This window comes from Microchirus variegatus (assembly GCF_963457635.1).
Source record: "Microchirus variegatus genome assembly, chromosome: 2".
Taxonomy (NCBI): Eukaryota; Metazoa; Chordata; class Actinopteri; order Pleuronectiformes; family Soleidae; genus Microchirus; species Microchirus variegatus.
The window spans coordinates 8,164,189-8,236,277 of NC_139803.1; the positions used below are offsets into that span (position 1 = coordinate 8,164,189).

The 72,089-nt window shown below is 40.3% G+C and overlaps 2 protein-coding genes across 2 annotated transcripts; both read left to right on the forward strand.

The window, feature by feature from the left end:
* Nucleotides 1-1,341: 1,341 nt before the first annotated feature.
* On the forward strand, nucleotides 1,342-24,432 carry nsg2 (neuronal vesicle trafficking associated 2; the record flags this gene model as incomplete). The annotated part of the gene is made up of 4 exons (XM_083910272.1): nucleotides 1,342-1,470; nucleotides 7,824-7,934; nucleotides 21,581-21,691; nucleotides 24,232-24,432. The coding sequence occupies 4 exons, from the start codon at nucleotides 1,342-1,344 to the stop codon at nucleotides 24,430-24,432; spliced, it is 552 nt and encodes a 183-aa protein (XP_083766398.1).
* A 42,235-nt stretch (nucleotides 24,433-66,667) lies between these two features.
* Nucleotides 66,668-67,805, forward strand: msx2b (muscle segment homeobox 2b; the record flags this gene model as incomplete). Its single annotated transcript, XM_083902725.1, has 2 exons — nucleotides 66,668-67,043; nucleotides 67,351-67,805. The coding sequence occupies 2 exons, from the start codon at nucleotides 66,668-66,670 to the stop codon at nucleotides 67,803-67,805; spliced, it is 831 nt and encodes a 276-aa protein (XP_083758851.1).
* Between the last annotated feature and the right edge of the window lie 4,284 nt (nucleotides 67,806-72,089).

Consider the following 72,089-nt stretch of genomic DNA (forward strand, 5'->3'; position numbering starts at 1 on the left):
TGAAGAAAATGACTCACGGCTCAGTTGCACCACCTGCTGGTTACATCTGAAGCTCCCACACAGCATCATTTTCTCCCTGATTAAAAGTGATAAGACACAGCTTTAATAAAGACCACTTCAATGATAAGTACAATGATAGACAACTTATTGATAGATACAGGGCAAACCTGGTGGTTTCTATGGAAACAAACAGATACAGAACAGAAAGAAAAGCTACGGAGACGTTTTATTTTAATATAACGTTGTGTGTATTTTTGTATATCTTTTCCACTTAAAACAAGGTTAAGTCATGGTGTTGTTTCTCTGGGTAAATAAAGTTCAAATAAAAAAAACACTTGGGTCTGCCTGTGTGTCACAAGTTAAACCACCAGATGGCGGTGTAGGATCAAAATGAATCATCTTTAAAAAAAACACATGTTTTATGCTGCTTTCAATTACTGTGGGAAATATCTCACTTTTGTACTTAAAAACGTTTTTAACAGTAACATCAAGAGGTGAAGTCAGAGATTATCTGTTTATTTTCTGAGCCATAGTGATATGATGTTATTACCAATATTGTGATATATATATATATATATATATATATGGTTTGGGTTATGGTTATACATATATATACATATAGTTTTTTTTTAATTACTGGGATTTCACTTTCAAAGCCCATAGAGCATCCATTCCCCCCCTAGTGGCAGCTCCATCATCTGCTCTAGGTGCAGCAGCACAGAAGGAGAGAGGCTGTGTTTGGATTAGGGGGTTGGGCTGCCTGCTGGTAGGAAACCTGTCGCCACACTCGCAGTCTGTCTCCGCTGGTGCAGCTTTGCTTTCCCGCAGCAGCAGCAGCTTCAGCTCAGCCTCCAGCCTCATTTGCTGCTTCCTCCGCCTCACAGACACTGCAGCATCAGCAGCAGCAGGAGCAGGAGCATCATCATCATCAGCAGCAGCAGCATCACAGAGGAAGGACGACCTGCGGTGAGTGACTGCTTTTGCTTTTGGATAATTATTTTGTGTGTGTGTTATTGATTAAGATGCTTTTGGCAACAGATATTTTGTTTTATCTCGTCTTAATTTGGTTTGATGATGCATTTTCTAACAGTTTTTTTTCAAGAACTAGAACTAGAAAAATAGTAATTTTAAAACCAGTTTTTCACTTCAAATCCAAACCTCATCTTCTACTTTTATAGCACATGAGAGAGAATCTCTTGCATCAAGCAGCCCTGAGGTGTCTGTGTCTGTGTTTCTGCCTAAGATGCTGTGAGAAGAGTTAAATGCATTTTCTCTGTTCAGGAGCAGTCTTCAGGGAAATAAGAAGGATATATATATATATATCTATAACGTCGCTGAAAGATGGTGAAACTAGGGAGTAATCTTCAAGACAAAGGGGCCAAACCTGTGAGTGTGGAGGACGGCTTTCAGAATGTGCCCCTCATCACTCCACTGGACGTTGGCAGCCTCCAGAGCAAAGCACCTGACAAGGTGAGAGACTACAGTCAGAGTTTAGCTCCATGATTGTAACATGTGTCTGCTGCTCCAAGTCTTTTTTCACCTGCGCCGTTCCCCAGACCATAATATGCTGAGTATCTGTTACTCAGCATATAAAGGGGGCTCAAGCACATTCATCTCTCTGCTGTCTCTCCCGGCTGTGTCCTTTGTTTTCTCTGTCGAGATTAGGGGACAGATTTGGTGCCAGACAGGCTGTCATTTATCATCTCCACATCCCATAATAAGTGCGCCGCCGCCACGGCCGCCGCACGTTAATCCAGTTACCATGGTGGCACTGCAACGTGGAGAGCAGGACAGTGTTTTCTATGGGGGTCGGAACAGAGAGCGGCACTGATTGCACATTATGAAAATGAATGGACTTTGGACAAAAGACGGAGCTCATTGACGTCTCTGTGGACAATATGGACGCTTTATTATCTGTCTACTGGGTCACAGTGTTGGGCTTTCTCCAAGGAGAGTTCATATTTCTACTCAATTAATCAATTATTTACTAAATTCACACACCGATTAGGCCTCAGAGGGATTACAGTCATCTGCAATATCAGTTTTATGACTTCTTCTTCAGGGTAAAGAATATGCATCTATGGTGGTAAATCCACCCTGTCTCCCACACTGTGTCTACTCCCACTTTGAGCTGTTATGTATATAGGAACAAGTGTGGAGCAAGTACTTTTGGCTGTTCTGGAACAGCCTGAACCTTCACCACGCTCTCTCTCTCTCTCTCTCACTGCACCAGATTGTGACATGACATTCATAAAGCTGTCAGTCATTTTATGCTTAATTAAACAAGTCCCTGTGGATTCAAGAAACATCACCACTTAACACCCTTACCCAATCCCCTCAAACCCAAACCTCACACCTAATCTAAGCTGAACCATTCTGAATAAACATCTAATTATTTTGACAGGAATTTCAATTGCAATCGATATAACATTTTTCCTTTCACCACAACCTGTCTAGGCACATGGCCACACATCTGCCTCTAGTGCTTGCTTGTTTCTCTGCTCTCGATTATGTTGTCTATGTACAGATAAAGCTTTGAGATAAAGGTTTGCTCTTTGCAGTCGCAGACAAAGATTGTTGCTGCTTGTTGCTTTTGTGGATACTCGTTCAGTGCTGCTACAGACTTTTTTAGGGGGTGTCTTTCTTTGAGCGTTATTATGTAAATGCACATGGTCCATTATTCACATTTTAATGGGACAGTGTGTGTGGGGGGGAGGGGGGGGGGGGTTTGTAAAAGGTCAGATTGCTGAAGAAATGTTTGAATTTCGTCTCCGGCTGTAAGATTGTGAATTTGTCTTCTTGGCAAGTGATGCACGAACGAAGACGGAGGCTAAGAGAAATAATACAAATCCATAATTAAACATCAGAGTGTAGCAGGGGTATGTGATGGCTGCATGGCACTGATCGTTTAATTGAAATTCTGCTCACACTACTTTTTCTTTTTTTACTGAATTTGTCTATGGTCACATGTCTATGTTTTTAAATGATTGCAGAGTAGTGAGAGTGTTGTATTTTAACCATAAAAGGGCCAGAAAATGTCCTGTGATAGTGCTTTTGCCCATTTTTCCTCAATAACTTCCGATATCTGGCAGTTATTTACAATTTACTGCATGGTAAAAGAGTGTATTAATTATTTAAAATGAAGTAAAACACTGTAGTTGTACACGAACACCAGATTGTGCGTGTTAAATTTGAAATTTGAACAAGATAACACATATTTAAAGACACATTTGTTTGATTTTTGGCTCAATGTCCAAAAACAGGCCAAAAAATGGAAAAACAAAGACGCTGATTCACCTTCACATCCTGCTACAGCGCAAGTAAAATTACCGTAATAACCATGTTTGGCTTTGATCTGCAACTTCTCAGCGTTAGAATATTTCAGATAGCACAAACTGTTACAAACGTAATTACAGTAATGCAAAGTGTGCTTGCGAAAAACGCCTCGTCTGCGATACGATCAGTGTTAGCAAAAAAAGGCATTTTGCCCTGTGTCTGCTTTTGAATCAGTCAGAGGACACAGCATCACAAATATTAGAGCTGTGTATGTTCTGTAATGACCTCTATACGTTCAGGAGAAAAGGAGTTGTTTTGTTGTTTTCAAAAAGAAAAAAAACACAATAATCTCACAGATTTAAATGCTGTTGTTTTTACCACAGCTCAGTGTTAAACAGCTTTGGGGATCTGACCTGAGAGCAGCTTCTTCCTGTCTGTCCTTTTAAAGCTAAAGGACGGTTTACCGGGTCATGTGCCCTAACTTGTGGCCCAGATCAGCCGTCTGCTTCTGAGCAGCTTTACAAAAATATGACCCCAGCTGTTTTTCGCCCTGATCCTGCCTAATGACTGCGTGACCTCCCAAACTACAGGGTTACCCAGGGATGTGTGCAGTGAAGGCAGGATTTGTTGTTTACACACACCAAACAATGCTGCTGTGGCCTGCAGAGGCTGAGGAATTACAGAGGTATTAGGTTTGATTCCATCTGAGCAGGGATGTCACAGCCACCGCTGGCTCGCCAATATCTTGATTGGATTGTTGGTCGTTTGAAAAACAAAAAGACCAACATCTCTTTTTCCCTCTGTTTGCCGTTCCTTTGACAGCAAAGCTACGACACAAGGACCGTCTTCAAAGACGGTGATAGACAATCGCTCCTCTATCCCTTTCTTTCTAACACACTTCTTGACACATCTTTACCCTTTACTGCTCCCTCCTCGCCTCCTTTGGAGGAGCTTTTATGTCTTATTCATTCTTCAGGGCCGTGCTTTCTCAAAAATGAAAGCATGAGGGAATCAGCTGGGAGGAGGGGGAGGAGGAGGAATCAGCTTGTCGAGTCAGTAACGGATCGTTAAATAATTTCTGTGCTGAGCTGCAAACTGTGCGAGGGCCACTTATTGGATTTGGCTGTTCACAGAGTATCCAGGACGATAAGGATGAGGTTAACAAAAAATAAAATGCATCTGTTAAGATAAAGAACTGATAGAGCACAAGGGGAGGATGAACAAGGATGAAGTCAAAACTGAAGTTTAGTGTCATAACAGTTTCATTCTCTGTAATAAGTGATTAATTCACTGCTGTACAAGATGTGCAATACATCAAAAATGATGAAAAATTGGTGAAACTGGAAAAACAGATATTAGTATTAGAGTCGCAGGTTGTGCCTTTGCGTGATTATAATGACTTTATTCTCGTAATATTCCGACTTTTTTCTCAAAAGAATCAATATTTTTTGTCGTTTCAGACCGATATTTGTCGTAGAAAAGCGATTCTTGCCTATTCATTTGAATTATGGATCCAATTAAGGCAAAAAAAGTTACTTTCTGGACCTGACTTTTCAGATTTTTGTGAATATTTCAGATTAAAAGAAGTGCAACAAGCCTGGGGTAACACGACATCTACTTCAGAATATTAATGCAACACTTTGCAGGAGCTCCAGTTTAGTTTCTGTTTCCTCCAGGCTCTGGATCAGGGTCATTGATGAATGAACCAGGCCTCAGCTTTAATTATGAAAACAGACTCAAATGACACAGACTGTACTTCTGTGAAGCTGCAAAATAAGTTCTTACCATTACAGTTAATTTCTTTTATTAATGATATGAGTATGAGTGACTGATCTGCAGTCAGGACTTTGTATTCCAGGTTTTTCATTAACAGTGAGTCTGAATTACTTCATAAATGTTAAAAAAGAGAAGAAAAGTGTTGCTTGTAGCCATGAACCCAGACAATTTCTTGTGCTTCTGTGGAGTTTTTAATATCTTTCCGCTGATTGTTTTGGTTTCCAGCCTGCAACTTAAGTATTTTATCATGTGCAGATGCAGCAGTTTAATATGAGGCAGCGAAGGAGATGGATAATTCTCTGCAAAGCTGCTAGAGACGAAAAACATAGAGCTACAAGTTAGCAAATATCAGACTTGACTAACAAGTTCACAATATTTGCTACAGCAGGATTAACATGTTGCGGTCTGATAGACTTTATTTCAGGTGTTGTTGCTATAGTTTCAGACCCAAACATTGTATTTAAAATCCACTTTATCCATCAATAGTGTTATATGACAACACCTTGACTCTATTGTGAATCACTCACTCACTCACTCACTGCTTTCACTTTGAGCAGGCGCTGATCAATTTCCTCTACAGAGAAGTCTTGACAAGTCTACCTTTATGTGAGCACTCATCCAGGGTGCAAGCATTCCTGACGTTTAAGGGGAATGTGTGATTGGTGTTGAGCTGCCCATGATTCATTTACAGATTCAGTACAAGGGGTGCAAATCGCCAAAATGGACACCAGGATTCCAAATGGCCGACTTCCTGTTGAATTGAGGCCATGGTTACAGTCTATAACATCTTCCCACCAAGTTTCGGGTCCGGTAACGATGCCAATATCGCATTTTCGCCACACCTCACCTCAATGCAAAGTTTCAAGAGTTTTTATGCAAAGTATCCCCTTCAAAAATTACCTATATAAATGAAATTGTGCACAAATTTGTGCCAGGAGCCATTTCGGGCTCCTTGCATTCGTGGCTCGGGCCCTAAAAACTCTTAAAAGGACGAGCTGATTAAAAATGTATAGCCTTTGAATATCTCCACATCATCTTGTAAAAACTCCTGTTGTACCTGTGCAACTGCTGCGAGCGCGGCTCTACTCTGATTCTATAGTTTCCTTGTAAATAAAACAGTGACTGAAATCAATACTGTCCATCTGAATTCCACATAGAAACATGGAGAAGGAAAAAAAACAACAACTCTTCTGCAGCTCTTTTGGGATGAAAAATGAAAGGGAAATCATCCCGATAAGACGGGGGGAAGAAGTTCTGACAGTTCCTTCTCCACAGGGAGAATCAAATAAAAAGCGTGATTGAAGACAGAGAGACGGCTAAAACCCGACAGGCTGAAACTTTTTGTTTCTGGAATTCTTCTTTTGTGTGTCACTCATTTTGTTCATTTACTCAAACTTCAAAAAGGCTGTCTTTGTGCCGTTTGAAAAACATACACTTCTTGTACATCAGGCTCTGTTGACTTCAAAAAAACATCCGGCGGCAAATGATGTGTGGCGGTGGCGGCGGTGGCGGCGGCGGCGGCGGCGGCGGCGGCGGCGGCGGCGGTCGACACACAAATTAACTGCGGAGCTTCATTACAGATCTGAAAGCATCGGCGTGTCAATCATGGCGAGCGGAGGGATTAAAACATACGTGATTAATGGACTATTTCTGAGAGGAAAGTGTATTAGTGATACTGGTACTGAAGTAGTACCTTTCAGTCTCTGTAACAACAGTCTTTAAGGTCACAGCAAGATAGGAATTCATATTATTCTAATAAGCCAGGATTAATAAACTTAACCTTAAAACTGCTCATGTGAAATCTACAAATCTTTCACTGTGCAATACTTTAATTGATATGCTCAACACTTAATCTGCAAATAAACAGAGTGCAATAATTGAATTTAACTGATCAGGTATGAAATTGAGTTAAAAAGTTAAACAGAAACAAATTGTCCTTTACAATCGTCCTCTCAGTGGAGGCTCAACTGATAAATAAATCTCATCTACTTTCTCCACACACTTTTTGGAGCCAGCCCCTTCCAAAAGTCAAGAATATAACTCTTGTCTCCTCTCCTCTGTGTCTTCCCCACCTCACTCCTGTATTTGGCCTGTAGCTCTGAACCTTGATGAGCTAACGTTCAACTGACACTGACAGGACTGGGACACATCTCTGTACAACTGTTGAACCCAAAGGACAGACTGTGTTTTTCCTATTTTCTGCCTTTTTGTCTTGTGGACGCCTGCCTGACCTTATATGAAGACACAGTTGAGCTTCCACAGATGCCTGGATACAGTCGAGGTTTTTGGCTGTAATGTGGATTTATGGTGGAATAAACGAGACTTAGTCATATTCACTGCTGCTGCTGCTCTGTAGCATGATGATGGTGTGTTGTTATATACATGAATCTGTGGGCTGTGCATTTACCTTAATCTCTTTTTGATGATTGTGGAAGCAGAGTTTGAGCCTCTGACGTGCGTCATGTGCCATATCAGGCTCAGGATCTCATGATGATGCCCACATTCATTTGAATATCTGTAAATAGAAGGCAAACAGGGATGTGTGATTCACAAACTCTGGATATCATACCTCACATTTGTACCCAAAGGATTTTACTCTTGTGCAGCTTGTTCTCCCATCATGTTTAATCTCATTCATTTGCTTCCGCATTCCATTTTCTACACATTTTTTTTCTACATCGCCGCCTTGTAAATTAAAGCTTATTTAGACATAAGTGATGATTTATAATTGTGTCTTGATGCATCCGTTTCTCTCTCTGTCTCTCGTGGAGGTGGTGGTGAAAACTCGCACAGAGTACCAGACAGAGAAGAAGAGGCTGAAAGTTCCTAAGGTGGAGGAGTTCACCATCAGCTTCACCGACGGTGTCTCCGAAAGACTTAAGGTGAGATTATAAGTGATTAAAAACACGTTGTATTTGATTATCTTTATGATTTGTTGCACAAATAGCCACCAATATCATTCCTGTGTATTTACTCGGGTCATTTTCATCTACTATTCTCCTCCTTATCTCTCCAAATTCAAATATGTGACCATGTCGGGCTGAGAGTTTGGTTTTGGGATTGAGCAAAATACTAATTTTGCTATGTAAATACTCACAAAGTAGACAAGCGAGCAGATTTGGAGACAAGAAACATCATATTATACTATATTTATGCTATTTTAGGTATATAAACACTATGATGTATAAAATACACCACACTGTTAGGGGATAATCATGTCTCTAAGGTTTTGGTTTGGAACACATGCCTGTGATTCATTACTTTCTCCGATTTCCCCTTTGAAAGACTCAATGTTTTCATTTCATTACGTATTTTACATCACGTGGGATCGGCTCAGCGAAAGTGGAAGACAACAAATGAAAGACTGAAACCCTCAGAGGTTAAAATACTAAGTCTTCTTTTATGAGGAAAATATAAAAACAACAACAGCATCTGTCTCAGATTAACCTACCTCTCTCTCAATTTATCTGGTGAGTATGTGGGAGGAGTTTAGAAAACACTGAACTTAAGTGTATTTAAAGGTTGGGGACACATTATGATGACTGTTCAGATCATTTTACACCGTGATGGCTTTGAATAAGCAGGACTGTTTGTCTTATGGAGTAAATTCAACATTTACTATGTAAAAGTACTGCATTATTAGTGGTTTTCTTGGTTGTACTTGGTGAAATAATACATCTACAGCTGCGCGCCCCTCTTGCAAATGTTAGGGCATGTGTCTTGTGTGTGTGCGTGCACCATTCCGACAACATCTCCATCACTGAGGCACTGCCTGTTCCATTCTGCTGTCGTTAGGGGAGACCAAAGAGAACTTATGTTGTCATGGCAGCAAAGAAAAACCCTTCTTTTCCTCTGCAACACTGACAGAGCGAGCGTGTGAGAGAGAGAGGAAGGTGTGCAAGTAGAGATGTGCAAATATCGAAGTCTGTGTGTGTGTGTGTGTGTGTGTAGGTGAAACACACCGGCCTGAAAGGTCCTTCATAGTGGAGGAAGGCAGAGTTAGATATCGCACAGCAAAACACAGGAGTGTAATTGTCTCACACACACACAATACACTGCTGCCAAGGTCAGGCAGAAAACTGCATCACTTTGGCCTTGACAGCTTTCTAAAGCAACACAATAAGGCTGATGTCTTGGAAGTGGCAGCGCTGTTTAAAAAGCATGTCGGGAATACTCAACAGAGACAAGCTGGGGTTCTCATAGTCAAGGATCCTTTCTTAGTAGAGCTGATCCTTCCAAGTTTGAGTCCAAGACTCTAGCATTCTGGGTAAATCTGCATAAACAGGACAGGCAAAACACGAGTGAGCACTGGACAGTGGTGAGTGCTTATGCTGGGCTGGAGATGCCTCATCTGCAGCCTTGTGAATAGAATCTGAGTTCTTTTTTAGAATTTGAAGCACCCTGCACATTGGATTCAATAGTCCTTTGATTATGTAACATCCTTAAAATTCAGTCCTTCAAAGATCCGTCCATGAACCTTTTGTATAATCAGCAAGAAACACCCAATGTGGATCCTGTTATATATAAAAAGAGGGGACTGTGTTCCCCTCTTTTTTGTCTTTACTAAGCTCTTGGACAAGATCTTCTATCAGTGTATGCAACAGAAAATGTAGTCACACTCTCGAGCACTGTTTAATATTGTCAGATGGAGCGTTTTTGTGCCATCAACAATCTGACACTTTCACACCCACTGCACTCTGTGATTACTGTGATTGCTTTGTCAGGTGCCGTGGAGAGTTGTGGACACGATGACGTGACGCACTCGAAGTATAGTGGAGACAAATTATTGTTTCAATTCTTGTCGTAGACTTTACATTCGTAAAGGTCGTATTACATCAGCCCTCTGTGTGATTTTGTGTGTGATGTCTGTTGTATTTTCGGGGCAAAACCGCTCGGTTCGCTTGACTGATGGAGCTGATTCTGCAGGCATCAAACACACAGAGTGTGGAGAACAGCGCGATGTTGTGCGATGCAGAGCAAACATTTCTGGATGAAAAAGCTTGCACATCTCGCAATCTTTCCAAAGCTTTGCAGATTGTGTTGATGGATGAAAAGCTCAGAGAAGAAAACGCTCTGTAATCTGCCCTCGCTCACTATCTTAGTCCTGCTCTCCCGCCTTCCTTCCATGCCACAGCATACTTTGCCCCCTTTTATTTTATTTAAATTCAATGCTGCATTAATACTAGATTTGTCCACAGTGAAATTGTATTTCTTTTCAAATTCCCTCCCTCCTGAATACTATTTTCCTTTTCCACATTCCTCCCTCTAGACCAGATCCATGTGTCATCACTTCCCACATCTCTTCCCTTCACTCACCACCTGCTGTATCCCCTCCTACATCCTCTTCATTCCCAGTCTTTCTGATTTTTTTTCCTCAAACTACCGTGTATCCCCTGGTTGCTTTGTTCTGTGAAATGAACTCGAGGAGGGGCCACGTTTTCACCTGTCATTAATGAGCTCGAACAAAGCAACAAAATCAAACCTGAATTTCAAAACCATCTCGGTTACTGTAGATGAAGAAAGAGAGGAAGTATTTTATTTCAGCTGTTGAAACGGCACAAAATGTTTCTTGGAAGCGTCAGGAGAAAATGTGTTGACATCAATAATATTTACAAAAATGCCTCGAGATAACAGAGAGGAGAAGAAAAGGAATGAAATAATATAATATAATAAGAAAGGGAACCAACAGGAGAGTTGTATATGTTATATTGAATGAATGGTTTTAGTGCAACACTGTCCTTAACATTAGGTTCATGCACCAAAGGCTTTATTGCCCAATTGTGATGTAATTAAGCTTGAAAGTAAAAAGTGTATTTGATATTTACGATTTGTAGTATTTTCTACAGTTTCAACTTGTTGCAATAACATCTCATAAAAACAATATAGTTAAAGAAACTTTGTAAAATGACTGAATGAATTTTAGATGAAGGAGTTTCCTAAATTAGACATCTTTTTAAAAAAGGCGAAACTCCACTACACATATCTACAATTGCACACAATTGGTTCATCTCTACTAAGATGGATGGATTTTAGGATATGGAAAGGTGTTAATGTCGAGACACTGCTATGGTTGACATTCAGCTTACAACCTTTGCTGCAAAATAATGATTTTTCTCTTTCTTTTGCCACTTTTTTTCCCCCACTGTGCTTAAACTGCAACTCAAATGTCACACAGAGCCTTTTCTGAAAATGAGAAGTCAGAGGGGAGGATTATTCGGGCTTAGTAGGGACATAAAGACGCAGGTGTAGTGACTGATGAAGGACAGAGTTAATGCATGTCGTCCAGCTTGGTTTCTGGCGCACTATCCTGGAAAACATGGTGGACTTGGCTGAGTCTCAACCGACGAACACAACACAACCCACGTGCCATGAACACACCCACTCTTGCAGGACCCACTCTCATGCCAACACGTATTTTATCATTCACACACTGACCTCATGAAGAGCGTTTCTCACTGCCAAGCTGAACATGTGCAGCGCCAGCCAAAGTTAACGGTGCATGTGCTTGTAGTGGTGGGAGAGAGACAGCCATCATCAAAAACAATTATCCCATTATTACCTCCACCTCGCCTTCAGATAAAAGCTTTGCTGCAGTCTGCCGCCTCCACAGAAGGCTGTCACTGTTTGTCAGGGTTCAGGTAATTACTGCTGCGCTCTGAAACCTCACATAGCCCCCTGTTCCACATATTATTCTTCCTTGTTTTGTGTGGATGACTAATCTTATGCTGATTGTAGGGAGCGTATATAGCTGTTGTGCACTCTCGGTTAAACACCCGCGATGATGCATCTGTGTACACACGGGTCGGCGCAGCTTTTCTTGTTAGGACACTGCGACACAGCTGGACGGCTTAACAACAGCCTTATTCTTAACCTCACTAACCACACTTAACATCTTCATTTTGAGAGCCTCAGAATTGAGGTTCTGCCTTAATTCAGGGACCAGGCTTTGGTCTCCACGACGAGTCCTGACAGAAAAGGTACTAAAGAGGGAGCATAAATGACACCAGCTGTCAACCTCATCTCAACTGTGCTGTGCTTTATTGTTTATTTTGCTCTAAATGAGAACACAATTTACAAAATCAACATCAGGTTTTATCAAAGAAGACCTGAACCTAGTGAATGATACCATGACATTTATAAATAAAGTGGAATTTAGACCTCAAACTGAGTTCTTTTTGCTGCTGTTTGGCTTGAGGAGGAAATATTAAGATTACATCTTGTTTTTATATTTACTCACTCATACATATTCATGGATTTTATGGTGTTCTGCTATGAGGATGATCCTTAATCCTTCCATGACCTTAACCAGGTCCTTTTTGTGCCTGAACCTTAGCACATTCATAGCAGAAAACTGTTATCATCACCCTTGTTTTCTTATAACACCAAAAGCCTCATTCGCAAACAATTAAACCACTAAGTACTCAATGTCGATATGTATGATACATGACATTCTCTGTGTTAGATACAGATTACCTTGTTCACTTTGTGTTTAATACATGCACACATCATTATTGACGTCTTTAAATATGTTTGATGTAATAGTTAAATCATTAAATATTCAGCAAATACCACATTTTTATGTTCATTTATGAAGCATTTTGATCACTGAGTGCGGATAATTTCGTGTATTTACTTGGCTGAACGTTAATGATAAAAGCAGGTCAGAAAATGTGACAGACAGAGATGAATGGCACTTTTTTTGAATAAGGCTTTTTGAAGCTTTGTTGCTTGGATTTATATCCCACCGTTCCATCAGCTTTGTTTCTGAATAATAAAAAATCCAATTAAAGTTAGTTTAATTAGTTAAAAACCCTTCAGGGCAACCAACTGTTCCCTTAAATTCAACACACTGTACTTTTATAATCCTGGTAACTGGTGAAAAGGTAAATATAGAATGTTCTGCTTCTTCCATAACACTGGAAATGATGTGATTTTGAAACATAGGTGAGATTTCATATCTGTCCAGCTCTTTCTCACCATTCTCCTCCATTTTTATCCTTTTGCTCGCTCATCGTTATTCACTCCTGAAAACTCAGTAGGTTTCACATCAGTCACAGTTGCTGTTATAACGCTGCCAGCTCCTGTTGGCTGAAATTCAAAGACGTCTTATTTGGCTTCTGATAAAAATGAATTGCCAGCTGTGATTTGCTCGGTCTTACAGTCTTATATGCACCCACGCTTGAAGGAAACACACTTTGTTGAATTATGAAGAGGCTCATGTTTAGATCACAGGTGGAAACTGTATGTTCAGGATGTTTCTTATGCTTTTTACGAGCAAACAAGGTCAGATATCAAACCTCGTAGATCAGATACCGACAAACATCTGGATGGTGACACGCCAATGTTTCAGCTTCACTGAAGCACAAACACGTCCCTGGTAGGGTCACTGTGCCTGGAAGCCGACTTCAAGTTTGAGTCGTTTGTCACAGTAAAGAGATCTCCTGTGTCAACTGCCATGACACAGGGACATGCCAGACAGACAGACAGACACACACAACTCACAGTCGTCAAAGTTGGATGAAAGACAAACTGCCACTGTGTGAGTGATATTTACGATGACAGATGGCTTCTGTTCTGCTCTCCTTCTAACCACAGATCCCAAATCAAACAGCACCTCAAAGGACATCAGACGTTACTCACTGTCTATCAACATCAGCATGATGGGATTACTGTATCGTCTCTATCGTATCGTTGGACCAATTTCCAACAGCATGTCCTGCTTTATCTCAAAGGTCAAGGCATGGACCAAAAAAAAAAATCCAATTTGCAATCACAGGAAATAAACGATGAATCCAAGATCCTGTCTTGTTGTTATACATGGACGTGTAGCAGGGGCTGCGTCCAAACTCTATTAATGGACCTAATAAGTCAAGGTTAGTTGCCAACTGCCAATAAACTCCACCAGTGGAGGAAGAAGAAGGAGAAGGAGAAGAAATCAGGTGAGGTTGCCAAGACTAAAAAGGATTTCTGAGCCAGATCGATGATGGCCAAAATGCAATCTTATGCTAGGTCTAGGAGCACATTTTTATGTGCGGCGCGTTAAATTTTACCAGTCACTTTTCCTGATTTTGTTTGGAAATCTATCACAGTTCAGGGCAGGTAGTTGTGCAGAAACCAACAATGTATGATGTTAAGCAAATACATGATGTGTTTTTATTTATCGCAGCACGTTCTATCTGTGTTTTAAATCTTGTTTTGGACTCTCTTTACTTTCAGTCTGGCTGTTAAATGGTACATTACAGTATATATATTCTCCCCACTGAATCACATCGCTCTCACAGTTCTCCTAATATTTTATTCTGTCTCTTTCACTTTTATGCACATGTGCATCCACATAAAAAAACAACACTATTGGGATTGAGAGACATAAGAGTGAACCTTGTCATATGATGTAAACAGCTCTTTCGTTGCATAAGTTAGTGTGTGATCCTGTCATGAAAAATATCCCCTCATTTTGCCGTGCTGATTAGTGAATCTAATCCAGATGTTTAGCGTCTCCTCTGAGACGTTTTTACTGATTCACAATTAGCGCATTTGTGCAGAAGGTTTGCGGGGGTTTGCAGAAAGCAATGTTTTTTTTAATTCCATGTGGTCACGTTTATGTTTTTTCCTCTTTGTCATCTTTTGTGTTTCGGGGCGTTTTTAAGGCCACCTGCTATTTGATCTGCAGTCTACAGCCCGAGAGCACTGCAGTCTCTTCGAAGCAATATGACAATGTGCTCCAACAAACGTTTGAAGTTTTGTCTCCATGGAGACCTTGCTTAATTGGATGCATTAGCATAATTAGCATTCATCTCCCACCGAACATGCACTGTCTAACTCGCAATGTGGTTGTATTATGCAGTGGATCCTGAGTGCATGTGAGAAGCAATATTGGTGCAATCATGTGGTTAAGTCAATTAATATCTAAAAATATCAAAAATGTGCATAAATCAATCTTAAAATGTGTGATACTTGTATTATTTATAGCCTGTTAGGATTTTAAACCTCCTCCAACTGTCCTTCTATGGAGGACACTGCAGAGGACGTTCAAGAACAAAATGTTTTGTCGCTTGTTCGCCTCTGGATGTGCCCAGAGAGGAGCAGCAGCAGGAGGAGGAGGAGGAGATAATATTGTATGGAATAAAAACTATTTTCACTTTCAATTATGCGTACACATCCTTATCCAGCTTTACTGAGTAAGTTGTTGTAAAAATAAGACAGGAAAAACAGCACGAGTATCGCATAAGGATCCACAAAGTCCACTTTCTATTTATTTTTATCTAGCAGAGAAACCTGCATCCTCACTCAAAGCTTCTTTAGTTTTACAGGGTTTGTACGTTTGTTGCATACTACTCTACTCTAGCTGCAAGCAGTCCTCGAGAGCTGAAATCCCCAGCACACTGTCTCCTTGACCTCCCTCTGCCCTGTCTACGATACTCTCAGCTCTGGGGCAGCTCCCCAAGTGATCTGCGCTTTGAGAGTCGTCATTTTTCTTCTGGTAAAGATCCTCTGGGAGGAAGGACAGCGCTCATAATTAGCTCTTAGTCTATACTACTTAGATGAAAGTCTAGGAACAGTTTTCTCTGCTCAAATACAGCAGAAGTGGCTTCATTGTGTTAAAATTTCATAAATTTTTGCAGTCTAGCTGACAACTCCATTTACAAGTTAAGACTTCAAGACTTCAAACACAATAAACATCCTAGAGCAGGGGTCACCAACGTGGTGCCCGCGGGCACCTGGTAGCCCGCGGGCAGCCAATACGGTGCCCGCGGGCTCACTTCACTTCACCTCACTTGCATGTATCCGTATGATCGCTCAGTAAAATATCTTTGATATTGTTTATAAAAACTGGTAATCGTTAGGAGTAAGCACTGGAATGAATGTGTATGCAGTTGAATGCATAATATTAATCATTTAAATGGTAAACAAACAAAAAAATATTATATGGTAGCCCTCCATATAATTTTTTACCCTTAAGGTAGCTCTCTGTCTCAAAAAGGTTGGTGACCCCTGTCCTAGAGTATGGGGAGCAAAGTGTAAAACATGGGGTTTCAAACCATGTGGTGTCATAAAATGGCAGCCCATGGCCAAGAGGAAGGGAATGTGGCTTCTGACCGGAGGGTTCAAATCCATGGACAGGTCAAAGGGTGCCCCTGAGCAAGTTACCCAACCCCCCATTGGTCCCCAGTGCCCAGTTTGTTTGCCAATAAAATAACTCCAAATCAACAATTGCATTCATGCATTGAAACATGGGTTAATCATGTAAACAGAATGACTTGTTTAAGCACATGTTGTTGGTAATATAATCTTCTGCATTTGAGAAGGATGTTTAGCTGTAGTCTAGAACGGATGCCATTTATACTGTGGTGCATTTACTTAAAGGATGTTCTTCAAAAAAACCCATTTAAAAGTCTGGTTTGGAGCCAAAATGGCTGCTCCTGCTGCTGCTGCTGCTGTCTTGTTCCAAACTATTTGAGCTGTTTGTTTTTATAGACATCGATAAAGCAGTGATTAAGGATAATGCAGAACTTAATTTCCTGATTGTTATCATTTACATAAAGCAATAAACCTCAATAATAACCGGCACTTTTATATTTCATAGTACAGCGAGTGACTCTTTGAATGTTTTACTCAAAGCTGTGACCTTTTCAGTCACAGGTTTATACCTACAGGGCCTATAACAGGTATCATGTGACCCACTTCATTCATCTCATCAGTACAAAACCGCCTTAAGAGGATAAGAGAAAATTTTCATTTACATTTCCTATGTAGATTTCTGATCCCTCACTTAAACGACAAGAGCTTAGAGTCTCGATTATACACTTCAGCGGGACACATTTCCATCTACACCATTGAGTCTGGAGGCTAAACTGTTGGTATTTTTCCAGAGGGGATGAAGCATTTTTTAAACTCGCGCTGGGCTAAATTTGACTCACTTAAAGTTTGTACTGTGTGAAGTTTGTGAAGTGATAGCAAAAAGGTTGATCCAGGATGTGATAACTCGACGTTATCTTTTATTCTGCACTTTAATGTTGAACGTTAAGTCAGGTGAACATGTATCTGGCTTTTACCGAGATCTGATCTTTAAGCTGTTTTGTCTCCGCTTCAGCTCAACCCTTCACGGGAGTTCATTAATATCATTAATCAGCCAAGTTTCCCCTGGAGGAATGAGAGATGATTAGAGCCAAACTGAAATGCTCTCAGTGTTCGTACTTTTCACATTTGACATTAATAGGTTTTTCTCCATGTGCAGCAGCAGCAGCAGAAGAAGAAAATATTCATGAAAAACAAAGTGGAGGACTGAGCTTAATGCTGCTGCGGTGGTGGAGGAGGTGTCAGATGGGACAGGATAGGCCGTATAGAATAACTGCCTATGCTTTAAGTGGTGTATTGATCCATGCATCAAGTGATATCCCATCGTGTTTGCAGCCCACCTGCCAGGCTTGTCTTTCGCTCTGTCGGTCACTCCTTCCTGTTTGTCTGTCTGTCTGTGCCACCTGCTACAAAGCCATGGAACAACATTATCCATCTGCCTCTGGATCTCCTGTCATTTGCTCTCTCTCTCTCTCTAGCTCACTGCTTTATTGTATCTGTCATCTCCTGCTTTATTTCTCACTTATTGCTCCCTCTGTTATCCGTGTTTATAAGCATAGTTTTTTCCCTCTCACATCTTTCTGTTGCGACACACCCACCTCCCCCTTTCTCCCTCTTTCTTTCTTTCGCACACACATACACTTAGATATTCCCCTCTTTTCTTTGAGGGAGGTAAGGAGGTGTCTGCTTCCTCCATACGTCTTGTCTGTCACTGCATGAGTGTGGGAGGTGTGGTGCAAGGTAACATGTAGGATGATGTTGGAATAGAATAATTGGAGGGGGGGGGTGTTTAGTGGAACTCAGACACAGTCAGCGTTAAAGCAGGTGTGTTAACGTACAAAACAGGTAAAGTGTAGACGTTTAATCTGCAGTCGGAGCAGAGGAACGATCACAATAGATCTCTTGTAATCTGCTTTGATTAGGGTTTTCTCAATAATACACAGCTGCAACTGCCACTTTGATGCATGTATAATAGACAGGGAAAATCACTGTATTTTAAATGGACATTAACTGCGGTTGCACGGTGTAATGACGACATAAAAAAGAATCAGTGTTTACTGGATATTGATCCCCTGTAATCTCCTCGCTTTCAGTTTGTAATTGTCTGTCCACTGGGACAGGGTTTAAAGAATTATGACAGGTTGCAGCACAAATAAATTGTAATAACATTATGTACCCAAAACAATACAACACAAGAAGACAAGGACTCAAATGCAGCCTCTGAGACAGATTCAGGTTCAGTACATGGATCAGTCCACTCAGCAAAATGTAATAGATCCAAAAGTCTCAAACATTCTATGAAACTTAATGAGGAAAAAAGGCTGGAACGCTGACACAAGGGTACAAGACAAACCTGCACAGACAAACGGAAAGGCAGGCTTTATCGTCTGTGGGAGGGGGAGGTGCAGGTGCAGGTCATCAAAGAGGCGGGGACACGAGGAGCGAGAACTCGACAGGGAAAAGGATCATTGCTATTCCGTCTATGGAAGTGATTACAAACCTGGAACTGCTGCAAAAAAAAGGTTCAAATAGTAGCAGTTCTGAGAATCAGAACTCCTGTCCTCTGAAACACAATTTTAGAATTTTGCAACTGCAAATTCACACACATTTTAACTGTATCAATCATCAAGCATTAAGCAGCATCCACAAGAATCTGAACTCCAATTGTAAAGCCTTAAAGTGGACGTTTGCATGTCGATGTTTTGCAAAAAAGTTCAGACGTCACCTGCAACCACGTAGCCCTTGGACGATACCAGCAGTCAATCATACAACTCATATGTGCCATGCTTTTATCAGCTATTTTCCTCTAAATGGGAACATTAACAAAATTGACATCATATGCTACTGAAGAAGACCTCAGAGTTGCCCCCTGGTGGCAAGGTTTCACTTATTAATAAGGATAAATGTTTATTTATTCAATTTAAATAATGCATTTTTGTTTATTCATGTTTTGGTGCCGTTAGCTGCGAGTTCATATGGGAACACAGACAGAATGGGATGCTGTTAGTGACATTCTGTGTGTGCGTGATTGCTTTTAAAATATAAAACGGCGTTTTCACTTTGCTTTGTCGAGGTAAAGCGATGAAAGCCCAGCGGACACAGCGGTCACCCGTCACGCAGTCAATCCACTCTTTACCCATGAAGCCAATTCCTATTACGGACACATTGCTCTTGGTCCAACTTACAGCCACACGCTGTGTGTTCACCTACATCCAAGAACAACAAATGCACTGTGTGTTATCTGTGTTGCACAGATAGATGTGCTGGTGCAGAATATGGCACAAACTGGAGCACAGTGACAGCCACACGTGTTGGGGCCGTATATTGACCAGCAAAGGTTTATTCAATCTTGTCTTGTCAGTTCATGCATGAACTGGTGAACTGGTGAACTGTTGCCTGTTGCCCTGACGACCTCCTGAGGTTTACTGCGGATTTCAGCCGGATTATGAATAATGGAGAAAGGTCAGGATAGGTTTTTAATGCACTTATACGCCACATGGCTGCAGCTGCAGGCACACAGCGATCATGATCTTCCTCCAACTACTGCTGTGTTGAATCCTCACAGTGTGTGTGCTCTCAATGTTCAGGGTTAATTCCACTAATGTGTTTCATGTAGCGTACGTGTAATGCCCTAATTTAAAGTATGATTAAAGGGTGGCCAAATTATAGAGTGTTTGTTCAATAAATAATCTGCTGAATGACTAGTTCAGTGTCTGACTAACGCATAATATACGCCGACTAATTTATTTCTCTTTTAGATTTAGAGCAAATCCCCTTCGTTATTAGCGACTTCAGTCTCCGTTTAATGTTTCAAGTGTCAGCTCAATGCTTTGTGCACTCGCCGCTCTCACGCCATGATATGAGGAGCTTTAGTGTAATCCCTCCTCTTAATAAGCTGTTTTATGTACGTTGCTATTTAAATGGGGGGTCAGGGTGAGTCTCAATCAGTCATCCCACATCTGTTACCCCTCCAGAAGTCAGGTCGGCGTGACTTTTTTACGCGTCCTTTAAATGCGCCGTGTGTTTGATGTGCGAGGTGTAATTTGACAAGGGTGTCAACAGCAGCCAAGGCTGTGAGAGCCGTGTCCCCCAGTTGACACCGAGTAAACAGTCACTTAACTTACGTGTCCCTGTCCGCCGCACATCGTCGATGGAGACTGATGATCACCCGTGTGTAATTGCTCTGGCATCTTCTTGTAATAAATCATACAGAGAGAGAGAGTAACATGAGAATGGTTATGATGCCAGTCGCTGGCAAGAAATGGGGCAATTTACAGGTATTCATCCACTGTGTCCCATTTTTTACCCGACTCGCAGAGGTAAATCTGACTTTTTAATGTGCAGGAATAGGGATGCACCACACATCACACTTCACACGCTGATAATAACCAGTTAAAAAAAATAAAATAAAAATACGGCTCTGTCCTTTGTGCTAAATTTGCATTAAACTCATCTTTCTTAATTTGCTTTATTGTCGTACCTTGTTTGGGAAATTTCACACCTCAGTCGAGACAGAGGCATCAGTATGCAGCTTTAAATGCACATTTTCCATCACTTCAGATTAGCTCTGCTCTCTCAGCGCTATTAAGCATTTTTCACACTGCATGTATTTTGATTTTGTTGTTGTGGAAATATTTGATTGACTTGAGCGACATGAGAGACAAAAGAAATGGCTCATACAGATGTTTGCTGCTTCTTTTTTGTCTCATTTTGATCATAAACAAAGGGAAATATTCATAAAGTACATAAAGGATGTACTATTAACAATTAGTACAGGTTTGATAACAGGATTTGTGTGTTTTTTTTTTTATTGTGAATCAACAACAGAGTGAGTCTCCGTACAGATTGTAAAATGTGCTGCATTTATATTCATTGAAATGTTTTCACGAGTAAATGTGGTGAATGAGACGTGTGCTTGTGAGTCTGGGAAGCTCAATTTGCATTTTTGCGTTTATCACAAGACCTTCACTTTGGAAAGAATTTGCTGACATGAATTTGCATTATTTTTTTGTCAGTATTTTATAATAAAAATATACAAGATGCTCTGCTCTTCATGTACTGTGTATGTGTGTAACAATATATTGAAGCCCCACATAATAAACACAAGGAGTTTTTTTTACATTTCATAATATTATAAAGAGAAAACGTGGATATGTACAAGTATATACATATATTGTATATTCCATATATAGATAAATCCTTATCAAGTATCAACACAGTAGAGCAGAGTAATTATTGTCATCTGCTCACATAAAACAATGCCTCATATTTAACCAAACCAAGCAGCGTATCACAGCATCCATGATGGACACAAAGTGGATTTTAACTGTGTCACATCCTGACTCATCCATCATGTAATACAACACGAACACCTTGCCTTGAGGAGCCATTGACCTCAGTCAGCTGACTCTGATCATTTATAAACACTGACCGGAGTTTGTCCTTCCTCCAGGTGACAATCCTGATCATCCTGGCCCTGGCTTTCCTCGCCTGCATCGTATTCCTTGTAGTTTATAAAGCATTCACCTATGACCACGCCTGCCCAGATGGATTCATTTATAAGGTAAGACCCATTTTATATATTCTAACTTGGTCACAAACCTGAATATTTCGTGGTACTGCCTTTCGCTTGATTACAGCAGACATCCGCAACAGCACTGTTTTCGATAAGCTTGCAATATCACATTTACTTCAATTTCAACAGTTGCATCAATTTTCTGCCAAAATCTATTTATCATGACTTGGACAGCAATGATAAGTGTTCTCCACTACATCCAAATTCTCAGTGGGGTTAAGGTCTGGACTCTGCGGTGGCCAAATTCATTTGTGAAAGTGTTATCTCATGCTCACTGGACCACTCTTCCACAGTTTGAGCCCAGTGTAAGTGTCATCTTGGAATATGGCTGGAAAACAAAGTCATTCAATATACTATTAAGTAAGTAAGTAAGTAAGTAAGTCAAATTTAACATTGATAAAGCACTTTTCACAGATAAGTGCTGTACCCACTGGTGGAAACAAGAGGTTCCTAGCCCCTGTCGCCCATTGCAGACATTGCCAGTGATGTCCAGGTCACATGAAAGTCATGATACAGGAAGGAGATGGCTTATCGATACCAATGATTTTGTCATGACCAGAGTAATCAAGTATAATTGCATGTCTTTGTTCCTTCTCAAAGAAGCTAAAGAAAGAGCTATTATTGAGGCCAATCTCCTACGTCATTAGCCGTGTTGAGTATTTTGATGGAAATTAGACAAATTAGACTGACTGACTGCCCATTTCACATTCATTACCACATTATGGTTTGCTCCTGATCCACATTAGCTTGCATTAGCAGACCAATTTGCATTTGCCAATGGGTGGTGAACCTTCACTTTCAACAGAGCAATGGAACGTAGTCAGAAGAACATGATGACTCAACTGTTTTCACCAGATGTTCGTGGGTTGTTTTTTTTTTTTTGAAGAGGAAACAAACCATCGCGTTTGTTTAGTGCTCTTATTATAGATTCACCTGACTTTTCCTCATCAGTGTGAGACAACTTGGTATTTAATAAAAAGGATTCAGCATTGGGCACTGACTGAATTCAACCATACACTGTCCAGAAATGTACTCAATTTGACTCTTTTCCCTGTCTTCACCTCTCTGGTTCTTATTTCCACCACACTGTGCTGAAAGTGTTAAAGTACCTTATTGTGTGGAATAGCTGTGTGCTGTACTTTGTCTACGTGCAAACTCGTTGATGTAAAAACCTGGCCTTCCCATTAAAAAAAGCACCCCAATTTCAATTACAACCTTACCACATAATTGACAGCTCTTGAGCAGCACCAAGTGATGGTTTAAGCGGTCAGTGGCAAATTACTCTGTTGTAGTTTATTAACCTTGATTGTGTGGCAAAAAAAATAATTAATCTCATGTGTGAGCCGCCTGCATGCCAGCGCTTTAAGGTTAGAGGGTTCTCCGTTGTTATAGTAACAGCAATAAAAGCACTGCTGTCACGGTTGAAAGAAACAATTAAATGGGAAATGAATAGCTGTTTTCTGTGTTCAAGTCCACCAGCCTGGTCTCCTATTAGGACCCCGTGGATCTCCATTGAAAAGCGATCTGGGCAATTACTCACTGCTACTATCACGAGTCAGCTGTCCTCTCTCCGCCCGGCTCTTTTAACCAGCAATGAAGAATGTCGGGCAGATGGCATGTAATAAGAAAAAATATGATTTAGGGAGTTCGTGCTGTTGTTTCACTCAGCCAATGCACTGACCCCTCACTTAGTCATATCCTGTACTATTCAGTTTGTTTTCTTACTTTCTTGGTCGAACATTTTTGTGTTCATGTCACAAAATAAACCTCACGGATGAACCACAGTGGAAAAGTCATGTATCATATTTACAATATAATAAATTATATTAAAGGTAGGGTTGGAGATCCTGGAAAAACTGTGCGAGCAGGCTACATTTTCAATTCAAAAGTCCAAGCCCCTTTCTTCAGACTTCCCTCGGAAGCTAAGCCTCAAGAGCACAGGAACACGCAATGAACACAGATTCACAGATTCTTATTTGGATCCTCAAATGACAAGGTGATGCCGAAAAACAACAAATACTCCCAAAGACCTTAAGTTAAGCGACCTGTCCAGTTGCCACCGTTCAAACAACAGCACCGACATTCACTCTGGTCTTGGATTGCTCTGCATCAGCCTTTTTCTTGGCAGTCGCTTTCCCCAAAACACGTCTTTCGTTTGCGACCGACACCTGTTGTTGGCACCGTTTCTGTCGTAGTGTTGCTTCAATTCTCTCGCTGGGTTTAGCAAGCGAGCGTAAGCTCTGCAGTTGTCTTGTGAGAATGTGTGATTAGTGCACGAAGAGGTGTACGCAGATGGCAGTTTGATTGATGCATCACGATCCAATTCATCTGTTCGGGCCATTCAATATGATCGGTATGTTCAATAGTGAAGAGGATTTTAAGCAATACAGTAAAACAAATCTCCTACCCTACATTTAATACTTAGATCCGTATTTTTCTTTTATTAATTATTGAGAGCAACAAAGATGCTGCATATAGCGTCTTCAACAATGAAATATTCAATAAACTGTTCACTTTTTCTATTGCAGCACAAGCGTTGTATCCCAGCGTCACTGGAGGCCTACTACGCTGCCCAGGATGCCAACTCGAGGGGCCGCTTCTACACAGTGATCAGCCACTACAGCATGGCCAAGCAGACCACCTCGCACTCTGTCTCCCCCTGGCTGCCGGGAGGGGCGGGCGGGCAGCAGCAGCACGACACCAAACCCCCGGGCGGGGAGGGTCACTGAGCCAGCCGAGCGACGCCGTAAACACATACAGACACACACATGCAGACACAGGGAGGGTATGAGATTGTGTTTAACACAGCAGCTACATATATAACGCCAATTTAGAGTGAAACATGCATGCAGACATACAAACACACAACCACATGCTCGACCATACTGTCTGCCCACTTTCTCTATTTTACACTCTTGGGAACGTCATCATCTGTTCATTTAAATTGTTAAAATACACAGTCTGCTCTCTCGTGACCTTGTTTACTCCCGTCTTCTGATCTATTATTTATTGACTGTCATGATATATATTATTTTTAAACTGTAACGTATGGATGTTTTGTATGTGACTACGAGGCAACACTTTGTACAAAGGCATGGAGTCAAAGCTGAATTTCATGCTTCTCTTGTGTGAGTTTTCCTTTTTTACCCCCCCTTCAGTGTGTATACTTCAGTTACGGTACATTCATTTTTCAGAATAATTTTGCCTTTCGTTTGAGCTCTGTAACCTCAGGCACATTATCAAACACACATATACACACACACACACATCCCATCTAATTCTCACGCAAACTCTGGCATTACTGAAACACATTTTATACACAGTACAAACCCAGTTCTGAGGAATATTTAAACGCCAGTGTCAGCATCCACAGCATACCCTGAGTTGACTGAATGAAATGTTTCCATCGTAGTTATTAGATATAGCTTACATTTAGTGACAATTTCAGTGTGCTGTTGTACAGTTTATGCCTTGAGAATCCCCTAGTGACCTAACCTGTACATAGAAATGTGAGTGCAGGTTAGTTTTCGATGTGTGTACTTTGTAGCAGCTTTTATTAGGAGGTTTTCCCCCCGATTTATTTTCTTCTTTTTGTCTTTGTTTTCCAAAACCTATATATCCTCGGTGCAAGTTAATGCTTTTGCTGCAAGTCTTTTAGCTCCATCAAAACACAACGTTGCAGCTCGGAGAAAAAAAAAGAATAAACTGTGCATATTATCACCATCTCTTGCCAAAACTCTCATTAACTACTGTGTTTCATTACGTTTATAGATGGGCTTCAGTCGCACTGTTATTTTCCTTTTCATTTTGTAAATGTTGGATCTGTCGTCAAAGAGTGCTCTTATGAGATATTGTGATGTTTGATAGTTAAACGCGTAGAGATATCCGGTGTAATTTATCAATGTGCATCCTTGTCCCCCCCCTCTTCTCATGATTTGAAGTGAAAAATAAAACAAGCTGTGACCTGTGCCGAGCGTGTCTGTCAGTCCCACTTAGCTGTGTGTCTCTTCAGCGCTCACATGGTTGTATATACGATTCGCACATTCACGCACCTACACAAATCCATATTTCATCAATTATGCAGTTGGCAAGCGTGTATTTGTGAAACTTTCCAAACAACGGGGGAGCCCGAAATGATGAGCACCTGTGATTGACAGCACCAGAAAATACCTGTATCTATAATGTCTACTGAATACATTATTCTCCTACAGGCTCTGCTGCAAACGACAGATAAGGCCTGTTTTCTTTCTCATGTGCGGCGCGAACAACAGTGTCTTCTCCTCGGTGAGCCGCATGAAAAGCCGATTTTCCTCATTTGAGGCTTGTATTGTAATGACTTTGACTTCAGATTTGCTGTTGTTTTTTTTTTCTCTCAGGCTGAAAACAACAAGCTTCCCCCTCAGTAATACTGTAGTGAACATGGTCAAAATATGTATCACCAGTTGTGTGTGAGATACAGAGTCTGCACTTTATCATCTTACAACCACAGTAGTCTATTTACTCGCAGTAAGAGATGATAGTTGTACACAATCGGTAAGTTTGTTGTGTTGTGGTGTAACACCAGCATATATACAACTGAGGAGACAGCTTCACTGAGCCACTTCGTTCGTTTTTCCATAATTACCTCAAAGTGGAGTGGTTTAAATAAAGGTTTCCTCTTCCTTTCCACTTAGAATTACCTGCTCTCCTATATTAAACATTAACTGCACGGTCACGTTCCGTATAGCTGTGTGAAAAGACGAGGAAAAGTGTGATTATTGAAAAAGGTGTCACATCCTTCTGGAGAAAAGGGCAAATGAAACTACACCTTACACTTTAGATTAGGTATGTGGTATATATTATGTCGGGAAAATCTTAATTCATGTCATAATAGAGGAAGAATAAGGTGTTAATATGTGCTTAATGATTAATAATAAAGGGCTAGTACGCTACATATATATATAAGTAAGCACCTAGTTAATGGTGAATATGTGTTCCCTAATCTAAAGTGTTCCCGTCTATATATATTATTAGCAAATGATTCTAAACTTTGATTTTCCAGATGCTGGCTGTTTGTTTTTTTTAAAAAAAAATCTCATGTTGACAACACAGCTGAGTTGGCCTTTGCTTCTCAGGCTGGACAGATGGCTGTTTATGCAGCGCTAACACCATTCTGTCACAACACTGGCTTCTTGTGAACTGAAGGAAAACAGCTGGCGACTTTATATGGACATGAGAAGCGACAAGAAGCTTGTTTCCTTAAAATAAAAAAAAAGGTCGCCGGCATGAAGAAATGGGTAAACTAATGAAGAAAACACAGAGCGTTTCCTACTGCGATGTGAAACTATGGCTGCGGTTACGTATTGCGACACAATGGACGATCAGTTATGCTATGATGTGGCTTAATTCTTTCTGTGTGACTCTAATTGTACCGGCAAATAGCTTCCAGCAGGATAATTCGTGCTAAATTCCTTCCAGCGCAGGATATTAGATGATGTGAAAACGCTCTAATTATTGCAGACAGGTCATTTTCTAAAAGTAGAAGTGACGTTTCTGGGGGTAAAGACGGTGAAAGGTAGATGAGGATGGACAGAATTAAAAAAAAAATGACGCAGAGGGGAATTACGCCTGACAGCCATGTCAGCCATCGTCTCCCAGCACAGAAAAAGAGATTCAGATTATGAACTGCTGTGTTTTAAAACCACAACACAATGACAACGACTGCCTCAGTGTATGTTTGAGTCATTTGTATTCAGAGCATCGCTCTTGCTCGTCGTGTATATTTTCTCCCTTACTCACATTTGCCCTCTTTGTTTCATATTCAGTGTCTCCCGTCTGTGTTTACATAGCTTTCTTCCTTCCACACGTTATTTCTACTTTCTACTTTAATTGCTGTCTTCTCCTGTGTCCCTCGACACTCGGCTTCCTCGAAGGATCCATCTGTTCGCAGAGTCGGCTTGAAAATAACAACACTTGGGTTGGGGGGGTGGGGGGCATGGTTTTGACTTCTTAAGTGGTGAAAACATGTCTTAATAACATCCCTTATAAATGTGTTAAATATTTGAGTGGATGACAATCAGGTAAGACATTTGTTATGGGATTTTGTCAAGAGTGGGTCGTCCTTTTTGTGGCTTACAACTGAAATTTTGATGATAGACTTCCACTGTTTCTTCTTAATGGCTTCTTTACTAACTGAACTAATGGCTCAGTTGGTTTGTTTTATTGGGAAAAGGCAAAGCAAAAACGTATTTTCGGTAGAAATCTCCGAAGTAATGTCCATGAACCAGGTGAGGGCAGGGTAAAATATAAGTATGCAAAAGTATGCATGAGGTAGACGAGGAAATGCAGAGAGAAACAATGAAAAAGAAACCGAAAACAGACTGGGAGCATTATACACGAGGGAGGCGAGGACAACTGAACACAGGTGAATCAAATCAGGAAGAAGCAGACAATCACAGGGGACGGAATCTAGGGAAAAAAAAAAAATAACCCCAATCTAAATAGAATGGGAACTACCAATTGAATAGACAATGAATGAAAACATAACATTACAAGTCCGTGAAAAATAGTCAAAACTTACACAGAAAAACTTGAAATTGGTAATGTAGAACAGAAAATGTGGTCAGAGAGCAGATATCTATGTAAAACAGAGCTATAAAAACCATCTAGATCATGGCTGCCCACCCGGATTCTTCAGAATCAGGAGGTCTTACGAAGTCTAGGGTCCTGTGAGAAACACAAATTGCCTTACAGAGCTACACACACACACACACGCCTTCACCCAATTACCGGCTATAAGATCAAGGCAGCGAGAGCCTTGTTTTAGACGTTCATCACGGCAGGAAGCGAGGAAGAGGAAACGACTGTCTGACCGAGCGAGTGGGCCACGCACGACTGAGGCGAGGAACTGGAAACACATTAGCATGTAAATCTGTACACATGTCGTGATTAACTGTGGTTTGTCTGATCTAAATCCACATTTCTTCTGATCCTTGATTCATGACACAAGAGGGCCACTTTTAAACATTTGACTAATGACTTTTGCATTTAAAAAGCACTTTATTTGCCTGTTGTTTACCCTCTCACACACCTTGATGAACGTGATTGAGAATGCAGGATGGTGCAAGCCTAACCTTTGGGAGCTCTGTGGCTCGTTCAGAGTCAGAGACTTTTGATGCTGTAATTACTGCAGAGCTAATGCCATAGGAATCATCAGTGTCGAGGTGAGAGATAAGAAGATCCCTGTACTGTACGTCCACATGTCACCAAGCATCTACTTCCTGTTTCCAGAGGCGATGCAGATGAACCTCTTCTTAATTTGGCAGCTGATAATTACACCTTGTGTTAATATGCAGCACAGTTAAGGTCACATTTAATGTGGAATAGGTGAATTTATGACTCTCTGAAGGGAACAAGAGTGATATATCAAACAGTGACTGTCTCAGCCTTCACCTCACACTCAAGCTACAAATGTCCATGTGGCCAAATACTGTATGTGTGTGTTTACCTTGTTCTGGTCTAGTTTCTCACATCCATGTGATGGAATATTCATAACCCCCTGCTGCTGTGGGTTTAGTACATACAATATTCAAAAATAAAGAGCTAGAGTTGAATTATTTAGAAAAGAAAGTCTGGGTTTCAGAGATGTGAGTCTTGTCTGTCCTCTCACAGAGGCTCTGTGCAATATTTAGAATGTTTTTATTATATTAGTGCAGGGGGAGAAAAACCCATTAGGTCATGAGATATTGGCGTAGATATAAATGTGTCACGTCTACTTTGTTTTTGTTTCTCTTAACTGAAGAAGACGTGATACACACTGTCATACAGACACACACACAGACACACACATGTGGCGTTATCATCGTATTTACAATGCAGTGCTTTTTGCAGAGTGAAAATGGGGCAATAGGATAATCCTCGCTCAGTTGTCAATCATATTTAGGAGCAAAAGCCGAAAGGCAACTCAGTGTGTGTGTGTGTGTGTGCTGCAGACTACCAACTGTGCTCCGTGAGAGCGAGGATTACAAAAAAAGAAGGTGTTAAACACCATCTACACCGACATATTTTATGACTGATGCAATTCAGTTTTTATAGCAGACTGCAGCAACCAAGTTTGGCTCTTTTTTACGAGTGTCTTTTAATAGTCAAAACTCATCCATCCTCTCCGATACAAGACTCTGACACTAATTCTAGAGGAGTCTTCCTCCTCTGAGGTGAGGGTAAGGCCGTTTTCCCTCCAGCAAATTCAGAATGTTGCTTTTGCCTTTAGCCAAAATGGATGAGAGGTGAGCTGCAATGATATGAATAATAAAAGCTGCTACACTTTTGGACAGAAATCCCAAGCAGGGCAATCGCATACGAGAATGCAAGACGATGTATGTACTATGACAACATATTCGCAGACATGAGTCGTGCAGAAATACAGCAGTGTGTTAAGTTTAATAAAAATAATTAGGGCTGTTAAAATTAACGCGTGGAATAATTAATTCCACGCGTTAATTATTTTTTAACGCATTAACGCACTTTCTCACTTTCATCGCGCTACGGGTAGACGTGCAGTTTATGAACAGGCAAGGCGGTGGGCAACTGCTTGGCATATTTACGAATGGTAATTAATCGTGATTAATCATGATTAATCCACAGCTACCCTGTGATTAATCATGATTAAAAATTTTAATCTTTTGACAGCCCTAAAAATAATACAAGAAAGAGTTCCTGAGGATATTTTCTGCCACTAGGAACAAATTAGTCAGGTTTTTTTTTGCAAAAAAATAATAAACTGTGAGTGTGAACATACTGTTAAAATCTCATAAAATATGATTAGTATTTGATATGTATATTTCAGGCTGAAGTAGATGATTTAATTGTGACTTTTGTGACTTGATTTATGAATCACTTGAAAACAAACGTGCAGTCCTTTGTGCAGTCCTCAGAAATTTAAAGGGTATTTTGAGACTCGGTTTTACTTATACGTGTGTACATTTAACTTACAGTTGAATAAATTAATGGATACTTTTTTAAATGTTAACATTTCCAGTGATGAAACAGTGACTCATGCTGCAGCTCTCGCTCATTAACAGTCAGATGGAGTAGAATGATGTGCAGACCCAGTTAATATTCCCATCTTTCCTCAACCTGTCCATTATCCGTTATTCTTCTATTTCCCCTTCACTTCCCTCACTAATGATTTGCTCACTAGTGGTATTTTTCGTTCACCAAATTCTGTCTCGTCCAACTGTCGCCTGGTGGTGAAAAGGAATCAAAGAGAAAACAAGACACAGAGAGAGAAACAAGAGAAATTACAAGTGTGAACTTCAATAACTGCCTGTTATATAACTGTCCTTCCAGAACAAAAGTGAACTGAGAGGGACATTTAACATGTGAAACAAAAGGAAAGTAGACATGAAAATACAAAAGCTGAGGAGGAGGAGAGGTAATTACAGAGGGATAAAGTGCTTTAGTTTTCGTCAGGGGAGAACAAGAGGTCAGGCAGATCACTTGTTGATGATGTTAAGTCTTCTCATGCACATTGAGAGCATAGTGAAGAAGAGGAGAAGGTAAGAAAGTGAGCTCCTGTGTCCAAAGACAATGGGACCCAATAGTGTGTGTCTTCATATTCTGTACATGTGTTATTAAAGAGTTCTTAAAGGGCAAAAACAAACAGAAATAATTCTATTTTCCTTTGCTACATTGCCAACAATGCTGACATTTCATCTCAACCTTTACTCTGTGGCTTCTGCAGTCCATCAACACTCAAACAAGTGATGCATGATACATAGAAGTCGAGTACACTCTCTGTGTATCCATCCTGAACTCCCTTTTAAATAAGCCGACTCAATCCAAGAAAGTGCAATTGGTGCAACAGAAGGGATTTAGAGCCGCAGCGACACGACAAACAACAGTGACGTCATCGATGACAATGCATACAACGCACTAATCCACAGGGCTACTTTTCAACGTCATTGAAACATCACATCTCAGCTTCCCAAAGGAAAAAAAATATGGACAGAAATAGAAAATAAAGCGTTCACATTTCACTCCTAATGAAGCCAGAATCTAATCAGTGCAAAATTGTAATGAAGACTATTAAGAGTAAATCAGACAGACGGTGAAAACAAAGCACCGCAGAGGGAGAGAGAGTCGTGTGGAGCTGATCGTCTTAATCAGCACCACGTGAACTCATTTGACAATGACAAACATTTGTTTGTATTTAAAAGTTACATAAATATGTCAGGGCTAATCAAAAATCTCAAGGTGGTGGAAGTTATGCAGGCAGAAGTCTAAATCCCTCAGTCAGCAGGGTCATGTGAGAGATAACACCTGAGATATGATGACGAAAGACAGACGTGTCTCCCTCTCTTTGGCAAATCCGTTTGATTTTGATAGGTTTGCTCCATCGTTTTAGGATCTCGCGCTGACAGCCACGCTTTAATGCAATGGATACAGATCTGTTGTGAACACTCAGGGTGCATGTCTCTACTGTCTCCTTCTTACACACACACAGTAACACACTGATGTCAACCTCACAGTCCTGAAGCGGATGTGACCGTCTGGATCGGTGCATCCAAGGGAATATTTGAGCAAACTGAGTCCTTGGCTGAAACATCTGATGCCTCCTTCCAATGAAACTATTATGTATTTTGCTTCATGCATCAGTTATTAAACTCAAACACTCTCTCAGCAGATTCTGCATGTGAATTTGTTGAATCTGTAGTTGAGGGACAAGATTTTTGAGTCAAAAATCCGACTGGTTTGTTTTCAAAATGCATTGGCTACTGCAGATTTTATTAATATGCATTCATATGCAGATATGAGAGAAAGTGTTGCTCTTTGTGCAAACAATTGGTTATAAATGTTGTCTGTCAACGTCATTCTTTCAGACAAAGGGATGATGAGAGTTAGTTTGAGTTTTTGTTGGCAGATTCCTCATCTCTCCAGATGAAGCTACAGAAATCTTGGCCCAGAGGCAATTTTTTTCATTATTTGAAAATGTCAATAAATCAACATCAGACCTTGTTGGGTTTGATTAAGGAAGACAGTTCAATAAGAACAAATCTCCCACCAGAAAGATAGAGAAATGGAAGAAAAAAAGAGGATGTGCATCTTATTAAACATGCTTTTGCTGTAAAGCAGGCGTCTAAAAACACAGGCACTTAGGATGAATTCTAATGTAGCACACACAGTGACACGTGAAGAGGACTCTGGTGTCTGCTCGACATCGTGAAGCTGACATCCACTTGGCAGATTGTGAACTGGACGGGTGCATTCAAGCAGAACCTACATACAACCCTCTGCTGGTACGTCCACTGCTGATACACCTATCCTATTATTTATCTGTGACATTCTTTATTCAATTAAACTCTCTCTCTCTCTGTCAGTCAATTTATAATTTCCACCTTTCAACACATAGCCTTATACTGAGAGGAGCAGTTGCAGTGTATTTACTTTGAAGAGCGTGACAGCTGTAAACAAACACCGCCACAGTGTGAGTGTGAGTGAAGGTGAAGCGTCCTCCCGAAAGCCCCCAGGTCATCTGTGCAAACAGCTTATTATGAACCATAATTGGTTCATAATGAGTCGCTGTAGTCATTATAGCAGGGACAACCAATGTAATAGCACTATAGTGTCATAGCATTAGTAGTTGTTTTTTTTGTTCCCTTCATGGTTATTATTGTTGCCATGCCAACTGCAAGGTCTGGTACACAAATGCCCGCTGGTGCACTAATGAATCATAACAGAGGGTCGGGAACCAAAGGCATACATGACCGTTTATGTTGCAGTTAACGTAATTGATGAGAGGGATTCGTCTAATTTCTGTTTTTCGGTCTCCAGGAGACAAAAGTACACAGTGATACAATGACTCATCTGCTCTTGCTCTATGTCCTTATATATTAAATAAAATTGTCATGATTTGAGTTGAGTTATCTTTTGTAAGAAGCTTCTCTGGGTAGTAACTCATTTTAAAAAGTCTAGACAGGTCAGACACAGGTGGTTATGATGGAAAAAAAAAAATCTAATTAAACCTCAAACGTTGATTGGCAGCCTTGCAAGCTCAAACCAGTCTGACCTTCATGTTGGTATGGGCCAAAAGAAGAAGTAAACATGGTGCATTCACTGTGAAGTACTGAAGGTTTAGGTTTCACTGTTACACTGACATGGTTCTGTCCTTTAGATCGGTGTCACCCAATCCTTGTCCTCGTGAATCCTAAATAATCTAATCTAATCAATTCACAATAATACCAGACATCTCATGTTTGAATTATTGACCTGGTGCACTGGTTATGTATTAGATTTATGATGCAGATAAACAAGTATAAATGTGTATGTTTTGTCTCTCCATATTGCATTTGTTATCGCTTTTTTTTGTGCATGATTTAATGTTCTGTTATACAGCCTGCACCTATAAGGCGGACACTGAACTTCCATAATATTGATGTTATTTGTGTTAAATGTGTATATCACCAAATAACCTGTAATGTGCCCTACATATTTACATGTGAGACCACATTTTCGACACAATAAAGAACAGTCTGCACTCTCTGTCTCATACCTTTCATTCTCTATACCCATACCCACCACCTTTTGTGTTTGATCATCCAACACTGACTCTGCTGCTGCACGGCTGCGCTCACACTGTGCTTTTCAGGAATGTGCAGTTAATCACTTCAGAATTGAATGATTCTGGAATATTTTTAGAGAATATATTAGAGTATAATTAAGTCTACGTATGCGCACCAAGGAGTGAAGGAGTGAAAGAGAGCTCCTTAAAATCCCCCTAATCTGTTTATTTTTTTTTGGGGTACAATTCTTATACGAAAATGTAGTATGAGGAGAACTACACTCTTACTTTCTTCTCTAAGAAATGGTAATCGCTGTGCTGATAAACCTAATCTCCACTGGAAGTGGACGTGGGGAATTATAATACGTCTGAAGAACTGGGGTTTGAGGCAATAAATTGCGGTGCAGGGTATGAATAGCAAATTTGGCAATGAGACTTCGATGTCACTGAACTCCACTTCATATAATATTGTGTTATTTTTACTTTGCTCCCCAAAAAAGTCAAGTATTACAATGTAATGCATGTTCATTTCATACTGATTTTTTTGTTGTTTCAGTGGGAAATAAAGAAAAACTAATCTAAACATTTTATTTAGGCCACGTGGAATTCAAAATGCTACATGTTGTCTCCAGTATGCATGTGAGCATACGTAAAATATTCAACAGTATGTAAGAATTCACAGGTTCAAAGAGAGACTGGTGTACGACAGCGTATTAAAGACTAAATTGTGATATAAAGATTCTGAGAGATGAGAGAGAAATTGTATTAAAGCATGTAGAGAGCAAACGTCAGGACTCACACACTGAAAACAGATTCACAGGAGAGAGTGTGAAGAGTGAATATGATACAGAAATGTGTTTGAGACCATTTCATTAAGGGGAAACCGACGTGAAGGTAACAAGAATCTTGGAAAAAGATGGGGTACAGGTAAATAGACAATATAACATCGCAGGGACGTGCAACTCCTGGAGTTTTTGTGTCTGACTCATCCGTCCACAGCTGTGCCAGTAAACCTCAGGGAGTAGCCCCACATAAACTAATAAGAGTGCATGATTTAGAGTCAACTGTGAAGGAAAGGATCATTGTGTAGTATCACTCTCATCCCTCATAGAGAAGACTGTGCACAGGGACTGAAATGTGAAAAGTATGAGATCATTATAGGGAGAAACATTTAGCCTTTGCTGCTCGCACCTTCTGAACAATTTCACCTCTGGAGTCACCCCGGAAACCTGAGGCACTATAATAGGCAAATCTGAGCTTGTATATACAGCAAAGACATTAAAACATGGCATTTAGAGGGGGGGAAAGCACCTCACTTGGATTTTCTCTATGTGCACATACAAACATGTAACAATAGAAAACTGTTATACAGCATCATGAATTGCTGTGAGTGGATTGTTTAAAACAGACGCAGAAACATGGATAAAGCTTTGCATTGAAACTCAGGTGAAAGAAAGAAAGTGTTTGATATTAATGCTGGGATCAGATGCCAGACTATTTACGAAAGTAGCTCAACATTAGTGAACCTGCAGGAGTTTTATCAAAGCTGTTTTTGACAAAAATTTTGAAATTCATGCCTGAGGTGAGAATGAGATGTCACTTTTATTTTAAAGCACCCAAAAGCAACAGATCCGGTTTGTTATTCCTCCCAGTGATTTTGAAGTACATGCGTTGCTCTGCTATACGTTGAAATATGCATGCAGTGATGTGGTCCCGTGTGTGTGTGTGTGCAAAGAGACCTCTAATGATGATACCCATGACTTGTGTGGAGCAAACCTGACAACTGAAGGACACGGCATCGCTGGATGAATGCTTGAAAATATTTATACAATTCTCATATTCTGCAGAAATATTTTTTTTTTTTTACCTGTGGCGGCAGTGAACTCTGAATACATCGGAATACTGTTTCTTGTAGCATGAAATTGACCATAATCCACTGCACCAAACATTAACATACAACTGTAGCACACATTGCCTTCTTGTCTGCTGGAATAACTGCACTGCATGTCTGCAGTGGCAACAACATGGTCACTATTGTATATGTGCATGTTTTCATCCAGAAATACTGCTTTTAGAGTACGAAGAGAGAAAGTAATAACTACAGAAAGATGCAAGAGGGTTTCCAACAGAAATCAGACTAATAGTTTACGTGAAAATATAATATAATAATTTTAGGTGAAATTAGATCCTCGACTTGTCCACAGTGACCTCACCAAGATTGAAGATGATCACAAGAAAGCTCTACAGGACAAGTTCCTTCAAATAACCATTGGTGCGAAATCGTCCAAATAACCTCGTTCAATCCAAGATGGCCGACTTCCTGTTGGGTTCCAAGCATAGGTCCTCATTGACTTTTTTGACCGTCCCAACCTGATAAACACGTGCATTTGAATTTGTTCGTGTACGTTAAACCTGACATCGGACGAACTAATAGATAAATAAAAGTTGTTTTTTTTGACGCCATTCACCAAACCACTTTCAGACATATATTTTCACAAGGTCTGATGCAGTCGTGACTTTTGGGGGTACGTTCAGGCCCTGAAAAATGTGACTCATTACGAACAAAAATAATAATAAGAAGAATAGGGGTGCATAATAATGGGTACATGCTACCGAGACACAAGTCGGGACTTGATCAATCTCGGCTGGGTCGTCTGGGTTAGGGTGTATGTTGTTGAGAGACCCGAAACACCCAATCATTAGATGTATATTTGATAACTAGAATAAATAGCCCTACAGGGCGGCTTTTGTAATACTGAATAAAAACAATCAGACGTAACACAAACTGAAAAGACTTGTCTTATTACCACTGCAGTAAAGCATAAGTAACAATATCAGTTGTCACCTAACAACATTTGATGCAAATCTACTTATTGCTGACATAATATTCATTTTAAAATACATTCAAATCCGAAAATTCTAATTTTTCTTTATCGTTCATGAAGAAAATGTGACAAATTCACATCATCTTTTAAAGTAAACCCTGTTACGAGGGAATTGAAAGCTTGAAATGTTAGAAGGCGTGAGAAGAAGAAGAAAAGAGAAGTAAACAGATAGAATCCTGTCAGATTTCACATCCCCACCTGTTTCCAACATATCACGACATAAAGAAGAGTAAATATTTCAGTGTAAATTGTTTCTGCCCACATACAGTAAAACCCACTGCTGAGAGAATAAACCAGCAAAACACCATCGTTATGTAAACAGACAGACGCATGAGTACACGAGTAGGGGGCGGCTGATCCTTTTAAGACTGTCAGGCAGCAGCAACACAGAGACTTTTAACGTGTTTAAATTGGACGCGTTCATATTTCTTGTGTATAACACGCAGAGAGAGTTTTTCATAACAGATAAAAGCTGTTTTGAAAGTAAAATATGGCCTCGTAAATGTGGCCCAACAAGAGGGAACTGAGCCCAATGAAGTTGCTGTTGACAGAATAAACAAATCCTCTATTCTAAAAAAGTTGGGCCAGTGGTTTGATGGCTGGTCCTCGCCCACAAGGCACCTTCAAATAATAATATACATATTTCCATTTCTGTGTTGTCCTGTATGTGTGATAACCAAGAGACAGCGATGTGATAAATGATGGGATCTCGAAATCCAATCACACCGACGAGCAAACATTAACAATGCTCAGCTGGAGATACTTTGGAGGCGACTTTGATTTCTTTTTAAACACTTTTACCACAAATCACAGGGTGATCACAGCGAAAGGTCATTAAAAGAAGAAATTAGTTCTGTTTCAATAGATGAAATCAGCGGAATTATCTGAGGCTGCAGTTGAAAATGGCATAATTAGGGTGTAGAGAGAAAAAAAACCTTTTGGCCTCTAGTCTGGGTGAGATAATAGAAGTGCTATCTCTTTCTTCTCTCGCTCTTTCACACACACACAGATATGGTGGGAAAAGAGCTGAAGAGGAAAACCGTCGTTTGATGCAGAGACGTCTGCATATTTTTCATCTTTTTATCAAAGATAAATGTTTTCTGCAAAACCATGTCATTTAAAACATGCATTGATCAAATAAAAGAGTCCAAAAAGCAAAAAAGCAGTGCCCACAAAATACTACTTTCCAGTCAAGGTATTAATAAATCTCCTGATCAAACTACAGTCATTTTATCTCTGCAGTGTAAATCATCCTGAAGTCTGTGCTGGAAACACTGACCATAGATGAGAAGACACAAATCCCTGCATATAGATCTTGAGCGATTGATTCGATTGATGAGTTCCCTGACTGTCATTTCTGATCAATCGCTCATGTACCATCTGTTTATTAGTAGGGCAATAAAGGCATCCCAATAAAAATCAATAGAATTACAGTCACTTTGGTGACAAATCATCCTTTACAAAGTATGCAACGTATGCACAGACGATTACAATGTAATGTATGACCTGCAAAAATGGCAGAGAAAAACTGTAATAGTTTTCTAGTCAAACTGGCATAGACAAGCTTTAAGCATAATAGTATATACAGCAATATACACACTATCACTATAGCCAAAACTAATAACTAATGCAAGTTAAGTTATTTGAGTATACATTTGCCTTCCTCTTTGAGAGTGTCTTTTGTTTGTGGATTCAATATCCTACTTTGGATCCTTGTTGTGTTTAAAGCCCTGACAGCAGCACATTCTAATTGAGGAAAAGCTGGAATGGCTGTTGAGTTTGAAAGTAAGGCAGGGGCCACAGAAAACTCAATCAGTTTTGAGCGAGAAAAACTTATTCTGAACAAAATAATGTACCTTTTTTTACCTTTAATACAATTTTCTTGAAGATGTTCTATAAGCACCACAGACTGCACAGAAGTATAAGTCACCTCTGTGACTGGTTTATACAGAATCACCGGTTTTGGTCATTGCCAAAAATCATCATCCAGAAAATGTAAATGTGGGCCACAGGGGGTGAGAATAATAATAAAATACAGCATATATGTAATAAATGTTTCCCTTGAACTCAAACCTCCCACCCCCCAGAGACACTCAGTGCGGCTATTTGTAAAAAGTGTGGGTGTGATAATTACAAGCTGCCAAACAAAAGCTGCTGGTGAAAACGGACAACGGCTTAAAATTGCCTGTTATAATCCTGCTGTTCCATCCCAAAAGCCACATAATAAACACCTTTCAGGGCACCCACCTTCTTTCTTCTTTCCCCCTTCTCCTTTTGTCTTCCCAGTCAGTCTTTTTTTGGTCTATTCTCTTTGTGAATAATTACCGTGCTACCGGAGCCAAAAATGTTTAAATCAGCAGAGCTCATCTTCTCCCTTTAATGAGGCAGTGGAGACGCTGCATTCCACACTGCATTCAAACATGTGGGATTTTAGAATATGTGGATTATACACAGTGCCAGCTGATGTAAACTGAAATGACTTCTCTCTGGCATTTTTCTTTTTTTATCGCAATCAGAAACATTAGATTGGATAAAAGGATGAGACGTTTAATGATTCCTGGGTATTATGGGTAGCAATAAAGGGGACGATTGGTGACATGCACATCATAAAAGTCACCTCTTTTTTTTAAATGAAACCTATTCAATTGCAAAATGGTTACTATCCCAACTCATTTGATATCTTTACAAATGAAGTGTACTTTCATTATAAACTATAGTTAGGCTCAAACCTACCCCTCCATATAACTGCAACCTACGGGAATGAAGTCACACAGGACACACACTTGATTACTAATTGTCCACGTATTGATTAGGGTGTTAGACAAATCAGGAAATTACCTGCGGCTTAGAGTTTGTCCTCCATGATCTGCTGATTACATTTCAGTTCACAGCAACAACAATTCTTTTTTTTACCTCCCTAGACCCCCAAGAGCAAAGTATATCACCTCCCAGTTTACACAGTAACATGCACAAGAAAATAATGGATGTAATATAGTAAATGGTCACTTTTGTGTTGTTTATCTGTCTGATATTGCAAATTATGTCAACACTTTGAGCTGCTGCTGTATATACAAAAATGCTCCCTCAGTCAGGTCTGATAGAATGATGGACTCGGGCTGCAACAATTATTCGATTAAATGATTGTTATCGATTACTAAATGGATCGTCAACTATATTGATAATCGATTAATCAGTTTTAGAGATTTTTTTTTCCTGATTTTTTGGTTTCTTAATGTGAATATTTTCTCTTCTTCGATCCATTTGACTGTAAAAAATCATTAAAACTGAAAAGACCAAAAGAGAACATCATGATTTCCAGGTTTGATTATTTTTCCTACATTTTATGGACAAAAGAATACTGAATTAATTGAGCAAATAAAATCAATAATTGCAGCCCTATGATGGACAGATGAAGGATACTACATACAAAAAAAAACTGTTGATGCTGTAAATGAGCGATAGATTTTTAAAATTTTAAACTCAATTTCAAGATTTTGCTCATATCGTCCTATGTCAGCTGATATTAAGGTTACCACAGCACCCCCCGTGACCCTCCCTTGGATGATAAAGAAAATGGATGGATGGATAATTTACCAGTATATTTGCAAAAAATTAAGAAGTTCTGCAACTTTCCTCCCCGTTTCCTTTGCTCATGAGGAGGTGGTGTGAAATGAGTAATTTGTTTTTTATGCTGAAACCAACTGGGAACGGAATGTGCAAGAGGACCTTGAAAGAAATAAGCGAGAGACTTTTTAAGTTTCAAATATGCATCAGGCGTCAGACATATTCACATTTATCCCCCAAACTCCCTTGTGTTCTGTTTACCCTGTCAAATACACAACATCAGTCCAAAGAAGCATATAGTAGAGCTGGTGATATGAAGGGATAGAAAGAGAGTCCGAGGGGAGGAGTCGCTGTGGTCATCACTCAAGGTCACAGCTCTGCTGTCTGCAGTCTCCCTCAGTGTCCGATTGGTTTCTTCCTCACAGTGAATAGAAAGCAGGAGAGGAATGTGACGGGATTATCTCAAAGTACTCTCTGTGTAAAGCTGACTCAAAATAATAATAATCGTAGTTTTACGGCCATTTTAACGTCATTGCAACTTTGTAGGACCGCTAGGCCACACCTATTGATATAGAGCAAATTCTTTGATAATTTTTTATCATTAACTTGTCCAGAACACATGGTCCGAGTTTGACGCGGCTAGGACGAATGGCCGACTTCTGGGTGGGTGGAGCTAATGGAAGTACCTTAGAAATTTGTTCGGAATCATGAGAGCAAGTGTACCAAGTTTGGTTGAAAGCGGAACAACCATGTGTGACTTCATTTAAAAATTTCGATAAAAATTCCCCAAATTCTTGTTATACTGATAAAATAGTACAAAACCGCATGGTTCAGAGCCATGTAATGGGTTTTTATTTCTTCAAAACTGTGTGTAATTAAAGACCACCATACATCCCATAATAGAGCCACACTTGTGTGTAAGACTAACTCATTAAAGGACCATGGAGAAATTCACGTTAAAACATATTAAACCGTGCAGAAGATCGTGTTTGCCTTGTGTTTGCCTCCCTTCAAACGTAACTTGACTTTGAGAATATCGCACTCTCTCTTTGTGAGCTAAAAAACCTCTCAATCCGCCCCAATAATGAGAAGTCTCTCCACTCTGGCTGTGAGAGTTGCTGACACAAAGCTTCCGAGTGATACATGGCTTATGAGTGTGTGTGACTAACAGCAATAGACGGATAATCCCCGCCACTGCTTGGGTCTGCAACTGACTGGCTTTGGAGGAAGGAGAGAGGGACCGATAGGGAGCCTTTCATTCCACAAGATAGAGGACGAGAGGAGGGGTGGAGTGGGAAAGGAAGGAAAAGAGGGCAAAGGAATGATGCCTAATCACCATGGTAACAACAAGGTGCAATATGGCAATGGTTTGCCACACATCAAGAACAATGATTCACTCATATCAGCCAGGTAGTCATCAGAGGAAAAACCTCATGATGAAAAAGCTGTGGGAGAATTTCATGGAAGCAACACGGTGATTATTGTGAAAGCTGCTGTGTGCGTATTAAACACAACAATAAGACATGACTTGTGACCGACACCTAAGGACTGTGTTGTCGTGTGTTTCCACTGAGCCTCTGCTGAGCTTTCACTCAGTTTTTGATATTTCAATTACAGCGTTTATTCAATTACTGTCTGTCATAATGTGTAATATGAAAGGCTTTTACTGGACAGTTTCTTATAGAAAACAGTCATTTTTTAAATAATGTAGATAAAATAATTGTATTAATTAACCAGCTGATGCTCTGTCACAGCACCTAAGCCCTGGTGTTTGTCCTCCTTTTAGAAATGAGTCATTGTTTGTGCTTCGTACAGCAGCTCACAGTCTGACGGAGGATTAATTATTTATTTAATGCTCAAACACAGATGGAACATGTACTTTCATGATGATTTCTTCAGTGAAGTTAGACGCTGGTCAAAGCACAATGGGCTGAAGAAGATGTGAGAATTATGGCAGAACATCTTTGTAACCACAAACCTACGGAGGCTGAAGTAAAATGTGCAGACTAAAGGAACCAAATCGCCTGTGTGCATGTGTTAGGAGACCGAGTGTGAGAAAGCTCCTCTGATCAAAGCTGCTATTAATCCTACAGACGTTTCAATAATTAAGCTTAACTAAGATAATCTTACTGTGACAGCGTCATTAAAAATACTTTAATTTACTTTTCCCCTCATTCTGGGCAAGTTAAAAACTCCTTATATGGGAGCTATGTTCTATTTTGGTACTTCTATTTGAACTTTTTAGAGAGAATTGTTAATATTGTTCTATATTGCACTTTAACCTAATGTGGAAATGCATGTTTATTATTCATTACCTTTATTTTTACTTTCTTTGCGACAATTTCCTCACTGTTGGACGAATAATGGACTATTTTGTCTTACCTCATCTTATATAAAAAGCCCCTTAACACCCGCACACCTTGGCTAATTGGGTCTCCAGTCATGTGGTGTGTCATGATTTTTAACAGTCCAAAAATATGCAGATTGAGGGATTAGGCAAACTGGACACTCTAAATTGACCATCAATGTGAATATGGACAGTTGTTTGTCTATGTGGTCCTGTGATGGACTTGCGACCTGTCCAAGGTGTACCCGCCTTTCACATTATATCAGCTGGGATTGGCACCAGCATCCCCTCGCGACACTCATGTGGAGATAAAGGAGATAAATGAGTGAGTGAGTGAAATGAGTCAGTGATGCCCATCTGCTGTCTTTTTTCTAATACTTTGGATGCCTTGGATTTGCCAAAAAAGCAGGGCAGAGGAAAAGCATCAGTGCACATGAGAGAAAAGAAAGAGAAGCTCACCACACAGGTAGAGAAGGTAGAGAGAGAGACAGATACGTGATTTATCCTGGGAAGTGTTCTGTCAGAAATGGTCTGAAACCTCATCAATCTGAAGTTTAGTCATTTGACGGCAAAAATAACCACAAGGCATTCACACACATCTACACGTCGAGTTCGGATTGACCAAGTTCTCTGATACATAACTTTCAATGTTTTAAGGAGAACCAAACGGCTGTGGACTCGGATTTTGTTGGATTTAGGATTTCTATTTGATCAGCACCCAATTAAAACACTCTACTCTGCATTTAAATGCCTCCCAAATGATGCCTCTGTCTTAGTTTTGGCCCCAGTGTAACATTTAAATATCTGCACTCGAACCACAGCATTGTCTTGCCTACAAAATAAAATATAATTAGAGAGTTGGTATACGATTACCTGAGCAGTTAAAACCAGAGTGACTATACAGGATTCTCTCTCCCTCGTCTCGAACACAGAAACACAGAAATATTGACCCTAGAGCTGTTGTTGTCATGGTTACAAAAAAGGAATGTGCTAATTGTGATGGTTTCATATTTTGTTTTTGTTTGTACAGATCAATTGCAATTACTTTATTTTCTGTGTCTGTAGTGTTGTTGCTGAGCAATCACAAGACCAGAGCAAAACAAATGTATTGAAGATGTTGAGGTTTTTCTTGATATCATTAACTCAGAGTCAGGCGAGGAAACTTTACTACTGTAGCACCTGTGCCTTTTTGTCTGCTGTGAAAAACACATGCTGCCTTCGTTTAGACCTTATTTTAATACAACTCCTGTGTAGAATTAATCTTACAGAGCTCCCGAGGTTTCCTGAGGACTTACACTATGAAACATGTCCGTACTGCAAAAAGGTCCAGTGTATAAGACTTAAAATAATCAGTCTGCCATGTTAGACCATCATGTTTTTAATGGATAAACCAAAACAACTTTGAGTTCTAAGGATAACTGAGGGCTACCATTGGTTCTCCATGCTTCGCCAAAAGATCTGTAACTAAACCCTATACACACTATAGCTCTAATGGAACCAGTGAGAAAACAGCAGAATTCACAGGACTGGCTGTTAGTTAACAAACAGCTTAAGGAGCATCGACAGCGTGCGCGATGATGAAGGCACATCTCCAAACTACAGCTGACAGTTTTGACGTGCAAAAAATCTGCCTCGCAAAATTCAGTCTTGATAAATAAGTGCTGGCAACCCATCACACTCCTAAAGCAGTGGTTCTGCAATTCACTCACACTTGACTGCACATTTCAATTTTCCCAAGGCAGAATTGTTTTATTTAGTTTATTTTCCTCCTCTTTTGCTTTAGTCGTTTGTTGTAGCGCTGGTTGTTTTTATGTTGCCCCTGTGTCCCTTAAACCAGTGGCTGCTCATCAATAGGGATGCTAAGTTACCGCCCCACCTGTCCCACATGAAGAAGAAGAGAAGAAGAATCACAGGCGTTCATTGATCCTGATGAAATGGGGCTAGAATCGATCCCCAGCTGACTTTCCATCGCAGGGACGAACAACCACACAGAGGTGAACAATGCTTACACCTATGGTCAATTTACTGCGGGCCTCCTCTGCTTCAACACACCTGATTCAAAGGGTCAGCTCATCAGTGAGCACTGCAGAAGCCTGATAACGACCCATTAATTTCAGTCAGGTGAGCCGGAGCAAGGAAACCAGGATTGAGAAACCCTGATTTAGTGTCCAGTTTACCCAGTGTTTTCCAATCCTGGTCCTCAGGGACTCCTGTGCTGCGGCTCCTCACACACCTGATTCAGATCACCAGAGCAGAAAGACCTTAGTAACCTTATTTACTTCACTCCTTTATCCCAATTAGACAAAATTACATTAATATACACAAAATAAAACAAGTAATCGTCCGACATGGCCACTCACTCACTTTCCTGCATGGATCTATTAACTGGATAGAGCACCACGCCCTCTGCCTTGAAGACAATTTTTACATGGTGGCCATTGTAGGTACTGCAACAAAAAAAACCCATAAAAGCCCAAAAGCCCAAAAAGCAATTTTCCCATTGACCGCAATAGTAAAAGAGACGCCTGTAAAAGTGTCCACAGGACACCTCGAGACATGGACACAGGCTTTTATAATTGAATAGGTTACACTACTGTGCATGCTCTATGGGCCCCATAACCCGGAAATAAATGCGGAAGTCAAAAAACTTTTTTGGCATATGCGCTGGGTGAGCAGCTTCATAGGAATGAACGGAAGCGAAGGGGCGGTGCTCTATCCAGTTCACATAATACATCCATGCTTTCCTGTTGTTAAGACAAACAAGCAAATTACAAAATATACTTATTTATTCAAGTATATAGTTATATAGTTAATCAAATGTCATTGTATTTCCTTAACATACTGGTTTTGATTAAATTTTAAAAATGTTTGGTGTAGATTCTTTGGTCGTTCTGTTGACTGATTCCTTTCACAGAAGTTTAGCAGTATTATGATACAGTTTGTGATTCAAATGTATAATCTGCAATAAAAGTGTTGATTTAACATGTTCAACATTGATAGACGATGGCATAATTCCTGTCCTGGCACAGCGCTAACATGTGTTATTGCCTTTGGATGCTTCTTAAACAGGACATAGAACCAGTTAGAACCAGTGTTACCAAACACCACAATCATGCGACAAGGATATTAATGATCTATGTATGAGTAAGATTATTAAGGCCGTGAAGCATCTACAGAAGCAATTTAGCAAATCTCCATTAATAATCTTCAACTGTACTTCAGATTCCAATTTTCTTGCCAAGATCCTGCCCCATGGATCGCTTATTCAGTGTCTCTGCTGGAATACACTTAATACTTATAGAGGCAATCAGCAAAGCTGTAAAGAGAGAATGAAATCAATAACGTCTTTGGTCTGAGCCTAAAAAAAATACTTTCTGTCTAATATACAAGGATATTAGAGAGAAGAGAGAGAAATGTTTGTGTGTCTGCTCGTATGAGTTTTAGAAACTATTCAGGTTTCAGCGACAGTGAATTGTGCTCAGTCGGTTTGTCCCCACATTAGTGTGGTCACACTTTGCATTGACATGCGCACACTGCTGTTCAGTTTCTTTGAGATTGTGTGAAATTATCACGCACACACACACAGAGATCCTACAGCCAGACAGGAAGGGGTAAAGTTGTGTGATGTACGTGGTCAGGGTATGAATAACCTCTGGACTGTGCAGGCCCCAACTCTGGTGCAGTGTTTGACAGCCTCTGCAACGCAGCACCAGATAGTCCTGATCGCAACTGAATGCAACAAATCTGCCGTGTTGACCAAGCTTAAGTTTAAGTCAGACGTTTCTGCAGCATTGAAGTGCTCTGTAATCCCCACACAGAGCCTAATTAAGCCTACTTTTTGTTGATTCCATTTCCAGATGACACTTCCATCACCTTCAACATGGACTATATGCAAGTCTTCACCTGCACTCCTATTCAAGCATAAATTGTTCATATAAAATAAATATTTATTGCATTCATGGGAAAAGATGAAATAAAGAACACAAATGTCTGTGGTCAGGACCTGCACAGTTCAATCCTGCTTTGCTTTTGAAGCAAAGCCCCGATGATTACAATTCTCAAATATGAGAGCTCTGTTCATAAATAATGTGTGTTTTACGTCTGCTGCTGACATCAAAGTATATATATTTTAAAAAGCAGTTAACACGCGCTCACCTTTTGTTGAACAAATTTGTTTTATGGTTATTGTTTTTGCTTTTGCTGCTGGGACTCACTCCTGTCTCTAATCTTTAGAGGAAACACAGTGACATCTAGTGGCTCACATGCAATGGCCACGAAGGGAGGATGTGACTACTAGATTTATTAGGTACATCTGTGGTGCAGTGGAAATCACATGGTGCATTTAGGTGTTAAAGCATTTTTGAGCTGAGATTGTGAAAATGACAGATGTGCAGCATTAATGCATAACATTCAAATGGGGGCCACTTCTGCCACTCATGTGGCACTGTCGGCCTGCATCCGGCCCTGACAACATGGACGCCTTAAGTGGCCTGATGTGAAATGGCAAATGCAGCCTGAAACATCTTTTTCTTGCTCTTGGCAAAGTGGAATCTGGATGTCACCCTATAACGTGGACCATGTCATACATGATAAATATGGCACGGATGTCTTCAGACCGAATGTGGGCCACCTTTGGTAAAGATGTGACACAATCTCCATCATGTGGCAGACATGGGAGGTTACATGTGCTGCTACAGAAAGTGCTGCATTTATTTAGTGACGAGTTAATGCCACATGCATACAGAATTATAAAATAAATGAATTGTAGGTGGAAGTTGTTTGGAGGAGCAAGCCAAGTCACATCTGTTACCGTAAAGATATATAGAATATATTTTAGTAGTCAATCGTTTGCCTGAGTAAAATAAGTGTAAATGACAAACAAATAATTATTAAAAATGATGGTAAAGAATACACAAGCAAACACATTAAATGTGTTTTCTTGTGTATTCTTTACAATCATTCTTTACCATCATCACTATCATATTTTGTGCAGCATACATCTAGTGTCTACAATGTGTGCACCAGTTTAGTTCCTCTGCACAGAAAAGAACAGTGTCAATATACAATGTGTCTACTAAATTGCACTTGACAAGCGTGAAGCCCTAAAATGGCACCACCGAGTCGTCTATGTCTCACCTTTAGAAATAACAGGGAAGCAAAAGAAAAGATAAAGACACACTGGAGTCTTTTATTTCACACTATGGATATCTAGCAGAATTGATAGAACATTATGTGTTTAGTGATTCCACACAGAGGAACACCACGGCGTATGAAGCTAAAACTTAACCACTGTCATTGTTTACAGTACATTTTTAAAAAGAGGTCTCATTTTAGGAAGTATGGTTTGCCTATGAGGTGTCGGGATCCACGCAGACGTCATAAATTATAAATGTTTTGTCCAAGCAGAGGCTGCTGCATGGTGCCTGCGCACACCTGGTTTCATCAAACACACAGACGTACATTTGACCTGGCTCTTCTCGTCTGGGCCTTGATTTACTGTCCCTCATTCTGAGGATCATCCATCACACCTCTGTTTTCAGTTGTCAGTGTAAATTCACGGTTATGTTTGACTCGGGCAGTAAAATGTGAGACATTATGATGTTTTGGTGGAGTTCATTTTATCTAAACTAAACTAAAACAAGGACAAGAGCTGTGGGAACCTAAGAAAAAACATGTTGTGAGTGTCTGGTTTTGTCACTAGGGGACGCTCTTGCACTCCTAATAGCAACAGAACAAGACTGCTGAGCTTTAGGACATCAAACTAAAATGAGTGTGTCCCAACTATAGGGAAACCCAGAGATAATTTAAAAGTAAATAGATGAATAGATAAATAAATACATAGAAATTAATATGTCTTACTGTTTTTAAAAATCGGATTTGTAGGTCTGATATAAAAATTCAGACAATAAAAGACTGTAAAAAGCTTGTATTTGTTAGATACTGTCAACAATTAATGATCTTCTGTACGGTGTTGATCATTTTAAAGAGCAGTGTTTCATTTTGGTTCTGTATACGAGCTCCAAAAAAACCCCCTAAACATTCAAATACGACTCATTCTCTCGAGTCTCACTCGCACAACATGGGAGCAAAAACAAAACAAAAAAAAGCAGAAGAACAAAACAACACTCGCAAATGTCAAACCACAATAATAAACAGTTGATTTTGCATAATTTGAGGGAAGAGGATAAACTGTGCGAATGGTGGAAGCAAACAAAAACAGGAAATATAATTCAGAATCTGTTTAAAACTGTCGGTTTTCCTTCCTGCAACCTCACCACACACAAACATCCACACACACACGCACACAGCTCCACAGCTTTTCATAGGACACTGTATTGACCTGCATTCATTTAGACGTCCTATACAAAGCATTATCCCTAACCTTAGCCAGTTAATGCCTAACCACAGTTCCTCAGAAAAGCCTCACTGCCTCTTTGGGACCAGGTTTTGATCAGGTTTAGTCTAGAAAAACTCCTAAAGGATGAAACAAATACAAGTACACACACACACATATACACACCTTCCTTAGAGACATTTAATACATTTGATGGGGATGAGCAGTGAACAGGTTAAGTGACAAAAAACAAAAACAGGTTCTCCTGTTGGTAACTCTGCCACAACGTTTATGAGTGAATCCATCATAATAGAGACAGGTAGAGTTTCCTTGTTGTCCCAGAGACTCGAGACGACACAATGAAAGCAAACAGACCTGCTGTTGGCAGCGAGCGCTGAAAAGAAACACGGGAAACCGTCTTTCCAACGCAGCCCGTCTCTATCTTTTTTGATTCACTATCCATCTCGATCTCATCGCGGAGGGAAACCCAATCCGACGCCGGCGCGTTTAGCCCAGAAAGCTAATGCAACATGATGACAGACAGAACAAGGTGGAGAGGCCTTTCCATAGAAGTTTGGTCATAATAAAAGAGTCTGCTGAATAAAAGATGACATGGTGAGAAAAGCGCAAGGATTTGTGCGCTATGTTATCATCTATTTCCATCAACGCAGCAAAACTTACCTTCTTTCTTTCTATTTCTACTTTGTATACATTACTTTGTGTTGGTTTTCCCATATTCAACTGTGTCACATGACTCTCTAATCACACATGTGATTCACACTAGAAACACGAACGTAAACCCCTCTCAGCGCTGGTTGTGACTAGAACGACTGAGAGGCTGTTTAATCATGACTGTGGTTTTTGTTGTAATGGACCTGCAGTCACGAGGGGCCTCTCCTAACTAAGGCAGCCCTGTGGCTTTACACCACCACTACGTTTTCCCCCCACTGCGCTTGTTTATGTGAAGATGTATTTACTGCAGGCGTAATAGGGATGAAAGGTTCGTGAGGATCCTTTAGACTCCACGCCAGCTTTGAGCGACATCTAAAGTCGTGTGAAATTTCCTTTGCAATAAGTTCTGTTGCTACTTTACTTCTCGGCACACCGAGGGGAAACATTTCATTTCAACGTTCTGTCCAATGCGATGTGCGATGTTATGTTTGGGCAATTTGTTTTATACATGTGGTGACAAGCAACAATAAGCAAGAGACTTTACACTCAGCAGTTGACCACAATCTATCATAATTTTTACCTGGTTGATTTTACGGTGTTAGGAACACGACACGCTGTCTTTTAACCCTACAATATATTGTGTTTTTTTTCATAACCAGGTCTTTTCAGCACAGTGCAGAGAAGTTTTAGTGGGATATGGTCATGGTGAGGTAGTGGTTAGCACGCTTGCCTTTGCAGCAAGAAGACCCCGGGTTTGGAACAAGGGCCTTTCTGCAAGGAGTTTGCATGTTTTCCCCATGTGTGGGTGGGTTTTCTCCATGTTCTCTGGCTTCTTCCCACAGTCCACTGTCCAAAACATGCAATATTATAGGAATTAGGTAAATTGGAAACTCTAAATTGACCATACATGTGAGAGTGAATGGTTGTTTGTCTCGATATGTGACCCTGGCGATGGACTGGCGATCTGTCCAGGTGTGACCTAAGTGATAGAAAATGGTGATTCAGGGTTATTGGGTGGTATAAGGTCTGCCGTTATTACCATTATTAGAGGGTAATTTAGTGAGAATAATCCAATTATCCAGTAACTGTCAATAAGCAGTAGCTTTGCTTACATTTCTCAGATGTCTTATTCATTTAAAAACAACACAAATTGTAATAATTTCTTAAATCAAACAACTGCAGAAACTGGAGACGAAGATGAGTCGATTACATCCAAACATTTATCATCTAAACTCTTTGAACATGTCAGATCAAATCCTTGTCCAATTAGCTACCGGTGAGGGTCACGCACGCGGCGCTAACATCCTCCTCTGACATTTGACCCCGTGTAAGTGCTCCAGCCTTCACATTGACATAAAATATTAAGTGTTACCACATCAGGAGTCAAACTGCAGGCTTTGAAGAGTCGCCAGAGGTTTCCCCCGCGTGAAACAGGATAGGGTTTTTAAGTCCTAATAACTTCTTAGTTTGTGCAGAAACACACACACACAAAATGCAGTGGCGTGTGCATGGTTTGTCTCTATTCCTGGGGTTTGGTTTCAGGATGTTTAAAACGCAGGTAATACAGATCTTAAGTCCATTACTAAGCTCATATAATTTGGGGCTATTTAAACAAATCAATTTAGTGTGATGTACTGACAGCAGCTAATAACGCTACCTGATTTACGGTTATTCATTTACAGATTAATAGAATAGAGTGAGAAGAGGAGCAGCACAGTTCTTCATCTCCCGGCTATTAAGTGTAATCAGCTTGTGTAAATATTTCAAAATGAGAGTCGATCTTAATTTCAAACTCCATCAACTTTTTCCAGCTTCGTTAATTTTCTCCTGCCGTTTAAATGTTGCTTGGAGCTAATTGTTGCACAGTCAAGAGGCATGGGGCAGAATAATGAATAAAGTTGCATGTTCATGTCCACAACTGCTTTTCTATGATTTTCTTTTAAGTTTCTTGTCGGCAGTTTCTTGCTGTAGTAGTAGTTTTATTTACCAAATTTGATTTTATTTGAGGACATAACTTCACAAAAGTCTGAGGTCCAAGGCCCCTGAAAACCACAAAACGGGGATAATTCAAATGGACTCTCTTCATAAATGTAACCACATTGGACGGCGGGATTAGTAAAGGTGTGTGTGCCGTTACATTGTAACCATCAGTCAATCAAATTTAACACAGAGGGATTCCATTTCATATGCAGGAAATGCTTTAGTGCTATCTGAGTTTTTGAGAATTAGATTGTAGTGCACATGTATAGCAGGGGGGAATGTTTCTAGTTACAGTTACACACACACACACACACACACATGCACACTTAATACACAAGCCCCCCCCTCTCTGAAGCAGACTCCAGGATGGTTGTCTGGCATTCCTCTCTGTTGACAGTTGACAGCTTTAAGCCGACACAAAGTGTGGATTTCACTGGTGCCGTGTCAATTACATGTAATTGACATCCTGTTTCTTGTCAACCTCCTTTCTTTTCCCTTTTTCTACTTGCTCCTTCAATCGGTTTTCGCTGGCGCTTCGTTCTCACACACTACGACAACAAAGGTCACAGGATGAGGCTGAGGAAAGTTTTTTATTATCTGTATTAAAGAATGTTTTGACATTACTGTTGACAAGAATAACTAAAGTTGTTCTGTGTTGGCAGAACATGACACGCAATTCATCACTGATCACTTTGTAATGTTGATCATTGGAGTTTTTATTCAGCCATAAGTTGATGAAAGAAGAGGGATTTATCGAGAAATCTCCTTCAACAGCTCCTCTGACAGATGTAAAAACTGATAATGTATTCATACAAAAGTCCTGGAAGCCATTAGTTGCCTGCAGTATTCAGATTATTGGCTAAGAACACATTTGATGAGCGCCTGGGCTTGCTGTGATCACTTCAAATGTTCCGCAGGTTTACACGGAAATGCTTTTAAGGTGAAGCTGCTGCAGCAGCAGCAGCAAATGTTGGTTTTGCATAATAACAAATCAAAACAGGTCTGATTGATCAATGAAACACTGATACTAAGGATTACAGGCGCGCATCGTTACAGAGAAACTAATATGCAATCCAGAAACCATTTAAATGGTATCAATACTGAGTAAATAACATTAAATCCTGAAGAAAATTCTCCATGTCTTCATGCAAATCCACACATCCAACACTCACAATGCAATATTTAACTTAAAATATGTTCTTCTTTACTTTCCTCCAATCTTTTTTGACTTAATCAAAAGCTCATTGTGTCGAGCAGCAAGGTGTCAGTTGAAATTGGCATTATTGTCTTGTTGTGTGGACACTTGGGACACGGCTCGCTGAGGACAAAAGAGGGGACCTAAAAAAGACCATTATGGCACGTCAAAGGCCTGGTAATTATATGCTATTAGTCAGCTCGGACAGATGTCAGGCCTGAATAATGAAGGGTGTTACAGTTACTGTCGTCTCACCTGCTGTGTCATTTCCACACAAATAAAGAGAGATGTTCATGTTTCTCACATGCTTTTTTCTTACAGTATAATTACTGTGGGCCTGAGGTGTCGTCCTGTTTGATGGTGTCAGTTCTATTCATGCTTTAATTAATCTTTATTTTAAGTAGTAGCCTACCTGTCCTACAGCAAGGATGAGTCAAAAACCACTGAACTCAATGATGTGCTCTCAGAACACTGGGGCTGTTTATGTACTGTCTTAGTGTGGGAGAAAAAAAGAGAAAGTGAGAGAGAGAGGGGGAAATAAATAGCTAATCCTTTCTTGAACTAACCACTGGCTGGGTCATTACTAATCCTGCTGAGGTAATGGAGCCACACCTACAGCCTTAATTGCAGGGATTAAAACTGAAAAGCTACAGTTTCTGCAACCAGAGGAAAACTTGTAGACACAGTACATCATTTGCTGAGGCTAAAGCAACTCTGCCTTAGGTGGATTTTAACTATTTATAGTCTCTTAATACCATGAGTTTTAAGCGTTTTCTTCCTCATTCCACACTGACTTTTTCTTAATGTAAATAATGAATGAGCACTGCTGGCAAAATACACATACTGCTTTTTAAATTGTGGGTCTCCAAATCTCCAAAGGCCATGAGAGATAAGCGGTTTAAACAGATATTAATGGATTTATTTCTTTTACTGACATTAGCACACGCATGACTATGATACGTCGTGTTTTATGCGTCATAGGTTCGTCAGAGTAAAGTCTTCAACCTTTTACTTTTTGTTTGCACAAAACTAGACATAGTGGCATGTACGACATAGCTGAGCCAGGAAAAAAGAGATTTGATGCGACTTTAACGATACCCATGGGGGGAACCGGGGGATGTTTCTGTCCTGCGCTGACATGAACCGATGGATTTCTTGTATTTGACTGCGACCTCTGAGTCTCAACAACATGTTAAACCAAAGCAGGGAGAAGATGAGAAAGAAAAAGAGCTAACTAAAGAGAAGTGAGAGCTAAGAGTGCAGGGGGCAGAGGAACATCCCCTTTCCATTAACCAGCATTAGCCCTGACCTCTTTAAAGAGAAGCATTCCCTTCTGTCACCATGATGTCTGCAGGGGGTGGCGTGTCTACCGAATCAATTATCAAGAATTTATGGAGAATTATAGCCTGTCACATGCTGAAAAATATCTGTTTTCTAACAATAACTGGTGAGAAAAATGAGCTGTGAAATGGCCACAAAACTGTCGACAAATTCTTCCAGACATGTCTACATCACTCAGTGTGATTTCCTTCGTGTTTGCACAGAATTAAAAAATGTAATTCTGGTGAAAATCGTTGTCATGTGAGACGGGGCGAAAGAATAACGTGACATGAGACAAAGAACACGGGTAGGTGTCAGAGTAATTTGGGACTTCTGGTGTCATGCATGGATAAGCATGTTCCCGGACCCTTAAATCACCTGAGTGGTGGTGTAATTACGGCTCTCTGGGACACCACGCAACCCTCGAATGCCCAGGGGGCTCTGCCACGGCGCCACTTGTTGCGCAAGTATTCACGGAGAGGAAGCTGCAGGGAGGGAAACACTGAGAAAGGCGGGGGAAGCAGCAGAGGGTGGAGGAGAGCTGGAATGCCCTTTAGCAATTTGGAGGTTAATCTTCTAAATGTTGCCTGACAAAGCAATATCATTGAGTTTTGTGTTGGTGTGCATGTGTGTGTGTGTGCCTGAAAAGACATAGAGGGGTGGGGACCGTGGTTGTGGGAGAGAGGGGTTTAGAGTGGCGAAGCAAATGAGAGGGAAAATCACAAAAATGAGAGAGTCTCTCCACTTCAGACAGTTTGGCCACGCTTTTTTTTCTTCAGTCAAAACGTGCTTAAATAAATCGAGTTTAGCTCCAATAAAATATAATGTTGACAATAAATACCTTGCTTTTTCTGTTACAGGTACAAAGAAGTAAAAGGAGGTTTAATATTATTTATCTTCCCTCTTTGCTTGTCTGGTCAGCTACTGACTTTCATGCTACTGACACCTCATCTTATAAAAGAGTACACCTAAGATACAAATTCTGAGCTGTTTTGCAAACGAGAGATAAGAGCAAAAGTGACATCACATGTCAGTCACTGCAGCGGTTTAATTAACTCCACTGATTTATGGGCTTGATATAAGTAGTTTTATCAATATGTGGCTGCAGGGAGAATTACATGATCCTCGCAGTTTTTAACAAAGACCGTGGAGCCCAGACACGATATTTGGCATCTTCTTCTGCAGTAATTTATCCGTCCTCCATCAGTGAGTGTATAAGTATGGATTTGCGTGCAAGAGTCGTACAGTGCCGTGAAGAGAGCGATCCCGCAAAAGATGGATTATGGCTCTTATCTTAAAGTGCATGTAAACCAATATAAAAAATACTTTGTCACCCACACCTTGCCAAATTTGAATGATTTAAAATGTCACTGTTTCAAATCATATATAATTGACACACACGCACGCTTTAGTGGGGACCAAAGCTGGTGAACGTCACTCTGCATCAGTGTTTGTACATAATATAAATGTACTGCTGCAGTGTCAAACCACCTGTTTAATAAACATGTACAGAAGTGACTTTCACCAACTTTGGTTCCCACTAAAGCGTGAGGGTGTGTGTTCTTGAACTTATAAGATCTTTTCTAGCATAAAAACTGACATTGATAGGACCTGTCGTCCTCATAGAGACTAAAACTTGGTCCTAGTTTGTGGTAAAATCTAATTTCTGAGGGCGAAAATTTGAATTGTGATTATAGAGTTAGGGATAAGTCTTTGGTTAGGCTGTCCAAATGAATAGACATCAATTAGAGTCTTTAAAAGGATAGCTGTGTGAACCTGAGTGTGTGTGTGAGTTTTATAATGTCACAGTGTTTGAGGAGGAGGTATGCAAACTATGGCTCTGGTGAGTCATGGAGCCATATTTTTAGACAAGCCTAACACAAATTCTGAATAGAACAGTGACACATCTACACTGGAGGTATTTGACAATGTCACTGCTGAAAGATATAGAAACAAAAAATGGAAAATAGCACAAAAACATTATCATTGAGACCTTTTTTTTCTCTGACAAACAAACAAACAAATCAGAGATGAACAGAGATAACTCATACTATTGTACTGTACTAGTACAGATCTCGCTATAACCTAAACTTAGATTTACGTTGGCGTAATGTTGCCGTTTCTATTTAACCCTTAGTGCATCCATGATAAATTGCCATGGGCAACACCTTATATGGACATCCTGGGGGTGGGTGTGTGTTTACAGGTCACATATTCAGGCTTTAAAAAAAAAAAATTTTAGTGGCAATAATTTTGCAGAAGTTTCCGAATTTGACTGTTTTTTCTTTTGTTTTTGTTCATAAAAACGAGCCAAGTGAACTTTAAACTGTGACATATTTCGAAATATAAATAAAAATAAATTGTGTGTTCATATAATTTCATCATATTGCCTATAAATTGTGCCAAAAAACCGGACATAAGACACTCTATATTGCACATTGTTATAGCTCTGTATATACTGTACGTTTTGACACAGTAATGGAAAAAAAAGCAGTCAAAATGCTCTGTGTTCTAAGGGTTAATTTTAGGAGGTTTGGCTGCTGTGACAATACAGCCTATAGGATAAAAAAAAGGTTTCTACTTCATGACAGTAAAACTCAAAAATAGCGATTGTTTCTATTCCAGTTCAACCCAAATATTATCACTGGTAATGTGACACACCCACACACACACACACACACACAAACACACACACACACACACATCAGCACATACAAACTTCCGTTACTCTTCCATCTCGTTCACCCCTCACTTGGCTCAGTCTTGACCGGGCCCTCAGTAGTTTGTTGTTGTAATTACCTGTAGACATGGTCCAGAACAAAGTGATCAGGGTGGGTCCTTACATACTCCGTCTAGACTTGGTGTCTCGCTCCCTCTCTCTTTTTCTCTCTCTGTCCCTCCATTTATTGTTTGACCCCGTCGACTGACCTAATGAGGAGTCGGCCCTTAACTTGAAAGACTTGACAGATGACACCACTTGTCTTCAGCCCATTACCCGTCATTTATCCTTCCATCAGCATAAAAAGTCATATTTTTTCCTCTTTCCATTTCAACATTTTTCAGCACCTACACTGTTAGAGCCGCACAAATCCACGCTTTCTTACTTGAAGACAAACAACAGGGCAGTGCAGTAAAGAGACAGTTAGTCTGACCCGCTGTAATAGCCCTCCTTTGAAGTGGTGAAGATAGTGCTTGTAATCAGCCTAATTGATTGTAACAAGGCTCCGGCACCGCAGAGTCAGATAGAGACAGAACACTGTGGGGTGGTTTAAGGGAATCAGTTGTGTTTGGGTAGAGCAGTAATTCAACATAATGACAGCCATTACTCCACTGGCAAATAATGTCACTCACTTCTCCAAACTCCGGATCAAGCTGGCAGATTCAGTCACTGTACTAAAACACAGCCACAGGGGAAATTACAGGCAAATGAGGTTTAAGTGCTTCTCAAGTACTGCAGAACTGTGAGTAATCTTTGTTCAATTAGCTACGGAATAAACTGAAGAGCACCACAGAATCCTTTTGTGTTCAGGAAACATTAACAACGCATTAAAACAGAAGGTGGTCCCGGTGTTACATAATGTGAATAATAATAAAAAAATGACCAGTTTAATAATGAACAGCACACGCTGTATAATGTTCCCTGGCTTCTTCTGCAGTCAACATGTATCTACAGATCAGCAGACGGCTCAAGAACCAGAAAAATAACATTACTGTGAAATTATTAAGTTATATAAGTTATCTATCGTTCAATCTCCAGTTAAATGTCCGCATACATTGCACTGAAATAGTGTGAGCATATCCATTGACGTTGTAAAATGAATATTCACCCACTTTTTTATCTTTCGGGCTCCACTAGCTCTGTTAAACTTTATCACTTAAAACCGCTGCATCTGGAAGTCACATTGAAGAAAGAGATGAAAATGAATTTTGAATTGATGATGATTATGCCCCAAAAATGCAGGGTTAAAAACATTCATTGTTGTGATTTATATTTATTGGATCATTATGTTATGCCTTTTCATGTAGTCATTTAACTTTTTTTTTCTCCAAAGAAAGTCTTGCGTGGAGCAGGAACAAAAATGCATAAAATCGGATTAAAAAGCCTGCATTCTCCAGCTACTTACAAGACAATTAAATACAAACTGATTTAGTTTTTTTCCCTCTTTTTCCACAGTATACAGTAGGTTCTGACAGATGTGCCACTGATGTAGCAAACAGTCCTTAATCAAAGTGGACTTTTGATGACTTTCTTAACGTCTAGTAAACAAAGCACTGAATAATCAATCCAAAACTAAAGGCAGCAACAATAGAATCATTCTGTTTGAGAGATTGACCAACAGATGTTGACTGAAATGCCTCTGCACACATTTGGATTGACCTACAACTTATCAGACCAATGATCTGGATGTAAAGCAACGGAAAACGTGTCAACAAACATGCTTGTTGTAGTTTTCTAGGAGTGACGGCAATCTAATAACGACTTTTGCTCATGGGAGTTCCATGGACAATAGAAGCAACAGCCGAATCAAAAGACAGCAGCTCTACAGTGGCCGCCATTGTTGTGAATCCACAGTAGCAAGAGTTACTATTAAAGTATATATCTCTGCTATAGCTGCTGAGCTGGTCTCTTTTCCACTTCCTTCCCTGTGTTACAACTGTAAAGTGGGGGGCAGATAAATTTGACTAGCACCTGGGTAATTGCTGTCCAGCCTGGCTGTCCGACCGCAAGCCCCTGTTGCTCCATTTCAAAGGGCGCATGCAGAGGTTTTGTAACCTTTCACCCTGTGGGCAGAGCAGGGTCAATGCAAAGGACCCCAATTCTCACAGGGCTGGAGCAAAGATCAGAGGGCTGTGTGCTGGTGTGATCTAGATTTGCTGCCACAGCCATGTCCTCTGTCCTCTGTCCTACCGTGACTGACTCACTGCGGTGTAATGAGAAAAAGATGCCAGCGTCTCGAGGCTGGCCCTAGAAAGAAAAAAAAGCGAGTGAACATTTGTGCAGGAAGGATTTAATTAATGAAGACAATCCAGTGTAGCCTGTCAATCACAGAGCTGCGCCATGATTAAAACAATCAGATGCTTAATTATTCAGTCGGCTCAGATGTTATCCAGTCACCGCTGAACCATCCCACGAGCCAACTTACACAGGAGAAGAAAAAGAGAGCCTGCCAACTAACCAGTGAGTCACTGAGGCAGCCTGCTGACCTTTAAAGCAGTTACGACCAGCTTTGATGTTCCCTCTTCCTTGTTTTGGCAGAGGAGCTGATTTGTTTATCCAGCTAAACGCTTTGTTCTTTATGACTCAATAAAAAAAACCATGTCAAAGCTGCACATACTTATTTCACCTAAAGGTTTCTTGCACTAAAAAAACATGAAACTTGGCTGAGACGAGGGGACCTTTAATCATAAACTGTAAACCCTGTGGATAAACAGAGGAAATCAACAAAGAAACTGTTTTCTTGGCAATTTTCTTCAGTGGCATCTGTAAACAAAATGTTTACCATTATACTTTAAATTAGAAACATGTTTTTTTGATAATGCCGAGTAACTTTAACTGCTCAGATAAACTATTTTGTCTCACTTGTGTATGTGTGTAAAGTACATTTTATTGTTATAAAAGAAAGAGTGTGTGTGTAACGTAGTTGTGTTCTTTTTTTACACCATAAAATGTTATTTGCGGTAATGAGTCAAAAGGGATTTGAAGATCCTGTGAAGATTTGTTTTTGTGGTTTCAGTTGTTTGTTGTGTGGAAGGTGGATTTTCCCAATCTCTGGAAAACTTCCCAGAATACCGTGCGTGTTCAGGCGATCACATGCATGCACTGTGCACACTCTCTCTCACACACACACACACACATACATAGCACCAGCTAAAAACAATTACACCATTGCAGTGCCTCTACATAATAATACGACTTCTTGTGATTTACACGGCCACCTCGCAATAAATCAAACCTGTCACAACTGATTAAGATACACTCTGTCAGAGGGAATCCACGCAGATTATCTCCCCCCCCCCCAGGCTATAGCCTCTCGAGGGTCAGAGTTGGACATGGAAGCTGAAGTCATAAGGCTTCTGTGATGCAAACTAAGTCATACAGTAAAGTCTGATGATGATGATCCCCCCTAGTGTGTTTGTGACCCTATCGGCACTGTGTGATTATTTTCTAAAAAGCTTAAATATGAAGTCAGCTGAGACTAATTTAACTTCATTTCCTGAGCAGATACTGTACCACATGGGACTATTTTTGCCCAAAAAAATACAAACGGTTGCACTTATTTTTAATCTGCACATAATAAATAAAGCTTGTCCTGTGAAGTTTTGTCTTGTTTTAGTCCAAAAAGAGGACTTAAAACTTCTCTTGTTACTCTCGCCTTCAACTAGCTCCTTTTTATTCCACCCTGTGTTGTGTTTTATTTACATTTTTTGTTTATTTTAAAATAAAACAGGGGTTTTAACCTCTTGACTCGAACCTTCTCCAATTTTATTCCACCCTCCGCTGTTTTTATTGTTGTTTTTCCCTTTTATTGTGAAGCACTTTGAGCCGCAATCCTTGTATGAAAGCCCCAGTGGAGAATGTACACCTATTTGCAAATTTTTTTAAGGGATGCCAGAGCAGTTAAGTGTTCTCTGATCTTGAAACATGCAGAACTTTCCAAAAACCCTTTAAGGTGTAGTATTTTAGTGGGGATTGACAGGACGATCGTGATAATAATGGGTTATGGTGAGGTGAAACCATGAGCCTAAATTAGTGGATAAATACATAGACGCAGTGTTCAAAATGTCATTAAAGAGCACAGTTCCAAAATACATAATTGCAGTTGGTGATTACCCCCACGCAATTATCTACTTCAAAAGAACAGCTTGTTACAGAGACAGGAACTGATATCCTTTTTTAAATTATTATTATTATTGAGAGCAAATTCCTCTGCAGGTTCAAGGGGAATGCACAGGTGACACTGTTTGTGTGACTCGTTGTTGCCGGAAACTCTAATATGAAGGTGACGTACATTCCTTCCAGGTCTGAGAGCAATGTCCTCACACATCCAAGTATATGTTATATGCCAAATGTCTTATGGTTGACAAATTTCTGTTGTTCCACATTTGTATCATCACATTACTCAACACTAGTGTTTGTGTTTGTGTATTGAATCTCTGCCAGTTGTCTCTGGAACCCTCCCCATGCAGCCTCAAAGTAAGACGATGACTATCCTGGTAACAGACCCCCACGGCGGAGTCGAGCAGCACGGTGCCTCCTTCTGTTGTCATTAGCAAAGTGGGCATAAGTGGGCATCAATCTTTCACGTTTACAGGTGGCCTCTGAAAAGATCTGTCTCCATTGTCAGCAGCTAATTGGCCCTGGCGCCATTGTGGCATTCAAGGTAGTCATTTAGGTGCATTATGGGCGGAGGTTCTGAGGACTTGGCACAGTCAGAGAGAGAGAAGAAGGGAGGGGTCGACAGCAGCAGCAGCAGCAACAGCAACAACGCTGAGATCATTTAGATGGAAGTCAAAACAATGAGTGTACAGGGGCGCATGTGTCAGTTAATATTAAAGACGTGTCTCACTGGTTTGACCAGTCCTCCTGAGAAGAATGTGACCTAAAAATGTGCAAGCACGTCATGCAACTTGTGGTTGACACGGACTATGTGATAACTATGATTAATAAATAATCGGAATTTTCCATAATATACAGTGAATGTTGTGTAATGATACAAATTATCTCATTAACATAATGACACTCATCAACTACCTCATCCCGCCCTTGTTCAGTTGAGGTAATAATTTCAAATGACTTCCCTATGCCACAGAAATACCCACATGCACAGTATGTAGGCATCACTATTACGACTATGTTTCACCATCTTTCTCACATGCTAAACCTTTTCCTGAGTCAAATACCAGCCATTTTGTTCAATGTCTGCACACAATTACACTTAAAATGAACGGTGAATATAAATATTCTGTTTTAATGTAAATGAATTGTACTTGTGTTCATTAAAATCACATTAAAGTCTGCACCTGTCTGTACAGAGTGTGACACCCTGTGCATTCATATTGAATCTACAAAACGATATTATTCTGTATCCAAAACTAGTATTCACACAGCAACTATCATGAATTCACACAAGTGGCACAGGGACATTCGTGCCCTTAACACCGAGTATTACCGTAATTGCACGATGGTTTGTGCTGTAGGAAAAGTTCCAACGGTTTCTGAAAGCTAAGTTGCTTTATTACGATCATTTCATACAAGCTGGCGAATCAGCATCATCAGAGAGGAGAGTTGGAAAAACCCCTGTACATGTGTTATACTGTTCAAATTTCAAATTTAACACGCAAAATCTGGTCTTCGTGTACAACTACAGCGTTTGTTTGTTTCTCTTCATTTTGAATTGTTATTACACTACTTTTAACATGCAGTAAATTGTAAATAACTGCCAGATATTTAAAGTTATTCTGGGAAAAAATGGACAAAAGCACTTCGTCACAGGATCATTTCCTGGTCCATTTCCCCAGACGGACATTTTGAGGCTTAGGTGTAATAACCAAATAAGATTCTACTTCAAAATATATCTGCTGTTGTCTCTTTTCTTTGTAAAAAAAAAGGACAATATTATAAGAGAACAGCGAAGGAATAATCATAAAAGGCCATACAGCAACAACATGTTGTAACAGCATTAACCCGTCACATTTTACATTTTAAACCTTTCAAATACAGAGAGTGATCATTATAGTGCGTAAAAAACCTCTGGTGGTGTGTCAGCATTAATGGCTGTTTAATGGGAATGTAAATAGTATGTGAGCGTAGCCCAGGCTGCTGATTATCCAACCAAACATTCCACCACTTCAAAGTTGCTGCTGTAATTACAATGCTCTGAGGTGTGCCCGTCCCACTTAACCAGAAGCTTTTGGAGTTCCTCAGTCACACACACACACACACACACACACACACACACACACACACACACACACACACACACACACACACACACACACACACACACACACACACACACACACACACACACACACACACACACACACACACACACACACACACACAACATGTTCAGACAAATTGCTTTTGCTATTATCAGGCTTAAATGATATTATGGAAAAAAAAGGAAGTGGGATGTGTGGTTAATTTTTGCAACACTCTGGAGAACTCCCCTTTTAATTTTTACCCCTCATCCTCCTTCCTTCCTTCCTTCCTTTATTCCTCATTCTTCTTCTTCTCTTGCAAACATGTATTCTGTGGTAACACAAATTAGCGGCCCCATTATTATTTGCATAATAAAATGAATGCACTGCAAACAACACTGCATTCATATTTGTTCACGTCCAGGTGGGGAAATTCAAATTGTCTCCTGTTTAGCCCCTGATTAAGAGTTGGAAAATAATCAATTATGTGCAGAAAATGACATTTGTTCAACTCGCGATAAAAGCAAATCACTAATGTGTTTAAAGCTCAAAATGTTTTTGCACAATGATGACAATTATTACGGATTAACAATTACCCTTTGAAGACAAAGTGCTTTAATTAACGCGCTGACTCATTGACCGGGCAGTTAACGTGCATTCCCACAATCAAATCAGCTCAGTTTTGGCATCCTCTGGAGTTTGGTTTGACCTATTTATTGGTGTGTGGTCAGACAGGTTGTTGATTCATTCGTTGGCAAACACTTTATCCTCCACTTGTGGGAAGCCGCTCGCTGCCGTGTGACAGACAGGTTGGGTTTGTCCAAATGCCACAGACAATTAGCAGCTTTCTTTTAGTCGAAGACCAAAAGGATATTGACACACTTTCTGAGAATATTCTTTATTTCCCTTTGTCATTGGACACTCACTGTTTAGTTATCTCCTCTCATCAGATTTCTCATCTTCCACAGATGTATCTGTGAATTCGTAAGCGGAAGTTCTCATGTTGACGGAAAATAAGGAGAGCGATCGGGAGGGAGATAATGGACTGATACGAGGAAAGAAAGAAAACATTAAGAAAGAAAATCAAAAAGAGGATACATGCATGAGTAAACTCCACAAGACATAAAGTGAAAAAACGATGACAGGAGGGAGGACAGAAGGAAACATGCCAATGACTCTCAGGCAAGAATGAGTTCCAGTAAAAAATGACTGACAAGCTGCCTTCAGGCCTTTAGAGAGAAAGAGAGAGGGAGGGAGGGAGGGAGAGGGAGGAGGGAGAAGTGGAGATCTTGAGCAGAGCTGCAGAAAAAAAGCAACAGTTTCTCCCCTGAGGAGTCACTCCTTTCATCTGGCCGCTCACTGGCGCCTTCACAAACCTTTCATTGTCTGTAAAATAACCCCACTTTAATAAGACAGCAGCAGCAGCAGCAGTAGCAGCAGTGGTGTCCTGGGAATGTAGTCCTATAGTGAAGGTCTGCTGACTTACATTGCAGAAAATTTTTTAAATGTTGGCCAATATAACACTAACCTCAACCCCCCAGGATGCAGAGTGACAAAATACTTGATTTTTTAAAGAATGATAGACAAGTGTAGCATCGGTTAGGTCGAGTCTAATCGAATCTCATACATTTTACTGAACGTCATTTCCAAGTATTTTGCTTTCGTTTGAAAAATCAGAGGGGTGTAATCGTTCTGTACGCCTGTCAATGCAAACACACATTTATGTTAGACGGGGGGGAAATTACGACGGTGGAACAGACAGTCTTTGTTCTGTGAACTATTATCATTTTGAAGGTGAATTACTAGCAACAGCCCGGGTGTTAAATATGAGCTCAGATGACAGCTAAGAAATCACTTAGAAAAGCATGACCATGAGAAAAAAAAAAACGCCATCGGTAAGAAATCCTTTCAACTAAATACATTTCCACCACAATTAAAGGACTGTTCCTGCAAAATAAACTGCTCGAGTGTGACATTTTTCATCTGACATACAGTAGCGTGAAATTGTCCGTGGAAAAATCCCAATGAGTTACATCATGAAGATCACAATGAGTTACTTCATGTTTAATGTGCAAAGAAAATGGGGCTTGAATCATAGGACAAGCAGATGAATGAATGGAATACAGAGAGAGAGAGAGAGAGGGGGGGGGGGGCATGTGAACGTCTGATCCACTTTGTGTCATGCAGGCACCCGCTGGACCGAGCCAAGGATTTTAAATATGTGATTTTGTGTCAGTAACATACTCAGAGTCAGAGTCAAGTGTGACACCCGGCACAGCAACACAACGGCCATGTGAGCTACAAACTGGGAAAGTCCCTATGGGTCAGAGCAAACACATGAGAGCACGATAAAGAAGAGAAAGGATCAGTGTTTCAGCCGGCTATAATTCTCTATTATTATCCACATGGGGCCTATGTTTGCATACGTGGGCTCATGAGGTTTACTGGGGCTTAACATGTGATAATGGTGCAGCCCAAACTGTTATTGTTGAAACTCTAGCCTTGGATCAAATAAATCATGCAAAGAAGCAAACATAAAGGGGGGAAATGTGGATTTCCTTTGAGCATGAGCTACTGTAACGAGGAAGCAGGAAAATTTAATTTGGCACACTGTTTTTTTCTTTGTTTATTTTTAATTTGTTATGAGCAGCTGTTAACAGAGAACAGCTGTAGGAATAATGAATATAGTTATTATACTGTACAAACCCCCAACTGCAACTAACTAAAGGAAGATGGCATTATTTGTTTATACTTTTTTTGTGAAGACCTCCTCAAATTTTCAGGTACTTCACTTTCTAAACTACATAACCACAGAACACAACAACAATAAATAAATAAAACAACACGGAAATGACCACAGGATGACTCAACAATAACATGCACGATGTTACTGATGAAAATGATGCGTTTTGTTGTTTCTGGTGCCAAACTCGCCAAAAACAAAAACAAGTGTCTTCTGTTTCCGACTGTTCCTGAAGGCAACATCTGCACACTCGTAAACATTTTGGGCTGCTGTGATTGGTCAAAGTCACACCGAGTAAACGTGATGCGTCGAACATACTCCCACATAATCTACTACTTGACAGCTCCACAACATTACGCTCGCTCGAGCGTCTCTGGCCTGGCTACGACATCTCCCTCTGCGCGCTCGGAGCTTATCCATTTGTTTCCCCCCTCCGGATAAAACCCCAGGAGGAGAGAGATATGGCTACCGCGGAGAATTTTAACGACTTGGAGTGTAATTCATCCGAGGAGGAGAGCAACCGTGCGGCCTTGGTGGGGAAAAGGGAGGAAAAGACCTCCCCAGTGGTGCGTCGGCATCATCCGTTCAGCGTGGAGGCGCTCATGTCCGGGATGAAATCGGAAGACGGCCGCGCCAGAGACTTCACCTGCGCTAAACCGGCCGTGTCACCGCCAGGTCTGAACTCTCTGTATCTGTGCCGGGAGGCGTGCAGTCCCACCGGGGGAAGCCGGAAAAGCTTACCGGCAGTGCCTTCGTCGCCGGTCAAATCCGAGGCGTCCGAGTCCGAGTCGGACTGCGCGCCCTGGGTCACCAACAGCGCCTTTCCAACACAACCTCGTAAGTTCATACTGCAGTTATTGATGATTATGGAACTACATCTACAGCTTGAACAAGTGGGGTCAGTGTAAACCTGACAAATTCTCACTAAGGACAATTGTTTATTTGGAGCAGTGAGAAAAAAAAGTATTCCTGCTGTGCAGTGAGACGATTAAAGATTAAATAGAGCGTAATAATAACTTAATTATAAAGAATTATCATGTCACTCCAATAAGGAAGTATTATAATTGTGTAATAATTGCATATGTAATTAAGTTTAAAGGAAATTCCAATGTACACATTAAATCTCGCGTGCTTTCTCTCCCAGGTCACATCAGTGCTGCCTGCCAGCTGAGGAAACACAAGACCAACCGAAAGCCCCGCACTCCTTTCACCACATCCCAGCTCCTGGCCCTGGAGAGGAAGTTCAGGCAGAAGCAGTACCTGTCCATCGCAGAGCGGGCCGAGTTCTCCTCCTCTCTGACCCTGACAGAGACCCAGGTCAAGATCTGGTTCCAAAACCGCCGAGCCAAGGCCAAGAGGCTCCAGGAGGCCGAGCTGGAGAAGATCAAGATGGCCACGGACGCCAAGACGGCAGCAGTGGCGGCGGCGGCTGCTGGGGCTCTACATCCCGGGTTCACGTTACCGCTGTCGCTGGGCACCATGTCCCTGTACGGACAGTCGTACTCGGCCTTTCACCACCACCACAGACCTTTACTGCCCATCTCACCTTTAGGACTGTATGCTGCTCCCCTGGGCTACAACATGTACCACTTATCTTAACTACTTTGACTGTGATGAACTGCATTTCTGAGGATTGCCCCCCAAAAAATGGACACAAGCGGGGGGAAAAAACAAAACACAGTGTTTGTAAATTATCTACAGCACAAGGAGTGCTTAATGAACTTTGTGAGGCACTTCAGCTCATGTTAGAAAGTCTTCTCGGCTCTTTGGACTGACTGTTTACATGACTCGCCTATAGGAGGAGGAGGAGGGCTCTTACTATCAAACTGTTTATGTGCTTTTACTTGTTTATTTCTGCAAAAATAAAGCCGGGGCGAGCACTCGCGCGTGGACACGATTATATAGACTATAGCTTTTCACCAAAGCCTTTTTCCTTTTACTTCACACATACGGTGCCTTGTGTTGACGAGGGCGTCACAACGAAGACACTTTCCTATGGATGAAATGTGTGTTTCAGCAACTCAGGCCAAATTAAACATATCAGTGAAACATTCTTTTAGACTCCATTCTACTAAAGTGTCCTTAAAAAAAAAAAACCTCAGTTTACTCAGCGAAAACTTGACGCCATTGCAGTTACAAAACTTGTGTACAAAGTGTATTCTCTCATAGCAATAATAATAAATAAAAAATGTTTTAATTTCCCCTCATTTCCTTTATATAGACATATATATTAATCTTTTAACCTTTTAAATACAATGCTGGAAATGTATGAATGCTTAATATTTTGTATTTATAAAAGAAAACAAATGTATTTATATGGTTTTGTGTCCCTTTGAAAGGGTCCGCGTTGCAGTTTTTCCGCCAATGTTCTATCAAAACAAAACAATGACATCCTTTGAGATTGTTTCCCTAATTAAATATTTTACATACATTTTATGTACAAAAATAAAGTGGCAATATGAAAACATGTAGTTACGTTCACTGCTTTTTCTTTAAATTGCATGTTTGCGAGGAATTTACCAGTTAAAAAGCAAACAGCTGTTATTCAGTTTGCATGCCAACGTGCGTTTGTTTGCTCTGTGTTTCCCATCAGGCAGTGGTCAGTTCAAGGTAATGTTTGACAAACTAAATGACAGCCATAAATAACCCAACTTCACAGACAGTTCCCATTATTACTGAGCTGCAGGCTAAACCTTTTCTTTTTTTCTTCTTTTTAACTGTTACACTTTTATAATGATGCTTTTGTTTGCACGGGCATACCTCTTCCCTTGTCTCGCTGACGATCATTATCCCGTGGATTTACGACCAAAATCTGACTCATCCAAGTAATTAGCTGTTATGACAGTAGCATTCGAACGAAGAGCAGCTTTTCTTGCCACGGAAGGTTGGTGGGTTGGGCTTTTCAATCTGACAAGATAATTTTGTTTTTTAAATTGCACTAGCAACAACAACAAACAAACAATAATACTAGTGTCTATAAAAAAATCTATTTGCTATGGGCAGAGGTGCCAATTAGCATTACTTTAATTTATTTTATGCTCACTTGCTCCATAACACCTTTGCTTGTTAGAGTGAACCACACTCATTTGTTACCTTGCTCTTATCCTCACCAAAGTCTTGTTCTTCCTGCCCCATTAAACTTAATATTAATGACCCCTGTTTGAATCGGTGAACATTAACAGACAAACATGAGCTTAGCGTACCATTTTATGGAGCAGTAGGGTGAGGCGCGCTGGGACGTTAAAATGTTCCTGTACCTCGTTGCAATTATGAGAGCAGTTTACAATTTCTAGTTTGGCTTTGATGTGATGAGGAAAGCGTTTAAAAAGCAGCAGCAGTATTTATGAGGTTCCCCTTTAATCAGACCAAGGCAGAGAGACCAGAAAGACAGGCAAAGGGGAGGAGCTCATATTGGCAAGCAATGGTCCTAATGAACTGCAGATTGGCAGGAGTTTGTGGTTCTGGCAGGTGACAGTGGCGAGTTCAATAAATGATCAGTCTTTTCTGTTTATCATCACAACTGAGGATGTGAGTTTGTGAATATAACTGTTCTGTAATGTTTTCTCAACATAGAACATGACTAACTACGTCATGTGCTTGTCTCCAACCTCCTCTAGTGGCTGTTTTGCAATATCGCACCGTGGGAAAACACTTTTATAGTTTCCCTTATTTATATTATAAACTGACATTAAATACTTAAATTTAAAAGTTAATTACACAAGGCCACATTGGGATTTTACTGCCCTCTAAGGGTAATGAAAACAAAAGTGACACTGATTATAATAATAAGACAATAATGATAGTTAAGTACCGGCTACTCTGAGGTGGAAGAGGGGCCCCAAATTCAGCTAAGATCCCCATGAAGGCTTGGGCCGGCGCTGCCTCCCAGTGTTTGCTTCTTGTCACAGCCGTGTTTGAAAATAAAAAATAAATAAGAAATACATTTAAAGACTGACCTCCTTATTTTCTGTTGTGCTCGGCTGACCTGTTTGCGATGCCTTCTTTTCCACAGCTTCTGTGGAGCACATGCAAAACAAATTCAAAAAGGTTGTTGCAAGACATTTCACACACATAATGTTTACAGACATTAAAAAAGAATAATATGTGAAATCTAACGGTTTTGACGGCATGAACGGACCTCATTATCTCTTTAGAGGAGCTGACGGAAGAACATGTGAGATGGTTGATTTACTCATCACATGTCGATCATGTAAATCAAACTCTAAATGACAATTTAGAAACTACGAAAACACTGAATTCACTTCTACAATAAAAATGTTAGCACAAAGAGGAGTGACGTCTGTGGATGGTTATATCAGAGCATAACTAACTGAATGCCAAATGAAGAATACAGAATTACATTGAATAATTGTTCTTTTTAAACCTGTTTACATGCATTAATTAAGCTTCTTGCAGATCCTCCCAGACACAAAAGGAAATCCCCCAGACTGTCTATTTACACACTCATTGGGAGCACATGATACATAAGAATTGTCTCGCTTGGTTATGTTTATATTGTATATTTCTGACATAAACACTGTCATAAAGATGCACACATCAGAAAAATAAACGTGTAGTGTTCTTATGTGACAGTAAATATACGGTATTTACCCTGCTCAACATTGATTAGCACGCGTGGATATGACGTTCGTTTATAGACATGTTGATTGCCAGTATCCATCATTCAGAGGGGAATTATTGATGAATTACAGTAATATATGCTGGTGTTAATTGGCTGACATCAACATTTCATATATCAACGTTTTCTGTGATGTTATGATATCATCACCGTCCATCTGTGGTCTACGGTTCTGCTTATATAAGCATTAGTGCGAGTGAAGCTGAACAAGGCTGTGATTGTAGCAGACACCAAGTCACACAAACACCCACTGATACGTTGATTCGTCTGGTGACTTAGAAATGTGTTTGCTCATGAAGAGTCACTGTCACCACAAGACAAATCCAGCACACACACACACACACACACACACACACACACACACACACACACACACACACACACACACACACACACACACACAAATGCATGAATGTGGTTCATGGACAAGAAGGATGGAGCACTCTACTCTGGTCATCAAGACATAAAACAGCCTCTGAAAGTACAATTAAACTGCAATTTATATCAATTACCTTGAGACCTGGACATCATCATGAATAAACTGTTCATGCAAATGTGAAGCCTCTCGGCTAATTGTTGCCCCCCACTTCACAGCACTCACACTGGAAACTAAATAACAAGTGCACGCTCATTTCTAGGTTTGATTGATTTTGAATTAAATTCCACATAAAAATATCGAGCGCCTGCAGTGGTGGAGCAGAATAAACTCCAGAGCAGTGCTGCAGCTGCTCCTGGGCATTTGGTTGATTTTCCTCAGACATATGGAGCATCAGCAGAATAATTTTTTTTAAAGCAAGCGACAAAAAACAAACAAACCTTGGCTGAAGAATGCGAGGCCTATTACAGATTTGCGACAAAGCAATTACCATGCAGTCTTGCAGGTACACTGCAAGTGCAACAATAAGGTGACTCAATCCTAAATTCATGATACATGGTTGATTTTCAAATTTAAATCAATATCACAACTGGGGAGCCATTGTAATGTTGTAGCAGGGTAACTGGCTGTTAACCCACTACACTGCTAAAAAGGCTATATGGCTATAAATAAAAAAATATATATTATAACTGGGCCACTGTTAGTAGACATTTGAAATCTTGAGGACAACAAACAATGCTTATTATCCAGCAGGTGTCACTATAGCAGCAAAGTTGAGCAGCAGAGCTTTCAGTGAGCTTCAATGAATCTGAACAAGCAGCTGGAAAGCGTCCTAAATCAGGTCACTTTAATTCTTAATATTGTGCAA